Genomic DNA, 72,089 nt, shown 5'->3' with positions numbered 1-72,089 from the left:
GCTCTCGTGCCTGTGCGAGGAGCGGCACCCCACACAGACTTCCAATCTGCGCCTTGTAAGGTATGAAAATGTCCGACGCAGGCATCTCATGGTCTGAGTCAACGTTCCCTCCCTCCCTCCTGTTCAAGGTCAAAGCTGGGGGGCTGGTTTGGCTTCTGATCAAGAAACTGTTAAAGTGGCTGAAGAGTTTTAGTTTTCTCTCTTTTATTATTATTATTTGTCGCAAGTAGATTGAAAAATAGCTTGCATCAAATAAAATCAGTAAAAATTGCGCTGTTCAGCCTGCAATTATCACCATGGTTCTGGTGCCAACATAGCATGCCTAAAACACACTGACCCCACCCTGTACATCTTTGGAATGTGGGAGGAAATGGCAGTACCTGGAAGAAACCCACCCAGTTGCGGGGAGAGTATACAAACTCATTACACAGCAGTGTCGGGGATGATCGTTGGCAGTCTAATAACATTTGGCTAACTGCTAAGCTACTATGTCGCCCCTCATGGCAATCCCCTCAGAACGTTAGAACTGCTGGGTAATTGTAACTGTCACATGTACCGAGATACGGTGCAAAGCTTGTCTTGCATATGTTTCACACAGATTCGATCAGGACACAGTGCACTGAGGTAGGACAATGTGGAATGAAATGTAACAGCTACAGAGAAAGTGCAGTGCAGGTAAGTAACAAGATCATTGGCAGATCCAATATTTAAAGTCTGTTTTCTAAATCCCATCATAACCATGGTGACACATCTTAGTCATAAAGCTTACTTATGATATGATATCTGCAGTATCTTAAAGTCACAAAAATTTCCAATATTTAAACAGGGTCATGCTAATAAATAAGGAATGCTGCCTCAAGAAAGCAGCATCTATCATCAACGACGTTCACCGTCCAGGTCACTCATCCTTCTTGCTACTACCATCAGGACAGGAGGTACAAGATCATAACAAGTTAGATTGTGGAGTTAAGAACTCATCTTATCGAATTAGGGAACTATTCAGTAGTTTATAAAGAAGAATGAATGAGGGGAGAGAATTGGAGTTCAGGCAGAAATTTATAAGGAGAAGAACAGTCTGAAACAAAACTTCTGTTGGGACAGTTCCGCTTGTAGAACTTAGGGAGAAGGCAATGGAAATGTGAATCAGAATCAGGTTTAATATCACTGGCACGAGAAATTCTGCATTCTGCAGACACGGGAAATCCAGAGCAATACACACAAGATGCTGGAGGAACTCAGCAGGTCAGGCAGCATCTATGGACAAGAGTACAGTCGATGTTTTGGGCCGAGACCCTTCAAACACACAAACACACATTGCCTTGTCATTCTGCTATCATTGTGCTGACTGTGCACACTTCAATGTCTTCACTGGCATATTCTCATAATGGGTTGGCTTTATGGTGCCTTTCCCACCATACACGACAAAATATTTCATTTCTTTTGTAATGGGGATGTGTAAATGTGTATAAGTTCTTTGCTTACAGTATTTAAGGTAGATACTTCTATTTTGTAATATGATTGTGGGGTGCATTATATTCTATTTCATGCGTAGTTTTAAGTTGACTTTGGGTAATTAAAGATGGTGTGTCCTGGAGGCTAATAAACAGGGTTCATTTCTCTGAATGGGAGAGAGAGATCAGGACTGCCAGGTGTTCATACTAGACAAAAATAGTACAGAACTATCTCTGTGACACCTCTGTAAATATTGGCAGTTTTCCTTTTGCTATTTTTGCTAACTTTTGTAAGTTTGTTTTTTGACATTTATTTTATTTTGACTATAAGTTTATTTTGATTAATAGACACCCTTGCACGAAAGTTCTAAGCAACTCCAGCCATTGTTTCTTCAATCATAACCCACTAGCTATCTACTGTATCTAACACTACCTATCTATCTGTCTACATTGCTACCTATCTAGCCATCTATCTATCTATCTAGCTATCTATCTTGCTCACTATTTATCATGTACTCATTAGGGTAAAGAGAAATGAATGATGTGTCAGGCAATATGGATAAAATTGGAAGATTTTGGCCTGGTAAAATGGCCTTCTTGCCAATCAACAACACATTTTGGATCACACAGATATGATATATGTATGGCATATCATTACTTGTGGAGAGGTTAAATTCACAGGTTGGCAGCACTGGCAAGCAACACAAGTGCTGACTACATTAAGAATCTGTCAGAGATGTTGCTGTAGAGCTTGCATTCTCGAGTTATTGTACGCACTTGAGTGGCAGGGCATCTATCTCACTCCTCAGAGCGATGGGGTTTCTTTCTCTTCAATCTATGGGAATCAATGCAAAATTAATTAGAGTAATCAACTGAGGTACTCAGGGAAGATCATACTCACATAGTTTTAGGTGACTAATTGGTCTGTCCTAGCAGAGACAGCGCCGGTGTTGTAAGGTTCACCCGTTTCCCGAATTAACTGAAAAATAAAAGTGGATTTACTGTGATTTCTCGATATTTCAGACAGATCTCTTCCTGTGGGAGAGCATAAAAACAATGGATGTCTTGTCAGCTCAGGACAGGTTAGTCACAGAAGGAATTCGGCCTGTTATGAAGGTCTTTAGTTGGGGGCTGAGCAGGGTTGAGACCAATATAGTGGCAACACTCTTTAATTTTTATTGATTTCCCCTGTGTTTTGCATTAAAAGAACATTTGGTGATTTGCATTTTTCAGTTATTTCCGACTGCACATCAGTTAGCAATGACACTGGGTATTGCCCAGCTTCATTATTTACAACAGATTCCCTGCTGTGTTGCAAATTTACATCCAAATCCATCCCTTATATTTTACTCATGGTTTTTGTTTGCTTATTATACTTCTACTTGTAAGTTTGAGATCTCTCGCAGGTCTGACATATAGTCTTCACAACAGTAGGTTGAATATATAATGTATCCTAATGCTAGTATTACGGTGCTACCGCTTTGGAAATTCGTGATCAATATACAGTGCAATGCAGTATGACGGTTTTACCAATATCAGTTGACATTACTACAGTCTTTGTTCATTTCTTCTGAGCAAAAGCAGCAAGCTTAAATATAGAGCTCAGACTTATACAGGTGAAATATTTGGATTTGATGTTATGGAAAGGGGAGGCCTTCAAACGTAGACCAAAGAAGTGCATTTAACACACACACACACACACACACACACACACACACACACACACACACACACACACACACACACACACCCCACACACACACACACAGGTAATTTGGGAATTCTATACAGTATAAATTATGGTAATGAATGTTATTACATGCAGTTTTGATCAGTGAGTTATTACTGTATTATTCATTCTGCATTCAGCATGTATTCCTGTTTTTCCTTTCACCAGGAGACCAAAGATAGTTTTTGTTTTCCCAGTCAAAGCAGAATCTCATGCTTCACTTCCCAGTTCAATGGACCCCAGTGCCACACATTCACTTGTGTTGTGCGTTTGCTAAATGTTTGCTGTGGTCATGCAGAAGAAACAGTTAATTATTCTGAAGCCTAGAACCCTAAACGTCAACCGTTTATTCCCCTCCATAGATGCTGCCTGACCTGCTGAGTTCCTCCAGCATTTTGTGTGTGTGTCACTCTGGATTTCCAGCATCTGCAGAATCTCTTGTGTTTAAGAAGAAACAATTATTTCCTTTTCACACCAATCTTCAATTACTTTTAGATATTCTGTCCAAAGGACAATTATAAATTGTAAGTGAATTGCAAGAATCTATGGTTCATGTCACATTCACTTTATTCCTCTTCATATCAACTATATATATATTTTATAAATATTTACACTTGATATAATCATTTCTTTTGATTCCTGTCTATTGGATAAACATGCCATGTTAATCCTTCTGAAATATTTAAGACCACATGTCAATAGTCTTTTTTCAATGGTGTGTGATTTCTGGAGGAGGAACAAGTGGCTGAGGAACTGGTGTAGGGGGCAGGGTTTCAGATTTCAGGATCATTGGGACCTCTTCTGGGGCAGGTGGGACCTGTACAAGAGAGGCAAGTTACACTTGAACTACAAGGGGACCAATATCCTTTCAGGGAGGTTTGTTAGTGCTGTTGGGGAGGCTTTAAACTAGATTTGCAGGGGGATGGGAACCAGAGTGCCAGAGCTGACAGTGTGGCTGGGGTGAAAATAAATGATATTGAAAGTTTAAGCAAATCCGCTGATAGAAAGGTTGTGAGTGGTGGTAAAAATCTTCTGAGGTGTATATATTTCAATGCTAGGAGTATTGCGGGGAAGGCGGATGAGTTGAGGGCGAGGATTGACATGTGGAATTATGATGTTGTAGCAATTAGTGAAACTTGGCTACAGGAGGGGCAGGACTGGCAGCTTAATATTCCAGGGTTCCGATGTTTCAGATGTGATCAAGGCAGAGGAATGAAAGGTGGGGGAGTAGCATTGCTTGTTAGGGAAAATATTACAGCAGTGCTCAGGCAGGACAGATTAGAGGGCTTGTCTACTGAGTCCTTATGGGTGGAGCTGAGAAACAGGAAAGGTATGGCCACATTAGTGGGATTGTATTATAGACCACCCAATAGTCAACGAGACTTGGAAGAGCAAATCTGCAGAGAGATAGCAGTCAACTGCAGGAAACATAAAGTTGTGGTGGTAGGGGATTTTAATTTTCCATACATTGATTGGGACTCCCATACTGTTAGGGGTCTAGATGGTTTAGAGTTTGTAAAATGTGTTCAGGAAAGTTTTCTAAATCAGTATATAGAGGGACCAACTAGAGGGGTTGCAATATTGGATCTCTTGTTAGGAAACGAATTAGGGCAAGTGACAGAAGTCTGTGTAGGGGAGCACTTTGGTTCCAGTGGAGCACTTTGGTTCCAGTGATCATAACACCATTAGTTTCTATTTGATCATGGACAAGGATAGATCTGGTCCTACGGTTGAGGTTCTGAACTGGAAGAAGGCCAAATTTGAAGAAATGAGAAAGGATCTAAAAAGCGTGGATTGGGACAGGTTGTTCTCTGGCAAAGATGTGATTGGTAGGTGGGAAGCCTTCAAAGGGGAAATTTTGAGAGTGCAGAGTTTGTATGTTCCTGTCAGGATTAAAGGCAAATTGAATAGGAATAAGGAACCTTGGTTCTCAAGGGATATTGCAACTCTGATAAAGAAGAGGAGGGAGTTGTATGAAATGTATAGGAAACAGGGGGTAAATCAGGTGCTTGAGGAGTATAAGAAGTGCAAGAAAATACTTAAGAAAGAAATCAGGAGGGCTAAAAGAAGACATGAGGTTGCCTTGGCAGTCAAAGTGAAGGATAATCCAAAGAGCTTTTACAAGTATATTAAGAGCAAAAGGATTGTAAGGGATAAAATTGGTCCTCTTGAAGATCAGAGTGGTCGGCTTTGTGTGGAACCAAAGGAAATGGGGGAGATCTTAAGTAGGTTGTTTGCGTCTGTATTTACTAAGGAAGCTGGCATGAAATCTATGGAATTGAGGGAATCAAGTAGTGAGACCATGGAAACTGTACAGCTCGAAAAGGAGGAGGTACTTGCTGTCTTGAGGAAAATTAAAGTGGATAAATCCCCGAAACCTGACAGAGTGTTCCCTCGGACCTTGAAGGAGACTAGTGTTGAAATTGCGGGGGCCCTGGCAGAAATATTTAAAATGTCGCTGTCTACAGGTGAAGTGCCGGAGGATTGGAGAGTGGCTCATGTTGTTCCGTTGTTTAAAAAAGGATCGAAAAATAATCCGGGAAATTATAGGCCAGTGAGTTTGACGTCAGTAGTAGGTAAGTTATTGGAGGGAGTACTAAGAGACAGAATTTACAAGCATTTGGATAGACAGGGGCTTATTAGGGAGAGCCAACATGGCTTTGTGCGTGGTAGGTCATGTTTGACCAATCTGTTGGAGTTTTTCAAAGAGGTCATCAGGAAAGTGGATGAAGGGAAGGCAGTGGATATTGTCTACATGGACTTCAATAAGGCCTTTGACAAGGTCCCGCATGGGAGGTTAGTTAGGAAAATTCAGTCGCTAGGTATACATGGAGAGGTGGTAAATTGGATTAGACATTGGCTTGATGGAAGAAGCCAGAGAGTGGTGGTAGAGAATTGCTTCTCTGAGTGGAGGCCTGTGACTGGTGGTGTGCCACAGGGATCAGTGCTGGGTCCATTGTTATTTGTCATCTATATCAATGATCTGGATGATAATGTGGTAAATTGGATCAGCAAGTTTGCTGATGATACAAAGATTGGAGGTGTACTAGACAGTGAGGAAGGTTCTCAGAGCCTGCAGAAGGACTTGGACCAGCTGGAAAAATGGGCTAAAAAATGGCAGATGGAGTTTAATACTGACAAGTGTGAGGTATTGCACGTTGGAAGGACAAACCAACGTAGAACATACAGGGTTAATGTTAAGGCACTGAGGAGTACAGTGGAACAGAGGGATCTGGGATTACAGATACAAAATTCCCTAAAAGTGTCGTCACAGGTAGATAGGGTCGTAAAGAGAGCTTTTGGTACATTGGCCTTTATTAATCGAAGTATTGAGTATAAGAGCTGGAATGTTATGATGAGGTTGTATAAGGCATTGGTGAGGCCGAGTCTGGAGTATTGTGTTCAGTTTTGGTCACCAAATTACAGGAAGGATATAAATAAGGTTGAAAGAGCGCAGAGAAGGTTTACAAGGATGTTGCTGGGACTTGAGAAACTCAGTTACGGAGAAAGGTTGAATAGGTTGGGACTTTATTCCCTGGAGCGTAGAAGAATGAGGGGAGATTTGATAGAGGTATATAAAATTATGATGGGTATAGATAGAGTGAATGCAAGCAGACTTTTTCCACTGAGGCAAGGGGAGAAAAAAACTAGAGGACATGGGTTAAGGGTGAGGGGGGGGAAGTTTAAAGGGAACATTGGGGGGGCTTCTTCACACAGAGAGTGGTGGGAGTATGGAATGAGCTGCCAGACGAGGTGGTAAATGCGGGTTCTTTTTTAACATTTAAGAATAAATTGGACAGATACATGGATGGGAGGTGTATGGAGGGATATGGTCCGTGTGCAGGTCGGTGGGACTAGGCAGAAAATGGTTCGGCACAGCCACATCAATCTTATTGATATTACCTCTCTCAAAGGCAAATTAAATTACTTAGCTTCTTTAGAACAGTGGCAACACAGAACATCTGCAAAAACATCTAAAGCAGGGGTTCCCAACCTTTTTTATGCCATGGAGTCTTCCCATTAACCCAGGGGTCTGTGGACCCCAGGTTAGGAACCCATGATCTAAAACCCTGGTTCCACTGCAGGTCTGAGGGAGAACACGATCGAGTTGGATGAAATGAATAGGACTTTCATGGAGTTGGTACCAGAACCATTGGCTGATTGGACACAGACCTTTACTGTAGGCTCTGTAAAATTCTATGCCAGTTATTTTCTTCTGGAAACATTTCCCACTTTATTTATTCCTGTACCTCTGGAACTATTCTTGTAAATCTCTTCTATTTTTTTCTGCAAAGGCATCTGAGCATAAAAAATAAATCTTTTTGAACAATTCATGAACACAAGAGATTCTGCAGATAAAATCAGAGTGTCACAGAAAACTACAGCACAGAAACAGGCCATTTGGCCCATCTAGTCCATGCTGAACCATTTAAACTGCTCAGTCCCATCGACCTGCACCCAGACCATAGTCATCCATACCCCTCCCATCCATGTACCTATCCAAACTTCTGTTGAGCATTGAAATCAAAATCATATCCATCACATTGAAATTGAAATTACAGTGCTGCCAGCTCATTCCACACTCACTACGCTCTCTGAGTACAGAAGTTTCCCTTTATGTTTCCCTTAAACTTTTCACCTTTCTCCATTATCCCATGACTTCCAGTTGTAGTCCCAGCCATTCTCAGAGAAAAAAACTCTCAATTTTGTATACCTCTATCAGATCACCCCTCAATCTTCTACGTTCCAGGGAATACAGTTGTAACCCATTCAATCTTTCCTTAAAACTCAGGTCCTCCAGTCCTGGAAATATCCTTGTAAATTTTCCCTGTACTCCTTCAATCTTATTTACATTTTTCCTGCTTGCAAGTGACCAAAGCTGCACACAATACTCCAAATTAGCTCGTCTCCTGCACTTAGTACATTGATTTATGAAAGCCAATTTGCCAAATGTCTCTTTACAACCCTATCTACCTGTGACACCACTTTCAGGGAATTACGTACCTGTATTCCCACATCCCTTTGTTCTACCATACTTCTCTGTGCCCTAACGCTTATTGTGAAAGACCTACCCTGGTTAGTCCTCCCAAAGTGCAACACCTCACGCCATGCATTAAATTCCCTCTGCCAATTTTCAGCCTATTTTTCCAGCTGGTCCAGATCCCGTTGTAAGCTTTGATAGTCTTCCTCACTGTCCACTACATCCCCAAGCTTGGTGTCATCTGCAAATTTGCTGATCCAGTTATCTACGTTGTCATCCAGATCATTGACAGAGACAACAATCAGTGGCCCTGCACAAATCCCTGCGGCACTCCACTTGTCACAGGCTTCCAGTTAGAGAAGCAACCATCTACTACCACTCTTTGGCTTCTCCCACAAAGTTGATGTCTAATCGAATTTACTACCTCATCTTGAATGCCAAGTAACTGAACCTTCTTGACCAACCTCCCATGTAGAACCTTGTCGATTGCCTTGTTAAAGTCCATTGAGACAACACCCACTGCCTTGCCTTCATCAACTTTCCTGGTAACATCTTTGAAAAAGTCTATAAGATTGGTTAAACACAAACTATAAATGCACAAAGCTATGCTGACTATCCCTGATCAATCCCTATCTATCCAAATACTCATTAATCCAGTCTCTTAGAATACCTTCCAATAACTTTCCCACCACTGATGTCAGGCTCACTGGCCTATAATTTCCTCGTTTATTCTTGGGGTCTTTCTTAAATAGAACATAGAACATAGAACATCGAATAGTACAGCACATTACAGGCCCTTCGGCCCACAATGTTGTGCCGACCCTCAAACCCTGCCTCCCATATAACCCCCCAGCTTAAATTCCTCCATATACCTGTCTAGTAGTCTCTTAAACTTCACTAGTGTATCTGCCTCCACCACTGACTCAGGCAGTGTATTCCATGCACCAACCACTCTCTGAGTGAAAAACCTTCCTCTAATATCCCCCTTGAACTTCCCACCCCTTACCTTAAAGCCATGTCCTGTTAAATAGTGGAACAACATTAGTAGGGAGAGGGGAGGGAATAGAAAGCACCAGAGAGACATTCTGTAATGACAATAAACACCAACCCCTCATCTTGTCATTCCTTCTCTGCCACCCGTCCCACACCCCTCCTGCGGCGCTCCACCCTCGCCATTCCCAACATCCTTTGCATCCCGCCAGATTTCCAAACTCGCTCTCCACTCCACGTTGACAAATTCAGTACTGTGCAGAAGCCTTAGGTACCCTAGCTATATATATGTGTCTACAATTTTTCCACAGTGCTGTACAAAAAAACCAAACCACCTTCCTGATGGCAGCAGTGAGAAGAGAGGATGTGGATGAGTGTTGCACATTTTTCACACCAAAATCCACCTGCCATGTCTCACTCAGCTTGTATCGATTCCCTAGAACCTCCTTTACATCTGCTCCTTTCTTGTCAGTTTACGCTCTGTACACACCCTGTCTATCATGACCATTGAGAATGTTGGGGACGGAAGCCTTGTTTATAATATTGTTACACTCTGTGTCTTTTCAGTCAGTAAATATTTCAGCAGAAGTAATTTACCAGAGTTTCATTCTAAAGTGTAGATCCAACCTCCTTCTTCATTTATTAGTTGGGTTGATATTGCAGTGGAGCTCTTTGCCTGGGGCAAGTTTAAATGGCTGGTACAAATCTGGCATTCATCACGGGGAGGAACATTTCAACATAAGCGTTAATCAGTCCCATCACATAAGCTGGAGAATTTTTTTTTTCTTCTGTGGAAATATCTATGAAATTCCTGGTCGATCAGGTTTTGATCCACGCTGAAAGTGATCCCAGTAGTTTAATGGTCTTTGCCAGCATATTAAACCAAGCAATGAGTGGTGTTAAATAAACATGGACACGGATTTCTTCACTTCACAAACTGACAGGAGATTGGCATTTGGGAATTCTCATCTACCTTATGGGCAGAAAATATAATGTAATGGCTAGTGGTAGATGTTTTACTGTGAAAAATTCCTTGTGGGCAAGCTGAAGGTTGCTAATGGCTATTATAATTCAAGTTTAAGTTTATTGTCATTCAACCATACGTATGTATACAGCTAAATGAAACATCATTCCTCTGGAGCTAAGATGCCAGACACAGTACATACACTCAGTAGCCTCTTCATTAGCTACCACTGAGTGTATGTTTGTGGCCTTCTGTTGCTGTTGTAGTCCATCCACTTCAACGTTCGATCTGTTGTGCATTCAGAGATGCTTTTCTCTATACCATTGGTGTAACGTGTGTTTATCTGAGTTACTGTCACCTTCCTGTCAGCTTGAACCAGTCTGGCCGTTCTCCTTTGGCCTCTTTCATTAACAAGATGTTTCCATCCACAGAACTGCGGCTCACTGGATTGTTTTTTTTTGCACCATTCTCTGTAAAGTGTGGGCATGTGGCCAAGTGGTTAAGGCATTGGACTAGCGACCTGTAGGTCGTGAGTTCGAGCCCCAGCTGAGGGAACGTGTTGTATCCTTGAGCAAAGCACTTAACCACACATTGCTCTGTGACGACACTGGTGCCAAGCTGTATGGGTCCTAATGCCCTTCTCTTGGACAACATTGGTGTCGTGGAGAGGGGAGACTTGCAGCATGGGCAACTGCTGGCCTTCCATACAACCTTGCCCAGGCCTGCGCCCTGGAGAGTGAAGACTTTCCAGGCGCAGATCCATGGTATTGCAAGACTTACAGATGCCTTTACTTTACTTCTCTGTAAACTCTGGAGACTGTTGTGTGTGAAAATCCCAGGAGATCAGCAGTTTCTGAGATACTTAAACCACGCAGTCTGCAACCAACAATCATTCCACAGTCAAAGTCACTTAGATGACATCTCTTCCCCATTCTGATGTTCGGTCTGTACAAAAACTGACCCTCTTGACCATTTCTGCATGCTTTTATGCATTGAGTTACTGCCACATGATTGGCTGATTAGATATTTGCATTAATGAGCAGATGTGCAAGTGTACACATCTGACAACCATCTTTAGCTCCTGGTCTTCACGCGTGTCTACTAAGCCTGGTGGAACCGTTTCTACTGACAGCAGAAGGGGCAAAGTTGGGTTACTGGTGCCTTAAAACCAGTCACTCAGGCAGGTGGGGTACATCAGCTTCAGTTGGCAACTTATCTCGGGGAAGGAAAACTTTGATCACAAACCTCCGCTGCCTTATGGCTGTACTCACTCATGGGAGCTCTTTGGGAAAAATCCAGAGCTGGCATGTGAGAGGTGAGACCAAATAAGTGGGAGGTAGATGGGTGGGGACATATTCCTTCCCCTCCCCCTCACCTCTTATATAGGAACACAAGAGATTCTGCAGGTGTTGGAAATCCAGTGCAACACATACAAGTACTGGAGGAACTCAGTAGGTCTTATTTTATTTAGAAATAGAGCATGGACCAGGCCCCTACAGTCCTTTAGGCCTTGCCACCCAATAACCAAGCGCATGGACGTCAGTGAGTTAGACCGGCACAAAGACTTCAAAAGGAGACAGATTTCTCTTCAGCAGTTTGATCGCGGGACGGCTGCACAAGCACGTAGGTCCCTTCCGTTAGACCGGCATGAAGTTTAGAAGGAGACAGTTTTACAGAGTGGGTGTTGGAGGAGCGGGCAGCAGAGTAGGAGGGCTTTGGTTTAATGGGGCTTCGGTGATAATAGGTTGAGGCCAGGTAGGTTATCTGTGAAGAATAGAAACATGAAGTATGTCTGTGAGGCCGGTGTTCTGTGCTGGGTGTCGGATGTGGGATGTCCGGGAGCCTCCCAGCCTCCCGGACGGCCACATCTGCACCAGGTGCGTTGAGTTGCAGCTCCTTAGGGACTGGGTTAGGGAACTGGAGATGCAGCTCGATGACCTTTGTCTGGTCAGGGAAAGTGAGGAGATTATAGAGGGGAGCTATAGTCAAGTAGTCACACTGGGGCCTCAGGAGGCAGATAAGTGGGTAACGGTGAGGAGAGGGAAGGACAAGAGGGAGATACTAGAGAGTACCCCTGTGTCTGTCCCCCTTTACAATATGTGCTCCTGCTTGAATACTCTTGGGGGGGGCGGGGCGGCCTACCTGGGGGAAGCAACAGTGGTCGCACCTCTGGCACACAGTCTGGCCGTGTGGCTCAGAAAGGTAGGGAAAGGAAGAGGATGGCAGCAGTCATAGGGGACTCTATAGTTAGGGGGTCAGACAAGCGATTCTGTGGATGCAGGAAAGAAACATGGATGGTAGTTTGCCTCCCAGGTGCCAGGGTCCAGGATGACTCTGATCGCATCCATGATATCCTGAAGTGGGAAGCTGAACAGCGAGAGGTCGTGGTACATATTGGTACCAAAGACACAGGTAGGAAAAGGGAAGAGGTCCTGAAACAGACTACAGGGAGTTAGGAAGGAAGTTGAGGAGCAGGACCTCAAAGGTAGTAATCTCGGGATTACTGCCTGTGCCACGCGACAGTGAGTACAGGAATAGAGTGAAGTGGAAGATAAATACATTGCTGAGGTATTGGAGCAGGGGGCAGGGATTCAGATTTCTGGATCATTGCGACCACTTTTGGGGCAGGTGTGACCTCTACAAAAAGGACAGGTTGCACTTGAATCTGAGGGGGACCAATATCCTGGCGGGGAAGTTTGCTAAGGCTATTTGGGAGAGTTTAAACTAGAATTGCTGGGGGTGGGAACGGAACTGAGTAGACGGAGGAAGGGGCTGTTGGCTCACAAATAGAGAAAGCTTGGGGACAGTGCGAGAGAGAGGATAGGCAGGTGACAGAGAATGGATGTGCTCATACTGATGTTTTGAGATGTGTCTATTTTAATGTAAGAAGCATCGTGAACAAAGTGGATGTGCTTAGAGCATGGATCAGTACTTGGAGCTATGATATTGTGGCCATTACAGAGACTTGGATGGTTCAGGGCAGGAATGGTTACTTAGAGTGCCAGGCTTTAGATATTTCAGAAAGGACAGGAAGGGAGGCCAAAGAGGTGGGGGCATGGCACTGCTGATCAGAGATAGAAAAGGATGAAGTCATGGAGGGATTGTCTACTGAGTCTCTGTGGGTGGAAGTTAGAAACAGGAAGGGGTCAATAACTCTACTGGGTGTTTTTTATAGACCACCCAATAGTAACAGGGACATCGAGGAGCAGATAGAGAGACAGATTCTGGAAAGGTGTTACAGGATTGTTGTGGTGGGAGATTTTAATTTCTCAAATATTGATTGGCATCTCCCTAGAGCAAGGGGTTTAGATGGGGTAGAGTTTGTTAAGTGTGTTCAGGAAGGTTTCCTGACACAATATGTAGATAAGCCTACAAGAGGAGAGGCTGTACTAGATCTGGTATTGGGAAATGAACCTGGTCAGGTGTCAGGTCTCTCAGTAGGAGAGCATTTTGGAGATAGTGATCACAATTCTATCCCCTTTACCATAGCATTGGAGGGGATAGGAACAGACAAGTTAGGAAAGTGTTTAATTGGACTAAGGGGAAATATGAAGCTATCACGCAAGAACTTAGAAGCATAAATTGGGAACAGATGTTCTCAGGGAAAAATACGGCAGAAATGTGGCAAATGTTTAGGGGATATTTAGGTCGCATTCTGCACAGGTACGTTCCAATGAGACAGGGAAAGGATGGTAGGGTGCAGGAACCGTGGTGTACAAAGGCTGTTAAAAATCTCGTCAAGAAGAAAAGAAAAGCTTACAAAAGGTTCAAAAAACTAGGTAAGGATAGAGATCTAGAAGGTTATAAGGCTAGCAGGAAGGAGCTTAAGAATGAAATTAGGAGAACCAGAAGGGGCCATGAGAAGGCCTTGGAGAACAGGATTAAAGAAAACCCCACAGCATTCTAAAAGTATGTGAAGGACAAGAGGATAAGACGTGAGAGAATAGGACCAATCAAGTGTGACAGTGGAGAAGTGTATATGGAACCAGAGGAGACAGCAGAGATACTTAGTGAATACTTTGCTTCAGTATTCACTACGGAAAAGGATCTTGGCGATTGTAGGGATGACTTACAGTGGACTGAAAAGCTTGAGCATATAAACATTAAGAAAGAGGATGTGCTGAAACTTTTGGAAAGCATCAAGTTGGATAAGTCGCCAGGACCAGATGAGATGTACCTCAGGCTACTGTGGGAGGAGAGGGAGGAGATTGCTGAGCCTCTGGCAATGATCTTTGCATCATCAATAGGGATCGTAGAGGTTCTGGAGGTTTGGAGGGTTGGAGATGTTGTTCTATTATTCAAGAAAGGGAGTAGAGATAGCCCAAGAAATTATAGACCAGTGAGTCTTACTTCAGTGGTTGGTAAGCTGATGGAGAAGATCCTGAGAGGCAGGATTTATGAACATTTGGAGAGGCATAATATGAGCAGGAATAGTCAGCATGGCTTTGTCAAAGGTAGATCGTGCCTTACGAGCCTGATTGAATTTTTTGAAGATGTGACTAAAGGCATTGATGAAGGTAGTGCAGTAGATGTAGAGTATATGGATTTCAGCAAGGCATTTGATAAGGTACCCCATAAAAGGCTTATTGAGAAAGTAAGGAAGCATGTGATCCTAGGGGACCTTCCTTTGTGGATCCAGAATTGGCTTGCTCACGGGAGGCAAGAAGTGGTTGTAGATGGGTCATATTCTGCTTAGAGGTCAGTGAGCAGTGGTGTGCTTCGGAAATCTGTTCTGGGACGCCTTCTCTTCGTGATTTTTATAAATGGCCTGGATGAGGAGGTGGAGGAATGGGTTAGTAAATTTGTTGATGACACAAAGGTTGGAGGTGTTGTGGATAGTGTGGAGGGCTGTCAGAGGTTACAGCGGGACATTGATAGGATGCAAAACTGGGCTGAGAAGTGGCAGAAGGAGTTCAACCCAGTTAAGTGTGAGGTGGTTCATTTTGGTAGGTTGAATATGATGGCAGAATATAGTATTAATGGTAAGACTCTTGGCAGTGTGGGAATCAGGGGAATCTTGGGGTCCGAGTCCATAGGACTCTCAAATCTGCTGCACAGGTTAACTCTGCGGTTAGGAAGGCATACGGTGCATTGGTCTTCATCAGTCGTGGTATTGTGTTTAAGAGCCAGGAGGTAATGTTGCAGCTATATAGAACCCTGGTCAGACCCCACTTGGAGTACTGGACTCAGTTCTGGTCACCTCACTACAGGAAAGATATTGAAACAGTAGAAAGGGTGCAGAAGAGATGTACAAGAATGTTGCCTGGATTGAGGAACATGCTTTATGAGAATAAGTTGAGTGAACTCAGCCTTTTTCCCTTGGAGCGATGGAGGATGAGAGGTGACCTGATAGAGGTGTGTAAGATGATGAGAGGCATTGATTGTGTGGATAGTCAGAGGCTTTTCCCCAGGGCTGAAATGATTAACACTAGAGGGCACAGTTTTAAGGTGCTTGGAAGTAGGTACAGAAGAGGTTTTTTTACACAGGGAGTGGTGAGTGCGTGGAATGGGCTGCCAGCGACGGTGGTGGAGGTGGATATGATAGGGTCTTTTAAGAGACTCCTGGACAGGTACATGGAGCTTAGAAAAAGAGAGGGCTATGGGTAACCTTAGGTAATTTCTAATTAAGTACATGTTCGGTGCAGCATTGTGGGCTGAAGGGCCTGTATTGTGCTGTAGCTTTTCGCTGTGTCTATGTAACCCATAAGACCATAATTAATAGGAGCAGAATTAGTCCAATTGGTGCATCAAGTCTGCTCTGCCATTCCATCATGACGGATCCATTTCCCTCTTAATCCTATTTTCCTTTCTTCTCTCCATAATCTATAAGACATAGGGGCAGAATTAGGCTATTCAGCCCATTACGTATGCTCCACCATTTCACCCTAGCCTAATCGATGACCAATTAATTTACAAATCAGTATACTTTTCGACTGTGGGAGGAAACTGGAGCAGCCCAAAGAAGGCCACATGCACACAGGAAGGATGTACAGATTTGCTTCCCGAGGCCACTGGAACTGAATGCTGAACTCCGATACTCAAATCTGTAATAGTGTCTCGCTAACGTGGCGCCCCATGTGAATATACGTGAGAAATTAAGAAATGTGCCTATCAATGCCATTTGATGAAGAAGGTGGGAGTGCTGCCGAGGGTGTAGGGTTGAAACTTGCTTGTATTTTTACGTTTCTGCTGTACAATATAAATGATTATGGAAGAAACGTCAATATCTTGAAGGATTTACTTTCCATGTAGCCTGGAGTGGTGATCATGGTTAATTAATAGATGTGACCTGAACCTTTGGAGTTGGTTGTTAAGCGAGTTATTGAATTATTAATGGGTTCTAGTAATGCTGACATGATACTCCTTGCCCTTCAGTACCAGGCCCAGATGATCTTCTCTGGGTCGTTTGGTTGTCCATACTCCAAGTTGGAGGATAACCGCCAGAGGAGTTGGTAGAATCCAATATCGTTGCTACGTTTAAGAGACAGCTCAGCAGGGACTTGAATAGGCAAGGCATCTAAACTTACCAACCTAATGTGGGAAAGTGGGATTAGTGTAGATGATCATGGACAAGTTTGTGCTTTTTTATGTTGAAGGAAGTCAGCAGGTCAGACAGCGTCTACAGAGGGGAAGAAACGGTTGATATTTTGGGCTGAGATCCTTCGTTGGGACTAAAAATCTCTAAACCTTTTCTGCATTAATTCTAATTTAATAACATTTTTCTTATGCAGTCTCTGGTTCTCAAATTCTGTCTACCTTTAAACTTTAAACACAGGAGATTCTGCAGATGTTGGAAATCTGGAGCAGCACACACAAAATGCTGGAGGAACTCAGCAGGTCAGGCAGCAACTATGGAAAGGAATAAGCAGTCAACATTTTGAACTGAGACCATTCTTCAGCACCTGTGAACTTTTTCTCTTCGATTCTGAATGTGAATTTCACCTCCAGTTTGTATTTGCTACACCAGGTTTCAGATGCTGGAAATCTAGAGTAACGCACACAAAATGATGTAGGAACTCTGCAGGTCAGTCAGCATCTATGGAGAGGAATAAAGAGTTGAGTTTTTGGGCTGGGACTCTATCAGGACTGGAAAGGAGGGGGGAAGAAGCCAGAATCAGAAGATGGGGGAAGGGAAAGAGTACAAGGTGGTAGGCGATTGGTGAAAGCAGGTGAGGGGCAAGGTGAGTTGGTGGGGGAGGGAGTGATAAAGTAAGAAGCTGGGAGCTGATAGGTGGAAAAGATAAAGGCCTGAAGAAGAAATTTGATAGGACAGGAAAGTGGACCATGGGAGACAGGGAAGCAGCAAGGCACTAGAGGGAGGTGATAGGCAGGTGTGGAAGCAATAAATACCAGCATCTACATGCAACGTAGAGTATTATAAAAAAGTGGTTTAAAATGCTTACAATGCTGTGCAGTGACTGGTGTAATAGAGGGGGTGGAGGAGGGGGCTAACTAGCATGGTGGACCAGATTAACAGTATGGTGGACCAGATTAGCTGCCTGGGGGGGTAGATACTTTTAAGATGGCATGAAGTTTTTGTTTTAATAGTTCTATGGTGCTTTTCAGAAGGGAGCTTTTGGAAAGAGAGAGTTTGCTGAGTGTGTTGGTGTCCACAATGGAGTTTCCTGCCTGCTTCTTTGACCTGGACAGATATCCTGGATACACGCACTTGTGCACATGACAGTAAATGTGTCTTTGATTTTAAAGGCTAATCTGGGATCAGAACTAAATTATAACCCTCTTTCAACCTGCTCTCTCAATCAATAACATTGTGGCTGTGGGGTCATGGATTCAGCTCAGCTGGTCCATACTGATGAAGATGACCATCTAAGATAGTCCCTTTTATCTGCACTTGGCCCATATCCTCTGAACATTTCTTATCCACATACCTGTCCCAATTCCTTTGAGGGTGTGTTCATGTACCTGCCTCAACCATTTCCTCTGGCAGATCATTCCTCAACCTGACTGTCCTCTCGGAACTGTTTCTCAGGTTCCTATTAACTTCCTCCACTCTCACTTTAAACTTGTATCATCTAGTCCTTAATTCCTCAACCCTGGGAAACATTCTGTGTCTATTCACCCAACCTATGCCTCCTATGATTTTATACACCACTCTTAGATCAAGTTAGTGTCCCAACGTGCTCGACCTCTCTCCATAACTCAGTGTCTTGAGATCTGGCACCATTCTCATAAATCTCCTCTGCACTCTTTTCAGCTTAATGGCATCTTTCCTCCTGAGTGTGATCAAAACTGAACACAATTCTCCAAATGTCTCACCAACATTCCACACAACGCGAACGTACTTTTATTTCAGTTTTGTCTTCCTTTCGTTGGTGTCGCAGTGTGAGAAAATGTTCTTCATTCAAGAGAATGGTGTGGCTTTTTGCAAAAGAAGGATCAAGGATTAACTTTATTTGCCAAAATGTTTGAATGAGTTTGGAATTTTCTATGGTGCGTTTGACAGGGTGCGACATACAGCAAAAGACAGCGTTCAACAATTCTAAAGAATAAGGAATTATATAAAATTAAGTATTATATATAATTTTAAAAAATACTAATACAGTTAGAGGTTCAAGGAAGGATATGGAATAAGAAGTGTAGAAATAAATAAATACTAGCATGTATTTACAGTGTGAACAGCATTATAAAATGACGCACACACAAAACACTGGAGGGACTCACCAGGTCAGGCAGCGTCTTTGGAAATGAATAAACAGTCGACGTTTTGGACCGAGACCCTTATTCAGGACTAAAAAGTGGTTTAAACTGTCAACAGTGCAGGGGTAATAGATAGAGGGGGCCGGAGGTACCTAGGATGGTTGATCAGTTTAACTGCTTGGGGGAAGAAACTTTTAACAAGTGTCTGAAAACCAGAGTTCTGTTGCTCATGATGTATAGGCTAGTGACTGTTGGGACCTAAAGCTCAAAGTTCAAAGCGAATTTATTATCAAAGGACAAACTTCAAAGTCCAAAGTAAATTTATTATCTAAGTTTATATACCTTATCACATACATTCTTGAGATCCATTTCCTTGCAGATATCTACAAGAAAAAAGAAATATGATCGAATTTACAGAAAATTATATATAAACTGACAAAGACTGATAAATGACCAATGTGCAAAAAAGAGAAACTGCGAATGATAAAATGATACTGAGAATGAGTTGTAACGAGTCCTTGAAAGCGAGTCTGTTGGTTGTAAAGTAAATTCAAAGTTATAAAGTTCAATGTATATTTATTATCATAGTAGATATATGTCACCCAGAGATTCGTCTTCTTATGGGAATACTCAATAAGTCCATAATTGAATAATAAACATAGAATAAAGACTGCACCAGCTTGGGCAACCAACCAGTGTAAAATTCACAACAAACTGTGCAAATACAAAAAGAAAGAACTAATAATAGTAATGAATATTGAAATTATAAGATGAAGAGTCCTTGAAAGTGAGTCCATAGGTTTGAGAAACATTTCAATGATGAGACAAATGAAGTTGAGTGAAGTTATCCACTCTGGTTCAAGAGCCGGTTGGTGAGGGGTGATAACTGTTGCTGAAGCTGGTGTGCGAGTCCTGAATAAGAGAAATAATAACAGGGGACAAGTAGATGACAGATGAACTAAATGAGTATTTTGCATCAGCCTTCACTGTGGTAGACACTGACAATGTCACAGGTGTTGAAGGGGGTGAGCGAAGAGAAGTGAGTGCAGTTACTATTACAAGGGAGAAGGTGCTCAAAAAGCTGAAAGACCTAAGGGCACCTAAGTCACCTGGACCAGGCAAACTACACCCTAGGGTTCTGAAAGAGGTAGCAATAGAGATTGTGGGGACGTTAGTAATGATCTTTCAAGAATCATTGGACTCTGGCATGGTTCTGGAGGAGTGGAAAATTGCAAATATCACTCCACTCTTTAAGAAAGGAGGAAGGCCGCAGAAAGGAAATTCTAGACCAGTAAACCCAACCTCAGTAGTTGGGAATATGTTGGAGCAATTGTTAAGGATGAGGTTATGGAGTACTTGGTGACACAGGACAAGATCAGACAAAGTCAGCATGGTTTCCTTAAAAGAAAATCTTGCCTGACGAACCTGTTGGAATTCCTTGAGGAGATTACAAGTAGGATAGATAAAGGGGATACAGGGGATGTTGTATATTTGGATTTTCAGAAGGTCTTTTACAAGATGCCACACATGAGGCTGCTTACCAAGAGCCCATGATATTATAGGAAAGTTACTAGCATGGTTAGAGCATTGGCTTATTGGTGGGAGGCAGCAAGTGGGAATAAAACGATCCTTTTCTGGTTGGCTGCCAGTGATTAGTGGTACAGGGGCTAGTGTTGAGACCACTTCTTTTTATGCTGTATATCAATGATATAGATGATGGAATAGATAGCTCTGTTGCCAAGTTTGCAGATGATACGAAGATTGGTGGAGGGGCAGGTAGTGTTAAAGAAACAAGTAGGCTGCAGAAGAACTTAGATAGAATCGGAGAATGAGCAAGACAGTGGCAAATGAAATATAATGTTGAAAAATGCACGGTCATGCACTTTGGTAGAAGAAATAAATGTGCAGACTATTTTCTAAACTGGAAGAAAATCAAAAAATCTCAGATGCAAAGGGACTTAGGAGTCCTTGTGCAGAACAACCTAAAAGTTAACTTGCAGGTTGAGTTAGTTGTGAGAAAGGTAAATGCAATGTTAGCATTCATTTCAAATGGTCTATAATATAAGAGCAGGGATGTGATGCTGAGGCTTTATAAGGCACTGGTGAGGCTTCACATTGAGAATTGTGAACAGTTTTGGGCTCCTCATCTAAGAAAAGATGTGTTGGATTGGAGAGGGTCCAGAGGAGGTTCACAAGGATGATTCTGGTTATCATACGAGGAATGTTTGATGGCTCTGGATCTGTACTCACTGGAATTTAGAAGGATGATGGGAGATCTCATTGAAACCTTTCGAATGTTGAAAGGCTGAGAAAGTGTAGATGTGGAAAGGATGTTTCCCGTGGTGGGGGAAGTCTAGGACAAGAGGGCACACCCTCAGGATAGAGTGCTGTCCATTAAATACAGAGATGAGAAGAAATTTCTTCAGGCAGAGGGTGGTGACTTTATGGAATTTATTGCCACAGACAGCTGTGGAGGCCAGGTTGTTAGGATATATTTAAGCCAAAGATTGATTGGTACTTGACTGGCCACAGCATCAAAGATTATGGGGAGAAGGCCGGGGAGTGGGGCTGAGGAGGGGGAAAAAGGATCAGCCATGATTGAATGGTGGAGCAGACTCGATGGGCCAAATGGCCTAATTCTGTTCCTTTGTCTTCTGGTCTTAGGGCCTTACGGTCTCCCATCAGAGAGGAGGCTGCATGGTATCCATTCTAGGATCATCAGACACAAACACAATTACTTTCCCCAAGCATTAAGGCTGGTCAACACTTCCAGCCACTAACCCAACACCCAACCACCACTACTTTATCATTTCCTGTCAGTCACCTTATGGACCTGTCAGCCTAGTGTCACTTTATGGACATATAATCAATCTATGCCTGTAAGCTATCGTATGTATTTATATTTATTGTGTGTTATTATTATCATCATTGTGTTCTTCATCTTTTGTGTTTTTTGTGCTGCATCAAATCTGGAGTGAAAACTATTTTGTTCTTCTTACACCTGTTATTAAATAATCTTGAATCTTGATCCTTGATCCTCTATTTGTTGATTATAACTAGAATATCTTTTTGCTTTCTGAATTTAAAAAGCAGAAAATATTAATATCTGTAGGTGAGGAGTACAAATACTGTTTTTTAAATTATGGAGAACTGCAAAGAAGAAGATTGCTTAATGATGCCGAGATCACAAAATGGCCTCCTGCAATCCCAGAGTTCCACTCCACTCTCCAGTTCCATGCTGCACAGCTCTGTGCTGGTAGCATTAATAAGAACGTGGCCCAAGGGCAGGATTTTCAACTGTAAGCAGTACAAGATAAAAGGAAACATTTCTTGGCATCTTATTTAACACCAGCAAGAAGAAACTTAATTGATGAAGTGATGATAAAGTAAAACTAATTTATTGGCTTACAAAGGATCAGTGCATGTGTGCTCAGTGTTATTTTTTTAAACACCGATCCATCCCTTGATAATAGTTTGTGTCTGAGTTGTACATCCCCCTCTTACTCTTCTTTGAGCTGTGTCCTCAGTATTAATGGAAAATGGCAGTGGGGTTTTGAGTATAAAAGAGGCTTTCTTTCGTAGACACGGAGTCATGTGGTGCAAAAACAGGCCCTTCTGCCCATTGTAACTATACTGATCATTAATTACCAATTTACACAAGCCCCATTCATCGATATACCATGGCTCAATACTAGAATATAAATTCAAGGATGCAATGCTGAGGGTTTATGAGGGATGGGTCAAGACTGCACTTGGAGTATTGTGTATTGTGAGCAGTTTTGGGCCCCTTATCTAAGAAAGGATGTGCTAGCATTAGAGAGGGTCCAGAGGAGGTTCACAAGAATGATCCCAGGAATGAATAGGTTAATGTATTGAGGAGCACTTGATGGCTCTGAGCCTGTACTTGCTGGAGCTTAGAAGAATGAGGTGGGGAGTAGTTGTGGGGGGGAGGGGTGGAATCTCATTGAAATCTATCTAATATTGAAAAGCCCAGACAGAGTGTATGTGGAGAGGATGCTTCCTGTAGTGGGGAATTCTCAGACCAGAGAGCACAGTTTCAGAATAGAGGGACATCCATTTAGAACCCAGATGAAGAGGAAATCCTTTAGCCAGAGTTCAGTGAATCTGTGAAATCTGAATTCTCAGAATTCACAGATTTGGGACCCAAGTCACTGGGTATGCTGAAAGCAGAAGTTGATAATTTCTTGAATTGTAAGGACGTCAAAGGTTTCAGGGAGAAAGCAGAAAATTGAATTGAGAGGGATGATAAAAATCAACCATGATGAAATGACGGAGCAGAATCGATGGGCCAAATGGCCTGATTCTGCTTCAATATCTTATGGTTTTATGGCTGAAGTCATAAATACTCTGCAGCCATACACCAAGGCAACACTCACACCTGCATCCTCCCTCATCATGAAGGAAATGTGTGCCTAAGGTAGCTGCATGAAATCTTTCCATGCAGATGTCCTTCCCAGTCAAGCATCACCTTGTCCTTGTATCATTGTTCCTTCCTGTTGCTGGGTACAATCCTTGAAGTCCCTTTCCCACAGTAACATAGGAGCACCATCAGAAGACTGCAGCACTTTGAGACAATGACTCACCAACATCTTTCGAGAGGTACACTGAGTGGCCACTCTATTAGGAACCTCCTGTACCTATTACAGTGGTCACTGAGTGTATGTTCATGGTCTTCTGCTGCTGTAGCCCATCCACTTCAAGCTTCAACATGTTGTACATTCAAAGACATTCTTCTGCACACCACTGTTGGAATGTGTGACTATTTCAGATACTGTCACCTCCCTGTCAGCTTGAACCAGTCTGGCCTTTGTCCTCTGACCTCTCTCATTAACAAGGCATTTTTGTCCACAGAACTGCTGCTCACTGGTTGTTTTTCACACCATTCTCTGTAAACTTTAGAGACTGTTGTGTGCGAAAATCCCAGGAGATCAGCAGTTTCCGAGGTACTCAATCCAGCCCACCTGGCTCCAACAACCATCCTACAGTCAAAGTCACTTACATCACCTTTCTTCCTCATTCTGATGTTTGGTCTGAAACACAAATGAACCTCTTGACCATGTCTGCATCCTTTTATGAATTGAGTTGTTGCCACACGGTTAACTGATTAGATATTTGCATTAACGAGCAGGTGTACAGGTATATCTAATAAAGTGGCCACTGAGTGTACATCAGGAGTAAGACACTTTATCATTTATATCGGATTAAAACTTATATTCTTGCCAAATATTAAAACATGTTAGAGGCTAATATTCATGCAAGTTCATATTTATTTATTTATTTTGAGATACAGTACAGTAACAGGCCCTTTTGCCCCTAAGAGCCCACGTTGCTCAATTACGCCCATGTGGTCATTAACCTGACATCTTTGGACTGTGGGAGGAAACCAGAGCGCTCAGAGGAAATCCACACGGTCACGGGGAGAACATACAAACGCTGTTACAGACAGTGACAGGAATTTCTCCTGGGTTGCTGGCGCTGTGATAGCGTTCTGCTAACCACTGCACTACAATTTAAAAATCTGATAATTTTATGATAATGAGATTATATTATGCACTGTGGCATTGTAGATGAGCAGAAAATAAATTTATAATAACTAGACATTTAAGTTGTCTGAAATTAAATTTTTAATTAACCACCAAGCATTGAATGAATGGGTTTTTAATACAATTAATAAATTATGTACAATAAACAGGAAATGCTAGAAACGGATATCAAATAAATTTTGGTTTAGAAATTCTTTAACCTGAAACTTAACCATTTCTCTCTCCACAGATGTTGCCTGACCTGCGGAATTTTTCTAGCATTTTCACTTTTTACTTTATATTTCCCATTTGCAATCCTTTGCTTTCTTGAACTCCTATACTTGTGCTCCTTTAGCACCTCCTACCTGATGGCTGTAACGAGAAGAGGGAATGCCCCGAAGAGGAGGAACAGGAGCCTGAAGACCCACACTCAACCTTTCAGGAACAGCTTCTTCCCCTCTGCCATCACACTTCTGAATGATCCATAAGCCCATGAACATTTCCTCAGCATTCCTTCTCCACACTATTTACATACAGTATTTTGTAATTGCTGCTAATTTTATGACTTTGTAATGTACTGCAGCTGCAAAACTACAAATTTCACATCATACGCTAGTGATAATAAAGCTGATTCTGATTCGAATTTTGAAATATCCCCCCACCCCCTACCTTGTGCTTCCAGACCCCTTATCCCATCTACCTAACACTGTTAATGTGGTCTGCTGGTGCTACTGTACAAGTTCCAGCTTCCTGAAAGTTGAAAGATTTATCTCTACAGTAAAATCTTTAAAGTGACTGGGCTCATTGCTCAATAACTTTGAATACTAATGATCATTATCATTAATAATTCTGCAGACTACTGGTAGGGCAAATCGAGTCGCAGTTCCGAGTTCAGCCCAACCCGCCCTCTGTAAGAAATCCCCGTACATCCTCCCCATAGAATGCGTCGGTTTTCTTTGGATGCTCCAGTTTCCTTGCACAGTCCATGGGTGTATTGGGTATGTTAATTGGTCATTCTGAATTGTACTGTGATTATGTTAGGGTTAAACTGTGGTTGTCAGGAGTTGCTGGTTATTGTGGCTCCAAAGGCCAGAAGGGCTATTCTACACTATATCTCTGAATAATAAATAAATAGAGAAAATAACACCGCTTTCTTAGTCACACTTTGTGATGAAAACAATTTTAATTCTTCATTAAGTTTTAGTCAGCATCGTGCTGAAATTGTGTCCACTGCGTCTATATTATTCTCCATAGCGTTCCCCGAGGATACGTTACAGAAGTGGTTGTAAATCATGAAAACTATGAATATTATTTTTATGCAAGTACAGAAGTTAAAATCAGTATCTATAAAGTGTAATGCATAATAATTTAACACTATTATAAAATTACCGCAATGCACTATAACGGAGATGATGACGGTGAATTAGTGTTACGGCCCCTCTGCAAGGTTATCTAGATCACCTGAAGAGGCAGAGAGGTAAATAGGAGAGATGACTCCCAGGACAATGGCGAGGCTGGTGGTGGGTGAGGAGAGGAGGGGGTACTTTACTTTATACTTTATTGTCGCCAAACAATTGGTACTAGAACATACAATCATCACAGCGATATTTGATTCTGCGTTTCCCACTCCCTGGATTACAAAACAAAGCAATAGGAAACTGTTTTCCATTTCTCTGAAAACTTTTACACATTTCTTGCTACAAGAACTGTGCTTGACCTGTTGTGCGTCAGCCTCAACAGGAACACTGTACTGGTGGGTTTCCACCACTAAATCACCAGGCTATGGAAGTTGAATATGGGAGTATTAAGGGTTTAATGTGTTGGGATGGGTTGCCTTTAGTGCTGGGCTCAAGGACAGTTTCTATCTCATTGTTATACAATACTTGAACAGTCTTCTTCTACGTTAAAGATGATCTCCTGACTTAACAATCCACCTTATCATAACTATTGCACCTTATTGACCAGCTGCACTGCACTTTCTCTGTAACCATAGCGCTATATGGCTCTGCCCCTGTACTCGATACAGCCTACAAGAACGAGGGTCAATCTCATTAAAACCTTTTGAATATTGAAATAGAATGGATGTGGAGAGGGTGTTTCCTTTAGTAGCGGAGTCCAGGACCAGCGTGCACAGCCTCAGAGTAGAAGAATATCTCTTTAGAACAGAGATGAGAAGGGATATCTTTAGTCAGAGGGTGGTGAATCTGTAGAATTCATTGCCACAGACAGCTGTGAAAGCCAAGTCATTGAGTATATTTAAAGTGGAAGTTGATATGTTTTTTAATAGTCAGGGCACCATAGCTTATAGGGATGAAGGCAGGAGAATAAGGTCTTCTGCATTCTAATACTGCTTTTTTTCTTTACCTGTTTTATGTTTTTAAATGGTGCACCAATCTGCTGGAGGAACTCAGAAGGGTGGATCGCATTTGAGTGGGGGATGAGGTAGGGACAGGAGTTGTTGACATTTCAGAGTCCTGATTCTGGCTTTTAACCCAAAACATTGACTGTTCCTTTCCCGCTATAAGTGCTGTTCAAACCACTGAGTTCATCCAGCAGAGCATTTGTTGATTCAAATTGTATATTTTGTTTTGGATCTTATCTTGGAGAAAACATACAGAGAATGAGACTGATGAGACCACTCTCAGACCGGAGGAGCAACACCTCATGTTCCATCTGGGTTCCTTCCAACCTGATGGCATGAACGTCAATTCCTATAACTTCCAGCATTGTTTCCCCATCCCCCTTCCCTCTTCTTCAATTCCTCACTCTGGCTGCCCTCTCACTCCTCCACTTCTCCTCACTTGCCTATCTCCTTCCCCTGGTGTCCTTCCTCCTTCCCATTTTCTCATCTCCCATCAGATTCATTCTTCTTCAGTCCTGTACCTCTTTCACCCATCAACTCCCGGTTCCTAACTTCCTCCCCCCCAACCCCCACCCCAGCTTCACTTATCACCTTCTTATTTGTACTTCCGTTCCAGTTCTTTCTTTGCCTGGCGTCTCAGGGCTGGGTGTGTCTGCAAATGCGCCACCCCCTTCTCTGTCCCTGGCACTCCTTCTCTGCCACCTGTCCCACATCCCTCCCTCGGCGCTCCACCCTAACCATTCCCAACATACTATGCTCCCGCCAGATTTACAAACTTGCTGTCTGCCCCACTTTGACAAATACAGTACTGTGCAAAAGCCTTAGTCACCCCAGCTATATATATATGTGCCGAAGACTTTTGCACAGGACTGTACATATATATAACCAAATGAAACAATGTTTCTCCAGACCGCAGGGCACCCACAAAACATATATCACACACAGCGCATAAAACAAAATATTACCATAAATTATTTAATAAAATATAATTCAAAGTACAGGTAAACAGTAAACAGTAAACAGCTCGCTGTTCCAGTGACGAGATCTCGGTGGTGGTAGGGTATCATTAGTCTCACAGCCTGAGGGAAGAAGCTGTTACCCAGTCTGGCAGTCCTAGTCCTGATGCTCCTGCATATCCTTCCTGTCGGTAGCGGGCCAAAGAGATTATGGGATGGTGTGTTGGGAAGGGGTCATAATTTAGTTATTTATTCAGAAGTATAGTATGGAACAGGTCCTACCAGCCAATTGAGTTGCCCGGCAACCCACCTGTTTAACTCCAGCCTAATCACAGGACAATTAATCTCCTAACTTATCACCGATTAACCTTCTAGCCAATACGTCTTTGGACTGTGGGAGGAAACTGGAGTACCTGGAGGAAGCCCACGCGAACATGTAAAGGACGTACAAACCTGTTTATGGAGGATGCTGGAATTGAACTCCGAACTCCAATGCCCCGAGCTGCAATAGTGTCGCATTAACTGCTACACTACAGTAGCATCCCATTTTAATTTAGTGGGAAAATGTCAAGGCCACTATGAATGATTCTCAGAGATCATTGACACCTGTTACAATAAAAGCAGGAGGCAGTGAAAAGCTTACCATGGGCTGAAGGCAGGGCTCCTGGAATTTACTGTTTCTTTGGTGCCCTTGCACCTTCCCAGTAAATGCTGTTGCAACAAAGTTTTCTAATACTTGGCTGCAGATACATCTCCATCATCTTTCTTTATGATCGCATGCTGTGCGGTGAATTGGTTCTGATTATCCGAGCAGACGGGGAGTGCAGATGTGAGGACAGACCCTGAACTGAACTGGAGCACACCATCAAATTAAAAGTAATAAATTGTAAATGCCCTGGGGTGATTCAAGGGAGTAATGATGTAAGGATAAGACTGCATAAAGATATCAACAACTCTTTAAATTATATCACCATTCTATTATTGCTCTTGGCTATTAACTATAAAAACATTTTCAGTTCTTTGAAATACATTATTATTAATAATAATTGCTCTACCGTTATTTGAGCTAACTTGTGATAAGTTAAAATTATTTTCACTGTTTGAGGCTTCTTTGATAAACTGAAACTATTTCCATGATTTGAACTTTCATATGATAGCTTAAAACCATCTTATGTAATGTTAAAACTATTTAAACAGCTAGTTATTTACCTTTTTCTCTTCTTTGACCAACTCTAAGCTTTATTTTAAAGCTACCTGTATACTTAAATGTCATTTATGAAGCTATATTCATAGCTACGGCATTGTAGGAAGACCTAGCCTAGAACAGGTGTTTCCAAGCTTTTGTATGCCATGGACAAGTATCATTAGGAACCCCAGCTTGGGAACCCCTGGACTGGAGGAATATCTCTCAATTAAGATAGGATACCTTACTTGAAATTGAATGATGGATATCGTGTTGCAGTGTATTGTGTTTTTTCAATAAGACTCCATCACCCAGGAGATGTCCTCTTTTCATTGTTACCATCAGGGAGGAGGTACAGGAGCCTGAAGACACACACTCAATGGTTCCCCTTAATGATTTCTGAATGGACAATGAACCTATGAACACTATCTCATGACCTTTTGCTCCCTTTTTGCACTACTTTATTAATTTAATAGTTAACATTTATATATTTATTATAATAATTTATAGTTTTTTAAAAAAATTATGTATTGCAGTGTACTTCTGCTGAAAAACAAATTTCACAACATATGCCAGTGATATTAAACCAGATTCTGGTTCTGATAATTTATAGTAAAATAGGGAATATTTGGATTGAGAGGATGTATGGAGGAAAAATTCTATACCAAGCTGGTTAAAATATGAAACAAAAGAAGTAGGATAAAAAATCCAAATAATAATTCATTCATTTGGTCATGATGTTTGAACAAATGAAATTTGTTCGTAAAACCTCAATGGTTTTATCAGTAGTTATTGTCTATGACATCACAACACTGTTACCTGCATTCATGGTCACGTTATTAAGTACACCTACACACTCGCTCACTAATGCAAATGTCTAATCAGCCAATCATGTGGCAGCAGCTCAACGTATAAAGGTATGGTGGAATGGTCAAGAGCTTCAGTTGTTGTTCAGAACAATCAACAGAATGAGGAAGAGATGTGATCTAAGTGACTTTGACTGTGGAATGCTTGTGGTGTCAGATGGGATGGCTTCAGTTTTTCAGGAAATACTGATCTCCTGGGATTTTCACACACAAAAGTCTCAGCAGTTTACAGAGAATGGTGCAGAAAACAAAGAAAAAAATCATCCAGTGAGCAGCAGTTCTGAGAGCAAAAATGTCTTGTTAATGAGAGAGGTCAGAAGAGAATGACCAGACTAGTTTGGGCTGACAGGAAGGTGACAGTGACTCAGATAACCATACGTTACAACAGTTGTGGGCAGAAGAGCACCTCTGAACACACAATATGTCAAACCTTGAAGGGGATGGGCTACAGATTGAAGATTCAAGATTGAAGAATGTTTAATGTCATTTCCAGTAGACGAGTGTAAAGGAGAACAAAATAATCCAATGTGGCACAAACACAATAAGATAAATGACACAATAATAGTAAAAAGCACAATAAATATAAATACATAAGATAGCTTATATACATAGATTGATTGTATATCCATAAAGTGATATTAGGTAAGATAATAACTTGTGAGGTTTTGAGAAAATTATTGATGTCAGAGTTTGATTCTGAACACACGCTCTCACGACCAGACTATGTAACAGTTTCTTCCCCCAAGCCATCAGACTCCTCAATACTCAGAGCCTGGACTGACACCAACCTACTGCCCTCTACTGTGCCTATTGTCTTGTTCATTATTTATTATTATTTATTGTAGTGCCTGCACTGTTTTGTGCACATTATGCAGCCCTGGATAGGTCTGTAGTCTAGTGTAGTTTTTGTGTTTTTTCTTACGTAGTTCAGTGTAGTTTTTGTATCGTTTCATGTAGCACCATGGTCCTGGAAAACGTTGTCTCATTTTTACTATGTTCTGTACCAGCAGTTTTGGTTGAAATGACAATAAAAGTGAATTGACTTGACTTGACTTGACTACTTTGTTACCAAAAGGTGATTTTGTTTTTTCTTTCCATTAAATCTCCTGGAAGTTCCACCAAGCAAAGTTGAATTATTTAAGATTCCAGATTCAAGATTCAAGATTTTTATGTCATTCATCAGTCACAAGTGTAAAAGAGATCAAAGTGATTGTTACTCCAGATCCGATGCAGCACAAAAAGGACATAATAAGATAAAGAACATAATAATAAATTTAAAGACACAATAAATATAAATACATAAGATAGCTAATATACATAGATTGATTGTTTGTCCATATGTTTTCTGATGACACCACTGCTCTGGGCTGTATCAAAGGTGGTGACAAATCAGCACACAGCAGCGAGATTGAAAATCAACAACCTTTCACTCAATGTCAACAAGACCTAGGAACTGATTGTAGACTTCATGAGAGGAGAACCGGAGGCCCGTGAGCCAGTCCTCAGTGGCAGATCAGAGGTGGAGAGGGTCAGTAACTTTAAAGACCTGTGCTGGACCCAGCATGAAAGTATTATTATGAAGAAAGAATAGCAGCGTCTCTACTTCCTTAGAGGTTTGTGAAGATTCGGCATGAAATCTAAAACTTTGACAAACTCCTATAGATGTGTAGTGGAGAGTATTGACTGGCTGCACCACGGCTTGGTATGGAAACACCAATGCTCTTGAATGGAAAATCCTACAAAACGTGGTGGATGGTCAGCCTAGACCATCAGGAGTAAAGTAATACCAACCATTGAGCACATCTACATGTCGTCGGAGAGCAGCATCCATCATCAAGGATCCCCACCCCCCTAGCTCATGCTCTTTTCTCATTGCTGTCATCAGGAGAAGGTACAAGCATCTCAGAACTCGACCACCAGGTTCAAGAACAGTTACTACCCCTCAACCATCAGGCTCTTGAACAAAAGAGGAGAACTACGCTAAACTATCGTGATGTTCCCACAACCAATTATCTCATTTTAGGGACCCGCTATCTTGTTATTTCATGCTCTCGTTATTTATTTATATTTGCATTTGCACAGGTTGTTGTCTTCTGTGCTCTTGCTCTTTCATTGATCCTGTTTACAGTTACTATTCTATAGATAGGCTGAGTATGCCCACAGGAAAAAGAATCTCAGGGTTGTATGTGGTGACATGTATGTACCCTGATAATAAATTTTACTTTGAACTTTGAATAATGTGATACTAAACACAAGAGTGACTGACAGGAAATGATAAAGTAGTGGTGGTTGGTGGATGATAAAGATGTGCATGGTCCAGTTCTCTTCAGCCTCCATGATGTAAATCTGGAATTAATTATATGTAGGTGGATCACAGATCAGCCATGATCCACTGAAGAATAGAACACACTCCTGGGGATAAATAGCCTGCTCATTTCATGTACCTGGCTGAAAGCTCGACTTTGATTGTTCCTTTTACATTTAAAACTGTTGTTAATTATAATTCACATCTTACCACAGGGATCCAGCTCTGTGGAATATTATTCTTAATGCAGCCCAAGGGCAATAAAGATCTATACTTACTTTCGAAAGATAGTTGCTATCTCTGGATATATCTAATATTGTGCAAAAATTTCTTCGACTCTGAATCCAAACACTTTATGTAAACCTGAGCTGTGAATATGGATTTATAATATGATTTAAATTAACTAATTCTTTCTCAGGCTTAAATTACACTCAAAGGCTACCTTATTAGGTACAGGAGATATCTAATAAAGTGGCTACCGAGTATAGTTTGGACCCAGATTCACACAAAAGTCACATTGAGTAAGGACAACAGATTTCCTTCTCCGAAGTGTATCAGTGAACTAGATGGATACGTATAACAATCCAGTCATAGCTTCAATGTCATTGTTACTCAGGTCAGGTTTTTTAAGAAAATTCCAACCTTATTTAATTACTTAAATTAGACATTGCCGGCTGCTGTGGTAGGCATTGACCTCGATCTGTGGTCTTAGGCTGGTAAACTTGTAAATTAATACCAACACTGTCCTACACACCAGTTTCAGGAACAACTACTTCCCTACAGCCATAAGGTTGTTGAACCGACCTGCATAACCCTAACTTTGCCTCAGTAAGGGAACACTCCATATATGGACTTGTCTCTGAATGAGTCTTTGATTTGGTTTTACATTCTTGATTTGCACTGTCTCGTATAATTTTAAGGCACTTGGCTGGTGGGCTGGATGTATGTCTCTACCAAAGGAGGAGTAAGGCACTCCTTCCCTCCGCTAGTTTGCAGGTCACCCTTGGGCAAGGTGTAGCACCTGATCAGGGTCACGGGAGCAGCTGGTGGATGGTTGTATGAGCAGCTGGTTCATATCACAAGCCCTAGCTCTGTGACCACTGGTGCTAGGCAGACAATCTCTGATGAGTATTGATAATGGCTATGGTCACCGATCTTGTAAAGACACTGCTCAGAAAAAGGCAATGGCAAAACACTTCTATAGAAAAAATTCCCAAGAACAATCATGGCCATGATCGCCTATGCCACACAACACGGCACATAACGAACAAACATATAATTTTATGTATAACTTTTCGCAACACACGCAAAGTACTGGGAGATCTCCACAACTTAGTACTTTATTCCCTAGAATGTATTGGAACGTGGAGAGGTTTGATTTCTTCTTCTTAGCCCATCACTCCCACTGTGGCATTGGCTGCCAATAGCAGACTGCCAAAGCCCTCTGTCCTGGGCTAGTCTTTCAAAATTTTTTTAGATTATGAGAACACTCAGTCCTCTTTTATTCTTTTATTGTCATTTAGAAATGCATACATACATTAAGAAATGATACAATGTTTCTCCAGAGTGATATCACAGAAAACAGGACTGACCAAAGACTAACACTTACAGAACCACATAATTACAACATATAGTTAAAGCAGTGCAAAGCAATACCATAATTTGATGAAGAACAGACCATGGGCACAGTAAAAAAAAGTCTCAAATTCCTGAGTCGATCAACGCCCGAGTCCCCGATAGCGGTGGCAAAAGGGAGAAACTCCCTGCCATAAACCTCCAGGCACCGTCAACTTGCCGATGCCTTGGAAGCAGCTGACCACAGCCGACACTGAGTACATCCGTCCAAAAACTTCGAGCCTCCAACCAGCCCCTCTGATACACCCTCTCGAATGCCATCCTCTGCCGAGCACCTTCGGCCTCGCCCCGGCCACTGAAGCAAGCAAAGCCGAGGATTTCGGGGCCTTCAGCTCCGGAGATTCCGGCTACCACACAGTAGCAGCGGCAGCGAAGCGGCCATTTCAGAAGTTTTCCAGATGTTCCTCTGTGCTCTCACGTCCGTCTCCATCAAATCAGAATTGTGCACGGTCCCCTACTTGACAGATAACAGACATCATCACCGAAGTGGCCGCGCGCACTGCCGTCGTGCCACCATCTTCTCCCCCCTATCCAGGCGTAGCCCATCTTCAAAGATCGTTCCACTCCCAGGGTTGAGATCTTTAGTGCTTCTGTAGCTCTGGGTTTGTACGGGATGGGTTTGCTGCCCCGTACCTAATTCTTCAACTTCTGCAGCCAGGCTTGGATCGTCGATGGTGGAGTTGAGGAGATCTGATAGAGGTATACAATATTATGAGGGGTATGGATAGGGTAGAAGCAATCAAGCTATTTCCACTGAGGTTGGGTGAGATGAACTAGAGGTTCATGGGTTAAGGGTGAAGTGTGAACTAGAGGTCATGGGTTAAAGGTGGAATGTTCAAGGGCCCCTGAGGGGGATACATCTTCACTCAGAGGGTGATTGAGTGTGGAATGAGCTGCCAGTAGAAATGGCGGATGTGGGTTTGGTTGCAAAATTTAAGACAAGTTTGAATATGTACATGGATAGAAGGGCTATGGAAGACTATCTTCTGAGTGCAGTTCAATAGGACTAGGCAGAGTAAAAGTTCAGCATGGACTAGAAGGTCTGTTTCTGTGCTGTAGTGCTCTATGACTCTATGAAGATGTGCCGTGTGTTGACCATCATTAGATGGGGGATTGATTTCAAGAGCCATGAGGTATTGTTGCAGCTCTATAAAACCTTAGTTAGAGCATACTTAGAATACTGTGTTCATTTCTTCTGCCATCATAGGAAGGATGCAGAAGCTTTTGAGGAGTTGCAGAGGAGGATCTTCCAGTAGGCTGATTTCACACTCAGAAACAGTGTTTCCTACAGGGCCACACAAAGGATATTGTTTTCTAAAAACTTTTTTTTTATGATAACAAGAGCCTACCGGACATTGGTAATGTGGAATGCTGGAAGTCCAATTCACTAGTTTATTGGCAAAAGGCGAGGAGCCGGACTGCGGGGGAGTTGCATGGCCTCGGTCATAGCAAGACTATGATGCAAGCCAAGCTATCACCTGTTTGTATTTGCCCAGCAGACAGGATCAGAGTCGAGGCGCCCCACCAGAGTGCCAGAGGCGGTGTGGCGCCACATCCATACTGGAGCCAGTGCTGTCTCCCAGTGCTTGCCTGGCCGAAGACAATCTGCATTGTGGTCCACTGCAGACTTTATTTTTCAAGGACAATATATCTTTGGACTATATATTTTTAGTGTGACTGTATTTTATGACTATCTTATACTGTATTTACTGCTATCTTATATGTGCTGTACGTTCCTTGTGCTGTGTGTGAATATTGGTACTGTGTTTTGCACTGTGGCCCCAGAGTAGTGATGTTCTGTTTGGCTGTATTCATGGGTATCCATGCACGGTTGAATGACAATTAAACTTGACCTTGAACTCAATATTTACCAGGATATTTCCTTGGCTAGAGGCATACCTTATGAAGGTAGATTGTGCAAGTTAGAACTTTTCTCTTTGGAGTGAAGAAACATGACTTGATAGAGGTGTACAAGATAATAAGAGGCATAGATTGAGTGAATAGCCAGACTCTTTCCCAGGGCAGAAATAACTAATACAAGGGTGAATTATTTTAAGATGATTGAAAGAAAATATAGAGAAAATTTCATAGGTAAGTTCTTTACACAGAGAGCGGTGGGTGCATGGAACACCCTGTCAGGGATAATGGTAGAGGCAGATACATTAGGGACATTTGAGAAACTCTGAGTGGGCACATAGATGATAGAAAAGCTGAGGGTTATGTAGGAGAGAAGGGTTAGATTGATCTTAGAGTAGGTTAAAAGTACAGCATAAGATCGTGGGCCAACGGGCCTGGACTGTATGTACTGAATGTTGTATGTTCTATGAATCTTTGGAACTCTTCCATAAAGAACACTAGAAACATATCCCTTGAATACTTTTAAGTAGAAATAGGCAGATTCTGAATAAGCAAAGGGCTAAGGGATTATTATAGGTGGACAAAGTTTGGGTTACTATTGGAGCAGTCATGATCATACTAAATAGAATAGCTCAGCAGCTGTCCAGCCCACTCCTGCTACTAATTTGCATACCTATGCATAGAATATGTTAATTAACCCACATTAATTTGCATATTTAGATATGTTAATTGACAACAATGTTACATGTCAAACCTGTTAGCTATTCTTAAAAATATTCTTTAAAATGATTAAAAGATGTTTTATTTTGTTATGTTTTGTAACTCCAAAACATAAAAGGAAAAAATGGGGGTCCAAAATGTGTCTTTGTGTTTACTTTGTGAGGTGTGCATGTATCATGAGGTAGAATCATAATATATGCCATTTACGTACTTCTACATACCTCATAATGAATTATTTTAAAAAAGAATGCTTAGTCATATTTATAATATTACTGAAATATTAAATACACAACATTCCGCCCTGCTTAGCTACAAACTCCAATTTAATATAGAATACATCTCAACTATATACACAATATATCATGTAATACAACTACTATACAGATATCCACAGCAGAGTACATTTTAAATTGTCCCATTCGGTCTAAAGATTTAGTTGCCTGGAGGATTTCTTACTCTTGTGGAATGAAGTCTTTCCTGTCAAGGGGGAATCACACTGCTTGGCAGGTGAGAGTTGTGGCTATGAAACTATCTCAGATTTTGGGACCTCCTCCATGGTGGTTGTAGGGTTTGACTCTGGGACTGCAGGAAGTGGTTCTGATAGCTATGGATACCCTTCGTCTGGATGTGTTGGCATCCCGAACAGTGCATGACAAGCTTCACTGGATGGTGTGGATCATAATGTGTAAGTACAGTGTCTGCCATCACCATTTTCTTCAGCTTTTGGAAAGCCAGCTCACACCGCTTTGTACATTGCTATTTCTTCCCGATCTGTAGTAATGAGTTCAAGGGATGGAGCACAGTATCCAAGTTTGGCAGGAACCTGTTGTAGTAATTGATAAATTCTAAAAGCAAATATAACCCATCCTTTGGTCTTGGGGCATCCACCATAGCACACTTGTGTAATCCTTGTGTGTTGGTGGTGTGACCACAGTAGGTGATACTTGTTTTAAAGGATTCACACTTGTTCTATTGTGCTTTGAGCCCATAATCTTCTAATCTTTTTAAGATTGGCTGTGGTATTTTCATTTAACCCTTGATATGTCTGAGTTTTCCAATGCCATCCTTGAACACCCCTGTGGAATTATCCAGTAACTTTCTTAATTCACATTCAGTTGGCTCTATTGCCAGGGATATGGCATGCAAGTGGTGAATAGATTGCCAATGAAGTTGTAGTTGTTTCAGCCAATCATGCCCCCACAATACTAATCCTCCTGTTTTTACCACATACAACCCCAATGTGACTTGTTTGTTGTTGTATTTCACTGTTAGAAATGTCATTTCCACAGGAATCTTTACTCCAGTATAATTCTTAGTTGAATATCTGCAAGCTTCAGTTCTGTATCTTTGAAATGCTGTTCAAACTCATTTTATGGAATGACTGAAACACCTGAGCTAGTGTCCAATTCCATTTTAAGTAACTTGACATTCACTTTTGGTGTAAGTCATATTGCTTGTCTATTGTTCGTTTTCACATTGTAAATCTCAAGGCTACTCAGTCCTGTGTTATTCACATTGTGATCAGATTTGTCACCAACAGCATGCAGATTAGTGCTCTTTTGGAAACTGCAACTTGACTTTCTAGCTTGTTTTCTTCCCTGTGCAGTCCATTTATTTTTGTCTGTCTGACATGCTCTTTCTATGTGTCCTACTTGGTTGAATTTTCTGCAAGTTTCACCTTGAGATCTGCATTGGTTTGATGAATGTGAGCCTCTGCCACAACGACAAAAAAATCTGTTCAGCCAGGCCAGTTCCCGTTTAGACATTGCAATTTTGATCACACTCACTTTCATTTTTGACTGTAACTCAATTGTGCCTTTGTCTGCTGTTTCCATTCATACAGCAGTTTCAACTGCTCTTTTAAATGTAAGCTGCACTTTAGTTATGAGCTGTTTTTGAATGCTTTCTTGTAAGATTCTACAAACTAAACAATCTCTCCGTTAAGCCAATTATTGAACTGACAATGCTCAGACAATCTCTTCAATTCAGTTACATACGCTGAAATGAACTCCCCTTCCTTTTGATTCTCATTATGAAATCTAAAGCGGTCTTCAATTAACAATAGTTTCAGTTCTAAGTGTTCCTGCATTGCTTTCATGACATCAGCAAAGCTAATTTTGGCCAGTTTGGTTGTAGCAGTTAAATTACAAAGCAAACTGTATGCCTTTAAAACCAAGGCACTCAGCAAAATTGGCACTCACTTCTCATTTGCATCAAAATACTGCTCAATTAGTTCAGTACACATGAGCAAGTTATTCATTGTGTAATCAAGCACACCAATCTTTCCAATCTAGCCAGCCATTTGTGCTTTTTTTTAGTGATTGTCATCATTTGTTATTCACTGTTTATGAACCCATGAATTTTTCTATTTGCTTCCTTTTTTTAAGTCAATTGTCACTTCCTCCTTTTCTGAAAAGTCGTGCTGTGCAGATTTTTATAACTCAAAGGTTTCATTGCGCTTTTTTAAAACTCAAACAACTCACTTCACTTCAACAGCTAGGTGATCATCTCGGGTTCATTTTAAAAATCCCTCATTGCCACAGTAATGTCTTGTAACTCTAACACTTAAAATCTAATTGAAGAGAAAAGACAGGAGTCCAAAGTGTGAGTCTAACTTTGTGTTTACTTTAAGTGAGGCATGCACCTATCGGATAGTAGCATCATGACATACGCAATTTACGCACTTTTACATATAACTCCTAATAAATTATTTAAACAAATAAAGAATGCCTAATCAACAACATATTTACAATATTGCTCAAATATTACTGAAATATTAAATGCAACAAATCTCTTCTAGTTCTGTAATCAAACTAGAAGAGGCAGGAGCAAGCAAGAACTTAAGTGTTTGCATAAAGGATTAAAGATTAGTTAAAGATTAAAGTGAAATGCATTGTTTTTACATTATCAATGAACACAGTCCGGAGATGTGCTAGGGCAATGTCGCCATGTTTCTGGGGTCAATATAGCATGTCCACCAACTCTAACCTGTAGGCTCTGGAATGTGGAAGAAACCAGAGCATCCAGAGGAAACCTACACGAGAGAACATATAAACTCCTTACAGACATCAGCAGGACTCGGACCTTTATCAGCGGCGCTGTAAGAATGTTCCACCAGCCATTACACTTCCATTCTGCCCTGAAATCTCTGGTTTGATGATTTAATCCCTATGTGTGAAGCAGGGTCACATTAGTCATTAGTATTCTCGAGAACCAAAGTTCAGGAGTCATTGACTATGGGTGGCTAACAAAAAATACCGCTTTAGTTTATCATCACAAGATGCTTTTCTTAGCTGATGTCAGCCAGCAAAAAGATTACAGTCTCGTAAATCACCTGTTGTAATTTTGTTGTCAAATGGAGTATGCAATTAAAAGGGATACAATGAACTCAATGGATTAATCTCATTAAGGAACTGACCTGCAAGTGCCCTGTATGGTTTCCACCTGTGGCCTCTGGTACACTTTGGTAATGTGTGACCCTGGGGAAGTTCCCATTGATTGTCCCTTGATGATTTCAGATTTAGGATACCAGTTATTTATCACAGCACTTAAAACCATAGCTTCTTCCCCAGTAAATGATAGGTGCAGCCTGATAGGTTATTGACTGCTCTGGGACTTGATGGCTAGGTTAGAGTCATGCATGAAATCCATGTCTGCGAACTGGTCACTAAGCTGCCGTTCAGCTGTAAGCATAGCCTGACATGCTGCTGAAGCGGTGTGAGGGGATACCGCACGCTTTTAATATTCTAATCTGTTGACACATTCACTGCATTTTATCTCTTTGTATATTTTTAATTGATGAACGTGTGGAATAAATTCTCGGGCTTCAAGCCGGGTACTGTACAGGTATCAATTATAACCGATGTTTCAATGGAAAGCTTTGCCGTCTTTTTCAGGGATCATCTCTAAAGAAGATAACAAAGTTTGTCATCGAAATGTCAGTTATAATTGATTCCTATACCCAGCTTGAAGCCTGAGAAGAGTTTATTCGCCATACACGCAGGGAAAGCACCAGATCCTGTGAATGTGTGATTCGAAAGAAATGCACAATTCTGTTAAATTACCAAACAAATTATTGTTTTCAGGCTAGAAGGACTTAATTTAGTTTCTGACCAATAAAGGCCAGAAGAAATTTAGATATGGCAAAGTTATTTCCCATGGTAGGGGAGCCTAGGACAAGAGGGCATGACTTCAGGATTGAAGGATGTCCATTTAGAACTGAGATGCGGAGAAATTACTTTAGTCAGAGAGTGGTAAATCTGTGGAATTTGTTGCCACGACAGGCTATGGAGGCCAAGTCATTGGGTGTATTTAAGGCAAAGATAGATAGGTTCTTGATTAGCCTGGGTATCAAAGGGTATGGGGAGAAGGCAAGAGAGTGGTGATGGCTGGAAGAATTGGATCAGCCCATGATTGAATGGTGGAGCAGACTCGATGGGCCGAATGACCTACTTCTGCTCGGATGTCTTATGGTCTTATATTGGGACTCCACTATAGTGTAGCTTTTCATTCTGAGCCCATTTCCAGCATCCTCTGAGAGCAAGTTTGAACATTCCTTCCACTTTCATGTGTTTCCTGCAGGTGCTCCAGTTTCCTCCCACAATCCAAAAGCATGCAGGTTAGTAGGTTAATTGGTCATTGTAAATTGTCCCATGATTAGGCTAGGATTAAAATTCGGCTTTGCTGGTTGGAATGTTTTGAAGAGCTAGAAGGACCTGTTTTGCTCTATATCTCTAAATAAAGTAAAATAAAATATTGTTCGGCTTTCTATTTTAGAGAGTACTGAACTTTATTAATCGATCGTGTGATAAATTGATTGGGCTTCCTATAAGCAGGAGTCATTCTCTATTGGTGAGGGCTTTCATGTGCACATGCCTTTTCATCTCGGCGGGCCCAGTTCATCGCTCCCACGTAGCGTGTACCCTTACAAACATGACTCCAAAACTGTTTAACCACACTACTCCATTGTCATTCTTGCTCTGTATTACCAAATTACCAAATGCGGAGAATGCAGGGATCCATATCTGTCCTGCTTCCAGCTGCAAGTCAAGTAGCTCAAAATTCTTGCCTTTATGTATGAATTGAGTGAACAGATTAATACAATAAATAAGCATCCTATTTAGTGAAATAAATATTGAAGGTTTTGACCATTTGCAAACTGCTTACTAGTATAGTGTGATTTGGATGCGTGGGCAGATATGACAATTTCCTGAATTGGTATTGTCACATGACTGGCAACAATGAATATAGTATTGAGTCAGGTTTTATAAAAACAAACAAACACTTATTAAACTTTGCTCAAAAGTAGCGAAATGTATAAAAACGACTAACTTAACTGGAAGTTAACTGCTATACGGCCACTCTGGAACAGTTCTTAAAAGGGTAAATGCGAAAACAGTTCTTAAAGTGGTAATTTTGAACACAGTTCTTAGAACGGTAAATTCGAAAGTCCAAGAGATTTATGCAGTCAATTAGGAGAGACTTTCCTGAAGTAAAGAATTCCTCGAGGACGCATCGTTGCTGCTGATCCCAGCCGGAACCTGCCTTATCCGCAGGATTCACAACGACGGAAATAAACGGCTTTAAAGGAACTGACCTTTTTCCTGGTGAGTGAATCTTGCACGAACTTCCTTATCTCTTTTGGCAGGAGTTATCTCAGATGCAGGTCACTATCTCTTGACCGAAGAATCAATGAGGTCGATCCTTTATGAAACTGCCGAATGACACCAACTTTACTCAACTCAGTGAATTCCTGAATTTTGGTAAGGTCTTCATTCTCCAATACTACTTTTAATAGAAAGTAGAACTCCACTTTAAAACAAAAACTGCGTCATCAGCCGAATACGCAGCAAAAACGGAGTATCTAGCACAAAACTAAACTGAAAAACTAACTGCGCTCACATCAGGAGTCTCTTTTACAGCATATACCTGTTGAGAACAGGTCATCATGTGACCTCACTGGCGGGAAAATTACATCATGTGACCTCCGCAAGACCATTATGTCATCCTCATAAGACAGTCACAAGACATCCATGAGGTATGTAACAATATGCAATGTTATGGCTCTGGGACTGTACTCGCTGGAGTTTAAAGGAATGAGGGAGGAATCTCCTTGAAACCTATCAAATGTTGAAAGGCCTAGACAGAGTGCATGTAGACAGGATGTTTCCTGTAGTGGGGTAGCCTAAGACCAGATGGCACAGCGTCAGAATAACACACACAAAATGTTGGAAGATCCTAGCAGCTAGGAGCATTTTTGGAAAAGAGTAAACAGTTGATGTTCATGATGAAGTCTCTTGGCCCGAAACGTTGACTGTTTACTCTTTTCCATTCATGCTGCCTGGCTTGCTGAGTTCCTCCAGCATTTTATGTGTGTTGTTTGGATTTCCAGCACCTGCAGATTTTCTCTTGTTTGTTATCAGCCTCAGAATAGAAGGATATCCTTTTAGAAGAAAGATGAGAAGGAATTTCTGGGCCAAAGAAATGTGAGCCAATCGAATTCAAAGGTCAGCTGAAGGGGTAGCCAATCAAGACTGTGGAAAGCGAAGAGGCGCCTATGCAAACGCAAGCACACCCAGAGAGAAACACCAACAAATACGCACAGAAACGTCTGCAAGCTAATTGCCAAGCTCGGTGAACATCGCAACATCAAACGCCTCAACCCGAGCTACCAATACTCACCACCATCCTAATCAACTAAAAGTCTCTTACATACTAAAGTATTGGGAGCAGGCTCACTGGAAATCTGAAATTTGAATCAGAGGTGGAAAAGTTACAAGCTAAATAAATATTTCGCAAGTTTCCTTTGAATCCAAAAGTCCAGTTTAAAAGGGAGCTTCTGCAAGAAGCAAGGACGTGCATGGACAGCTGAAGGTGGGTCTCTGTTCAGAAGTCATATCAGTTTAAAACAATGAAGTCCGAGGCCATTACACAGTAGGTAACTTACACCTCACTGTTCTGGCACAGAGTACCAAACTTCGTCTTCCAGCCATCTTCTTCCATCCTTCCCCTTCGCAAGATTTCTAGGGCCATAAATTTAAGGTGATTGGAGAGAAGTATAGTGAAGATGTCAGAGTAAGGGTTTTTAGACAGAGGGCTATGAGTGCGTGAAATATGCTGCCAGGGAAAGTGGTAGAAACAGATTCGAGATTCAAGATTATTTAATGTCATTTCCAGGACACAAGTGTAAAGGAGAACAAAATAATTATTACTTTGGATCCAATGCATCACAAGAAACACAGTAAGAAAAAGAACATGATAATAATAAAAACACAGTAAATATTAATATAAAGAAAGCTTATATTGATAGATTGATTGTATGTCCATAAAGTGAGGCTAGGCACAGGAGTGACTAACAGGAAATGATAAAATAGTGGCGGTTGGGGTGTGGACGGGTGGGTTAGTGGGTGGAGGTGATGATCAGCCTTACTGCTTGGGGAAAGTAACTGGCTTTCAGTCTGGTGGTCCTGGTGTGGATGGTACATAGCCACCTCCCTGATGGGAGTGGGACAAACCGTGGGATCTTTCATGATGTTACTGGCCCTTTTTCGGCACCTTCCTATATATATGTCCTTGGTGACAGGTAGGCTGGTGCCAGTGACTGTAACTTCCCAATAATTAGACTTCCAATACTATCAGGCTCGTCTATACTATGTTGGGCTCAACAGCTTATCTCTTGAGCAACTGCCAGGCATTTTCTGTCTCTGGGATGTAGGTATCATCAGCACTTCACAGTTAAGCAGTAGGATAAATAATAAGTTGTGATGCTTGATTCAGCACCTAGAGTAAACTAAAATTTGGGTTACAAAGGAGCAGGTTTAAGACCACTTCAATAAAATATGCAGTGTTTTAAACTGGAAAGATTTTCAAATAAAGTTGATTAAGGAAGATGGTAATAAAGCACAGAAAACACTATCTTTTTAATGAGTCTTTAATAAATAATGGTGAAGTTTTAATCTTGTGTTAGTTAAGGAAGATCAAGGCCAGATGCTGACAACTGTGTTATTCAGTATTTGCTGAACTTCTGTTAATTCTCGAAGTCGGAGGTTCAAAGTGCTTCCATTTTGTTTTGTTATAGCTCGTTGCTTTTATTCCTTTTCCACAGGTTTGTTGGTTGTTGCCACAGGTACCAAAATGAGGGTGACTTCTCCCAGGGGTTCTGTCAGAGTCCATGATCTACTCAAACTGCAGCATGGTGGGTTCTGGTTCTTGGAGCTCACTGATTGGCTGGGTTTTGATATCTCCAGGAGTGGCCTGAAGATGGGCACCTTTGGGATGTGGCCGAGTGCAGCCCTGTCCACTCAATTTCTCGCTGGTGTCAAGAACTGAAGTTGCGCGGAAGACTGGAACATCAAAAGAGCTGATGCGGCTGTCGGAAGCCTTTGCACTCGGGTGATTGCTTTCGTTCTTTCTCGATGGTAAGTGAGAGTTTGCTGCCGATTCTTGAGTCAGGGTAAACTCCAAAAAAAAGTGGCACTTCAGACCGTAACAGCAAAGCAATAAGCTATCTGTCTCCCCTCTCGCGGTGAAAGGACTGATACCTCTCTGTCCCATGTGAGAGAGAGAGAGAGAGAGAACAGTGAACAATGGTTTTTGTTGGGCTGCAGATCGTGACCTCACTTTGGGGGCTTTGCTATAGTTTGGTAGTGGGTGGTGGGCACTGATGCTTCCTGCTGGAATAAGTTGGGGGGGGGGGAGGGTTGACACTTTTGCTGCTGCTTGTGCTTGTGGAGGGGTGGCTTTGAGGTTCTTATGTTTTTTTCTGTCACTCATTCTTTGGGGTGTTTCTGCTTCATGGATGTCTGTGAAGAGTAAGGATTTCAGGTTGTAACCCATATACATTCTCTGATATTAAGTGGAACCATTGAACTTTTGTCCATTGGCTGCACCGGGGCGAAGGCTATCGAGAGCAGCTCGTCAGAGTCCCCCAAATTGTCCCCTGGGAGAGGAGAGGAGAGATCCTTGGTCTCCCAGGGTCGAGGACTTTGGAGCTTCCAGATGGGGTTGGGTTTGCTCACCACATGCCCAACCCTCTTCCTTTAACAGCCGGGCTTGGCAGAGTTACCAAAATCAATGAATTGGTATACTTGTGCCCATCAGAAGAAGGGCTTATTTAGTGTGCCATTCTCTGTACCTCCCTCTGCAATTGGATCCTTGACTTCCCAACCGGAAGACAACAATCTGTGCAGATTGGTGATAACATCTCCTCCTCGCTGACGATCAACACTGGCGCACCTCAAGTGTGTGTGCTTATCCCACTGCTCTACTCTCTATATACCTACGACTGTGTGGCTAGGCATAGCTCAAATACCATCTATAAATCTGCTGACGATACACCCATTGTTGGTAGAATCTCAGGTGGTGACAAGAGGGCGTACAGGAGTGAGTTATGCCAACTAGTGGAATGGTGCCGCAGCAACAACCTGGCACTCAACATCAGAAAGACGTAAAAGCTGATTGTGGACTTCAGGAAGGGTAAGACGAAGGAACACGTACCAATCCTCAAAAAGGGATCAGAAGTGGAGAGAGTGAGCAGCTTCAAGTTCCAGGGTGTCAAGATCTCTAAGGATCTAACCTGGTCCCAACACATTGATGTAGTTATAAAGAAGGCAAGACAGCATCGGTACTTTATTAGGAGTTTGAAGCGATTTGGCATGTCAACAAATACACTTAAAAACTTCTATAGATGTACCGTGGAGAGCATTCTGACAGGCTGCATCACTGTCTGGTATGGAGGGGCTACTGCACAGGACCAAAAGAAGCTGCAGAAGGTTGTAAATCTCGCCAGCTCCATCTTGGGCACTAGCCTACAAAGTACCCAGGACATCTTTAAGGAATGGAGTCTCGGAAAGGCAGCATCCATTGCTAAGGACCTCCAGCACCCAGGGCAGGCCTTCTGATCCCTTTATGAGGATTGGTACATGTTCCTTCGTCTTACCCTTCCTGAAAGCACATATACTCAATGATTCAGGAACAGCTTCTTCCCCTCTGTCATCCAATTCTTAAATGGACATTGAATCTTTGGACACTATATTTAAAAATATACAGTATTTCTGTTTTTGCACATTTTTTAAATCTATTCAATATATGTAATCGATGTACTGGTTTATTTTTTTAATTTTATTTATTATTTTATTTTTCCTCTGCTAGATTATGTATTGGATTGAACTGCTGCTGCTAAGTTAACACATCTCATGTCACATGCCAGTGATAATAAACCTGATTCTGATTCTGATCCTGAGAGGCTTACACACATCGTAGACATACAGAGTGTGACATCAATCATCTTTTAAAGCAGATTGAGACTTGTTACCAAAAGATGCCGCTAACATTGTTTGTTTGACATCACAGAGTCATCGAATAATGTAATATGGAGACAGGCCCATTGGCCCGACTCATCAATGCTGACTTGTTTATCTAAACAAATCCCATTTTGTCCATGTTTGGCCCATATCCCTCTAAACTATTCCTACCCATCTTACCAGTCCAAGGCTATATTTATTGTTGTTGTAATACCTGTGGGGTGGAGGTACATCTCTACCAAAGGAAGTGTAAGGTGCTCCTTCCCTTTGCTAGCCTGCAGTCACCCTTGGGCAAGGAGTAACATCTGCTTAGCCTCCTCCCACCACCGCCCCTCCCCCCGGATCAAGGTCACATGAAGCCATTGGGAGCAGGTAGTGGATGGTCGTATGAGCAGCTGGTGCATAGCACAAGAGCTGGTTATGTGACCACTGACACCAGGCAGACAATTCCTGCAGTATTGATCTGGCCAGGGTCACCCATCTTGTAAGGACTCTGCCCAGGAGAAGGCAATGGCAAACCACTTCTGTGGAGAAATTTGCTTCGAACAATGATGGTCATGGAAAGACAATGATCACCCACGTCATACAACATGGCACATAATGATCACGATGATTATACCTGCCTCAACCACTTCCTGGGGCTTGTTCTCCATATGCACTACCCCCTGTGTGACGATGTTGCCCCTCAGATCATTTTTAATCTTTACTCGCTCACCTTAATCCTATGCCCTCTAGTTTTTGAATCTCAGGCCCACAACTGCTGGCAACTTTCCTGTAAATCTTTGTTGCACTCTTTCCTGCTTAATGACATCTTTTCTAAAACTGTGTAAGTGAAGAAAGAAAATAAAATTAAAGATTAATTTAAAGACGTGAATAATGAAACCGTACAGTAAAATGCGTTCAATCACAAACGTTCAAACTGACAGAAAGGCGACAATAACTCAGATAAACGTATGTCACAACAGTGCCATGCAGAACAGCATCTCTGAACATACAAAACCAATGGCATAGGTAGACAAGGTGAGGAGGTCCTGAAGGGAGATTTTAGGGAACTAGGTAGAAAGCTGAGAAACAGGGTAATAATCTCTGGATTGCTGCCTGTGCCACATGCTAGTGAGGGTAATAATAGGATGATTTGGCAGGTTACTGTGTGGCTAAGGAACTGGTACAGCGGGCAGGGGTTCAGATTTATGGATCATTAGGATGAGTTCTGGGGAGGTTAGAACCTGTATAAATGGGACGGTTATACCTGAAACCGAGGCAGGTCCAATATCCTGGCAGACTGGTTGGCTAGAGTTGCTCGCGAGGGGTTAAACATTTGGCAGGGAGATGGGAGCCAGTGATAATGCTGAAGATAAGGTAGCTGGTTTACAAACAGAGGCAATGTGTAGTGAGGAGAGGCTGTTGATAGGGCAAAATTACAGTCAATAGTATGAGGTGTAAAGTAAATGGTGGCCAAAATCGAAAAGGTGTTCAGGACCTTTCAGGACTGAAGGTGTTATATTTGAATGCACACAGTAGACAGAATAAGGTAGATGAACTTGTATTACAGTTTCAGATTGGCAGGTATGATGTTGTAGGCATCACAGAATCATGGCTGAAAGAAGATTATAACTGGGAGCTTAATGTCCAAGGATATACACTGTATCAAAAGGACAGACAGGAAGGCCGAGCGGGTGGCTTTGCTCTGTTGGCAAAAAATGAAATCAAATCATTAGAAAGAGATGACATAGGGTTGGAAGGTGTTGAATCATTGTGAATAGAGCTAAGGAACTGCAGGGATGAAAAAAGCCCTGCTGTAAGTTGTGTACAGACCCCTCAACAGTAGTAGGGATGGGGTCTACAAATTACGATGGGAGATAGAAAATGCATGCCAAAAGGGAAATGTTACGATAGTCATGGGAAATTTTAATATGCAGGGAGACTGGGAAAATTAGGTTGGTGCTGGATTCCAAGGGAGGAATTTCTAGAATGCCTACCAGATGGCTTTTTGTAGTAGCTTGTGGTTGAGCCCACTAGTGGACAAGCCATTCTGGATTGAGTGTTGTGCAATGAACCAGAATTGATTGGAAAGCTTAAGGTAAAATAACCCCGAGGGCAAAATGAACAAAATATGTTTGAATTCACCCTGAAATTTGAGAAGAAGCTAAGGTCAGGTGTGTCAGAATTACAGTGGATTAAAGGGAATTACAGAGGTACAAGGGAGGAGTAGGCCAGATTGATTGGAAAAGAACAGTGGCAGGGATGATGGCAAAGCAGCAAAGGCTGGAATTTCTGGAAACAATTCAGAAGGCACAGGATATAAACATCCCAAAGAAGTATTCTAAAGGCAAGATGATACAACTGTGGCTAACAAGTGAAGTCAAAGCCAACATAAAAGCCAAGTAGAGAGTATATAATACATCACAAAATAGTGGAAAGTTAGAGGATTGGGAAGCAATTAAAAACCAACAGAGGCAACTAAAAAGTCATTAAGAAGGTAGAGATGGAATACAAAAGTAAGCTAGCCAATAATATTAAAGAGGATGCCAAAAGTTTACTCAGATACATAAAGTGTAAAAGAGAGGTGAGAGTGGATAACGGATCATTGGAAAATGTTACTGGAGAGGTAGTAATTGGGGACGAACTGAAAAAGTATTTTGCATCAGTCTTCACTACAGTAGCCACCAGCAGTATGGTGGAAGTTCCAGGTGTCAGGGGTCATGAAGTGTGTGAAGTTACCATTATTAGAGAGAAGGTTCTTTAGAAACTGAAAGGTCTGAATGTAGATAAGTCACCCGGACCAGATGGTGTACACCCTAGGGTTCTGAAAGAGGTAGCTGAAGAGATCGTGGAAGCATTAGTAAAGATCTTTCAAGAATTACTAGATTCTGGAATGGTTCCGGAAGACTGGAACATTGCAAATGTCACTCCATTCTTCAAGAAGGGAGGGAGGCAGAAGAAAGGAAATTAAAGGCCAGTTAATCTAACCTCAGTGGTTGGGGAAATGTTGGAGCCGATTAATAAGGATGAGGCTTTAGGGTACTTGGGGGCACCTGATAAAATAGGCCATAGTCAGCATGGTTTCCTCGAGGGAAAATCTTGCCTGGCAAAGCTGTTGGAATTCTTTGAAGAAATAACAAGCAGGATAGACAAAGGAGAATCAGTGGATGTTGTTTACTTGGATTTTCAGAAGGCCTTTGACAAGGTGCCACATGAGGCTGCTTGGGTTCTAGCATGCGTAAAGCAGTGGCTGACTGACAGGATGCAAAGAGTGGGAAAAAAGGAGCCTTTTCCAGTTGGTTGCTGGTGACTAGTGGTGTTCCACAAGGGTCTGTGTTGGATTAAATGCAAAGATGTAATGTTGAGATTTTATAAAGTACTGGTGAGATCTCACTTGTGGTATTGTGAACAGTTTTGGGTCCCTTATCTTCGAAAGGATGTGCTGAAACTGGAGAGGGCTCAAAGGAGGCTCACAAAAATGATTCCAGTATTGAATGGCTTGTCATATGAAGAGCGTTTGATGGCTCTGGGCCTGTACTCATTGGAATTCAGAAGAATGAGGGGTGACCTCATTGAAACCTATTGAATTTTGAAGGCCTTGATAGAGTGAATGTGGAGAGGATGTTTTCTGTGCGATGATTCCAGGAACATCACTGAAGACATGTCCAGAAGCATCAATAGATGTATGTACACAGTTTACACCCCGAGTTAATCAGTGACAACCAGGAAAGACTGGGTGACAACCACGAAAAGAGTGGTGACGACTGGAGAGTCAGTGACAGACCGGAGAGACGGCAACCAGGGCAGAACAGACTGGCAACTCAATCTGCGTCCTCTGAGAGGAGGACCCCCAGAAAAGCCACAAAGAATCTAAGGAAAAAATACCCCCAGGGGTGCCCGAGAGGGGGAGAGGATGAGCACCCCAGCCGGATGGACACAGCGACATCAGACCCAGGCAATGAACAAACGACGATGAGGAAGCAGTGTGCATGTGGCAAAATCTGCAAGAACGATCACGGCTTGAAGATCCACCAAGCGAGGATGAAGTGTTTGGCGGAAGCAGGAGCAGCACAACGCACAGGTGTCCAACCTGGTGAGACGAAGGAGGGGCCAGGCCTGGAGTCACCCCATAGTGCCCGGAACCTCCAAGTGTTGCAAACTAATCCCTCAAACATGAAGTCTAACAGGAGGCGGATCAAATGGCCTGCAGCTAACATGACTTCACTGTGGAGGCAGTTTGATGAAGATGTTAACCAAATTCTGGAGGCAACGGCAAAGGGAGGGGTTGCTTTAGTTAAAGCCTTCAGCATTTTGGGCATCGAGGGAGAGAGGAAGAGGAGAGCCATCCGCAGTACCACCGATGCGGCAGAGAGGGCCTCAAGATGGCTGTGGCTCAAAAGAGGGGAGCCATGGAGTCATAAGTAGCTAGCCATCTGGACACAAGCTGGGGACTGTACAGCCCTGGCTGGGTCACCTGGAGGAGGCTGTATGATGTTGAAAGACCTGAAACACCAGATGATTCCAGGAACATCACTGAAGATGTGTCCAGAAGCATCAGTAGATGTATGTACGCAGCTAAGACCAGATGACACAGCTTCAGAATAGAAGGATGTCCTTTTAGAATGGAGATGAGAAGGAGTTTCTTTAGCCAGAGAGTGGTGAATCTGTGGAATTTGTTGCCACAGGCAGCTGTGGAGTCCAAATCTTTATGTATATTTAAGGCAGAGGTTGATCGATTCTTGATAAGTCAGGGCAGGAAGGGATATGGGGGGAAGGCAGGAGACTGGGGCTGAGAGGGAAAATGGAACAGCCATGATGAAATGGCAGAACAGACTCGATGGGCCAAATGGCCTAATTCTGCTCCTACGTCTTATGGTCTTATGGTCTAAAACGTCGAAACTTGAAGTGGATCAGCTACAGCAGCAGAAGATCATGAACAGGATGTAACTAATAAAGTGGCCACTGAGTGCATGTAGAGGATGGCAATTTATCTTGAAAATCATCCCTGAAGCATTAGCCTTGCCTGCCACATGATATGACAGTACCGATGAGGGGTTCATTGCTCTGTTACTGGTCTTTCTGACACATTATAGACCATAGAGTAACTTCAAAGGGCTTATCGACTAAAAAAGACTTCAGAACTTCTTTCAAACATACAAATCCCATCACTGCAAGTTAAATGGCTGAAGGTTTGAAGAAAATATTTGAAGGCAGCATACTCTCAGGGTTCTAAGGAAGTGTCCAAACTATGCTCTAATGGTTTATGAGATGTCATTACACTTTGACACCTGGTTATCTATATCACATGTTGAAATGCTGAGTATCCATCTCTTTTTTTTGTCTTGTGGCATTTATCATTGTTATAATTTCAGCACTGATGGTCTACATCTCTCAATTGGAGTTAGCAATTAACATACTCAGCCAAATCTAAAATCAACAAGCGTATCCCTGAAGTGGATTTACGAACTAGTTACCAATCTTCCACTCTGCTCTTGTAGCCTCCTACTTTCTGTATTTATAGGGCATTCAATCTTACCCGTGCCTTAAGCTTTCCTTCTTTGGATAATTTGAATGCAATATGCAATGAGTATGCCACAGTAGTGTAACAGTTAGTCCATCAGTTCAGAGCGCCAGCGATCACCAGCCAGGGTTCAATTCCCGCCGTTGCCTGCGAGGATTTCCTATGCTCTCCCCGTGACTGTGCGAGGTTCATCCCGGTCACCCGGTTTCCTCCCACATTCCACAGATGTAGGAGCTGTGGGCATACTGTGTTGGCACTGAATGCGTGGCAACCCCAAGAACATCCTCACTGATTTGACGCAAATGATGCATTTCATTGTGTGATTCGATGTCCCAATGTACATGTGATAAATAAAGCTAATCTCTTTAATCTTATTTCAATCAGGTTGAATAGTTTGTAATCATTTTTTTCAGATAGTTGTTAATACTTGCCACAAAGGTTTATTTGACGTATTACGTATTTATTTATTAAGATACAACACTGTGCAGAATGGGTATTTCCAGCCCTTGGAGCTGTGCCTCCCAGCAATCCCGGACAACTCAATCCCAATCTAATCACAGGACAATTTACAACGACTCATACAGCTACTAACTGGTCAGTCTCTGGACTGTGGGAGGAAACCGGAACTCCCGGTGAAACCCTTCTTGGGGAGGATGTACAGTACAAACTCCTTATAGATGATATTGGAGTTGAACACTGAAGTCTGATGTCCATAAGACCATAAGACATAACAACAGACTTAAGCCATTCAGCCCATCGAATCTGCTCCAGCATTCCACCATGGCTGATCCCATATCCTTTGATGCTCTGACCAATCAGGAAGCTATCAACTTTCGCCTTAAATATATGGACTTGGCCTCCACCGCAGTCTGTGGCAGAGCATTCCACAGATTCACTACTCACTGACATAAAAATTCCTCCTTACCTCTGTTCGAAAAGGTCACCCCTCAATTTTGAGGCTGTGCCCTCTAGTTCTGGATTCCCCCCACCATAGGAAACATCCTCTCTACATCCACCTTATCTAGTCCTTTCAACATTCGGTAGGTTTCAATGAGATCCACTGCCCCTCCCCCCTCACCGCATTCCAGTAAGTACAGGCCCAAAGCTGCCAAATGCTCCCCACATGTTAACCTCTTCATTCTCGAGCTGTAACTCCTTACAGACTGCATTGGGAATCAAACCTAGGTTACTGGTGCCATTTATATTCATCTTCATGTATATTCATCATCTGTATTATTTATGTGGATGAAGCCACAGATGTAAAATGCTTAAATACTGGACTGCAAACGCAAGGAAATCTGCAGATGCTGGAATTTCAAGCAACACACATAAAAATTGCTGGTGAACACAGCAGGCCAGGCAGCGTCTATAGGAAGAGGTACAGTCGACGTTTCAGGCCGAGACCCTTCGTCAGGACCCTTTGTCTCGGGTCTCGGCCCGAAACATCAACTGTACCTCTTCCTATAGATGTTGCCTGGCCTGCTGCGTTCACCAGCAATTTTTATGTGTGTTGCTTAAATACTGGACTGACTGGGGTAGTATAAGCTCTTGGTTGTGAGGTCATGATCTCAGCTGGATACACTGAAGTAACAAGAACAATCATGATCATGGAAAGGCACAGCACATAATGGACAAATGAACACTTAAGTGGAGGCTTCTTAAAATGTTAAGTTAGAATGGTAACACATAGGTTTACTTTGTGCCATTTTAATGTTTGTAAAATTGCAAGGGTTTGATATAGTTACAGCATGCAGTTAGGTTAAAGGAAATAACTTCCTTTTTGTCCACAGGGTACAAGTGAATTTGTAATATAATCTTCATGAATCTGACTTAACAAGAACTTCAAGCTAAACATAGAATTAAGCATACCTTTTCTCCCCCCAGGGTTGAAACGTCCAATACCAGAGGGCATGAAATTAAGGCGAGAGGAGGCATTTTCAAAGAAGACGCGGGGGGGGGATTTTTTTACACAGGGAGTAGTGGGTGCCTGAAAAACCCGTCCTGACGAAGCATTCCGGCCTGAAACGTCGGCTCATCGTTTCTAACTGATGCTGCCCGACCTGCTGAGTTCATCCAGCGTACTGAAAGTGTTGCCTGAAATACACTGCCTGAGGTGGTGGTAGAGGCAGATACATTGGAGATTTTTAACAGGCATTTAGATAGGCACATGAATGTGAGGAAATGGACACTGGACAGGCAGAGGGGATTAATTTAGTTGGCTATTTGATTTGTTCGGCATAGCATTGTGTGTGGAAGGGTGCTGTACTGTCCTATGCTCAATGTTTTCGAGCAGTAGCCTACACTGACCACAATATCAGTTTATTTTTTAATAATACTTGTTGTCTTTTCTCTCTGTGAGATACATTAAGTAATAAATGCAAGAGTTGGAAATTCAGATTAACACACACAAAATGCTGGAGGAACTCAGCAGCTCAGGCAGCATCTATAGAGAGGAATAAAGAGTCAACGTTTCAGGCCGAGACCGTTCATTAGGAGGGAAAAGGAAAGGGGATGAAGCCAGAAAAAGAAAGTGCGGGGAGGGGAAGCAGTGCAAGCTGGAAGGTGATGGTGCGTGGGGGGAGGGGGAGATGAAGTGAGAAGCTGCGGGGTGATAGGTGGAAAAAGTAAAGAACTGAAGAAGAAGGAATCTGATAGGAGAGGAGAGTGGACCTGGGAGAAAGAGAAGGCGGAGGGGCACCAGAGGGAGGTAATAGGCAGGTGAGGAGAAGAGAAGAGATAAGAGGGAAGCCAGAGCGGGAAATGGAAGAAGAGGGAAGGGAGAGAGGGAAAATTACTGGAAGTTAGAGAAGTCGATGTTGGAGGCTAACCAAAGGGAATATGAAGTGTTGCGACTTCAACTTCAGAGTAGCCTCATCATGGCAAAAGAGGAGGCCATGGACCCACAGGTCAGAATAGGAATGCCTCCCAAACAGAGGCACAGAAGGTGGCACTAACACCTGTTTGTCCTCTGTTGGGTAATGGTTCATGGTGTCTGGAATGGAGACAGTTGAGGCATCATCGGGTAACTTTCTGAATTTGCTTTTAGGTGGCCTCATTGCAGGGCACGAGGCCTGCAAGTTGTAAATGGATCTCCAATCAAGTTGTAGTTGTCTCAGCCAATCACATCCCTACAATGGCAGGTCCTTCTGTTGTTACCACATACAAGTTCAATGTGGCTTGTTGGTTGTTATATATCACTGTTACGGATGTCATTCCCACAGGAGTTATCTGTTCTCCAGTATAAACTCTTAGTGGATATTTGCAGACCATTCATGATCACTGTTAATTATGATGAGCAGGAATTTCTTTAGCAAGAGGGAGAAGCTGTGGAATTCATTGCTACAGGCGGCTGTGGAGGCCAAGTCACTGTGTTTATTTAAAGCAGAGGTTGATCGGTTCTTGATTGGGAAGGGTGTCAAAGGTTACAGCAAGAGGGCAAGAGAATGGGGTTGAGAGGGATGATATATCAGCTATGGAGTGGATTGCAGGCCAGACCTGGTGGGCCAACTGGCTTAATTCTGCTCCTATTGTGTTATGGTATTTAAAAATTTGAACAAGAGCTGCAGGCAAATGAGACTGCCTTAGATGGGCTCCTTAGTCAGCATAGGTGAGGTGGGCTGCTGTATGACTATGACTGATCACACTTTAGGACTTCAGGACTTTATTTCTCAGAATGGAGAATATTGAGAGGAGATTTGGTAGAGGTATACAGAATTATGAATGATGGAGATAAAGTAAAGGCAAGCAGGCTTTTTCCACCGAGGTTGGGTGGGACTACAGCAAGAGGTGATGGGTCAAGGGTGAAAGGCAAAAAGTTTAAGAGAACATGAGGGGAAACTTCTTCACTCAGAGGGTCGTGAGGGTGCGGAACGAGCTTCCAGTGCAAGTGGTGCATGTGAGCTCGATTTTAATGCTTGAGAGAAGTTTGGATAAGTACATGGATGGTAGGGGTATGGAGGGCTATGGATCTGGTGCAGGTTGATAGAAATAGGTAGTTTAATTGGTTTGACATGGACTAGATGGGGCAAGGGGTCTGCTTCTATGCTGCATTTTTCTATGATTCTGTGACAACCAAAGATAGTAACAGGTTTACAATGAACCACATACAGAATACAGGTTAGATTTCTTTGAAAATATGTATTGACAGAAATTGTTATTAATGTTCCATGCAAAATAACATTTGGGGTCAGTATATTGGAATAAACCTTATACAGCAATACACTGTCTCATCTATTATTTAAAGTACAATTTGACATATTAGTATGTAAAATAATCATGGGATTTGAAAACGTCACGACTGACACACAAGGACCTGCAGGTCCCTAATGGTAACAAACCTGGAGCTTTGATAACATAATTCAGTCAGTTTAAAAATATAAAAACTCTAGTGTCATCGTACCATGCCCACCACACTCGTCAGAACAACACGGAACACAACAAGCAACAACAGTGAAACAAGCCCCATTCCTCCCTAACACCCACCCACACACACACACGAGCACTCCTCCAACTACAGAACAGGCCTCCAGCCTCCAGTTTCCAGGCTTCGGCCTTTGGGCTTTGACTTCCGATTGACTGAGATTGGGATCAGTTGCCATATTACACTAGTGAGTACATTTCAAGAGTGTTTCATTGGTTGTAATCAGCACATTCTGGAAGGGGTATGAAAGGTCCTGTGTTGATGTAAGTCTGTCTGTTTTTATTGGTAACAAATGGCTTCTCTCCTAAGACCAATGCTGTCAATTTTACTGGAGTTATGTATATATTGTTGAATAGAATTGCCAGTTTGCTTCAATATATTATTTTCCTTGATGCACTGAGATATATACTCAATAACCATTTCATTAGATACCTCCTGTACCTAATAAAGTGGCCACTGAGTGTACGTTCATGATCTTCTGCAGCTGTAACCCCGTCCACTTCAAGGTTCGACATGTCGTGTGTTCGGAGATGCTCACCTGCACACCACTGTTGTAACATGTGGTTATTTGAGTTACTGTCACCTTCCTGTCAGCTTGAACCAGTCTGGCCATTCTCCCCTGACCTCTCTCATTAACAAGGCGTTTTCACTTTCATTTGACAGATGGCCTGGAGAAGAAGGAATCTGATGGGAGGGGTGAAAGGTCCATGGGAGAAAGGGAAGGTAATAGGCAGATGAGGAGAGGCAGAAGAGGGAAGCAGAGTGAGAAATGAAAGAAGAGGGGAGAGCAAGGGAGAAAAAAAAGAGAAATTGATCAAACTGGTAGCTACTCAGATGGAATTGTTATATCCTGATGGTATATTAGGTGCAAAGCGTTAGATACTTAGACAAGAGGATGGCTTTTTTTTTAAACTTAAATAATTCTAGTTAGGGATAACATACATGAAAAGAGGGTCTAGTGTAATAAGTGATCATGAACAGCAACATAAAATTCAAATAATTTGTGTCAATTCTGGCAAGTGGCTGTTATGTGTAATTGTTATTGACGTTTTCCTCTAATTATCAGGTTACACAGATTGAAGTTGGAGCAATGTCTGTCCTTGAGGCCTTCTGCTTCAGGCCGAATCACTTCAAATCCACCCCAGTTTATGATTTATAAAGCTTCAGAGAACCACCAGTAATGGTGGAGTTAAAAGACAGATCTGCAGTTCCATGCTTGAAAGTCTACCTTTTTGAGGATTTCTTCTTTATTATTTATTTTCCCATCACACCGGCACTTCACCCCAGTTAAACGACGGTTCCAATCATTCCCACACTCTGAGATTCCAAGTCTGTTTCGAGCTTTTATTGAACCATTTTTATTAACTCCTTGACTGCTGAATGGCACGTAGCACTTTTATAACATTTGTTTATCTTTCTTACTTAACTGTAGGAAATATTGTATTGCTTAGAACATAATACAGCACAGGCCCTTCGGTCTATGCTATTGTACTGGCATTTTAATGCACTTTAAGATCAGTCTAGCCTTTCCCTCCCACAAAATCCTCTATTTTTCTTTCATCCATGTGCCAATCTAAGAATCTCTGAACTTAATCTCTTACTGTTTTCATACTCGAATATTGAATATCAAAAAGCCAAGATAGAGTGGACATGGAGAGAATGTTTCCTGTAGTGGAAGAGTCTAGGACCAGCGAGCACAGCCTCAGAATAGAAGGACATCCATTTAGAACAGAGATGATGAGGAATTTCTCGAGCCCGAGAGTGGTGAATCTGTGGAATTCATTGCCACAGACAACTGTGGAGGCTAAGTCAGTGGGTATATTTAAAGCAGAGGTTGATAGATTCTTGATTAGGGCATCAAAGTTTATGGGGAGAAGACAGGAGAATGGGGTTGAGAGGGAAAATAAATCAGCCATGATAGAATGATTTTAATTACTTAATGAATAACAATGGGGTTAACCAGTATAAGAAGCTTAGTCACTGTACCAGTGAATCCATAAATGCAAAATAAATTTAGTTATATTTTATAGAACATCAGGTAGAAAGTCACATGAACATGCAATAAGATCTTGTCATTTAAAAACACACATTCTAACAAATAAATGAGCTTACAATGTCGAAATAATTAGAAACCTGTAAGTAATAGCTAGTATATCTCTTTACAGTACCAGTGACCGGGGTTCATTGACTGCTGCTGAAGTTTGTATGTTCTCCCCATGACTGCATGGTTTCCTCTAAGTGCTCTCATTTCTTCCCACAGCCCAAAAAAGTACCAGTTGGTAGATTAATTAATCACAGTAAATTGCCCGTGATTAAGCTAGGATTAAATTGGTGAATTGCTGGATGGTGCGGCTCGAAGAGCTGGAAGGGCCTATTTTGTGATGTATCTCAATAAGTAAAAAACAAATGCTTCATGGTTAGCCGGGTGCTGGCGTAGTGGCGGCATCAGCACTGAATTGCAAAGCGAGTGATCCCGGGTTCGAAGCTGACGGTTTCCTTACACGCTTTCCATTCGTGCTGGGTTGAGTGTTGAGCTAGCAGCTCGGCCTTGTTAGAGGCAGTCAAAACGTTAAAGGCACAAGGCTCAGAAAAGACCAATAGCAGTATAATGGATACTAACCCGTGCTTTTAAAGGAAATATTCAAACAAAAATTGTGAAATCTCATCCACAATTTTTTAAAAGGTTAAATCATTTGCTCTGTACATAACATTGATCTGTACATCTAATTATATCAGTTCCATGTATTTTTATAGGTATTGGCATGTCAGGATGATATACAATCTCTAAAATAGAGAAGGTACAAAGAGATTTTTGATGAAAAGATACAAAAATGTGATTAGCATGACAAATGTATTTACATTAGCCAGGATATGAGGAGCTCTGTAAGATTCACAGGAACTACAAAGAAAGGAAGTCGATGGAGAAATAATATTATTGGGATATAAATTTTTAAAAATACATATTCCAAGCAGCGCTCTTTCTCTTTTTTTTTCTTTTCTTCTTCATAGCTGAAACCAAAACAGCAAGTCAGACTGATCGATAGCTACCCAGCGTATGCGCCAACAATACATGTAAACAGCACATTCCCAAATCAATGCTGTGGCTATGCAAGAAAGATTTTACACCCCCAACGTTCGACACCCTTCCTATTGCAAAAAAAAACAAGTCTTCTACATGTATGTTGCTCCATAAAATATGATTTGGCAAAAAAGAAGAATCAGTATATTTTCATAAATACTATTCCCTGTCCCTTCTATTCAGAAATATGATGAGCAGCCCCTTCATGTTCATGAAGCCAATGATATTGATCACTTTTCACAGAACCACTCCCCTGCTTCAGAAATTATACCCTCCAGCTAACACACAGTAAATACAATCTGCTCTAAGAAATTAATCGTCTGCATTGTTCTTCTGCTGCCTCATTACTTCAAGAACAGAATATTTTTCATTAGTTTGTCTCGTCCCTCTTAGAACCCCTGACCAAAAGAATGAATTATTTTTTTGGCAACATCCTTTTTCATAGTCCATCAGCATATGACTGGACTAAGTCAGGTTTTAACATGGGGTTTTAAGGTTAGATCAGCTTTATTCATCACATGTACAAGGAAACATCGAACACGCTGTGAAATGCATCCAAGGATGTACTATGGGCAGTCCGCAAGTGTTGCTACGCTCCTGGCACCAATGTAGCATGCCAACCACTCTCTGACCCTGGGTTGGAGGGTATTAAAGAACAGATTCGATTTGCGTATCAGAAGTATGTTGAAACAGCAAAACATGCAGTGAGGTGCGAGGTGCTTCGGAGATAATTCGGAAGACGTGTAGCTCAGGCGGTTGATGGTTAGGTTGAGTTGTCAGCGTTTGCTGGCACTGTAAACCGATTGCACTAAAGGCTGATTTATACTTCTGCGTCAACCAGACGCCGTAAGTACGGCGTCGCCGCGAACCCTACGCAGAGCCTACGCGGATCCCTACGCCGTAGCCTGACACGCACCTCTCCCAAAATGTAACTACGTGTCACGGCAACGCAGACCGAACAACTGTGATTGGTCCGCTTGGTAGCATTGCATTTCCCCCTACGCTGCAATAGCTTCCCATTGGCTGACTGAAGGGAAAGGAAGGAACTCTGGCTGCAATGCTTTCCATAAAGCTTTACAGACCTCCGAAATTATGGAGGGCACATTTCGTTTTTACGAAAAAAGAAGCTCGCTTTAAACTTATTTACCCCGAGAAAGACTGCCATGACCATGAAGCCTTGCACGGACCGGTGTGTGCGCATGCACGACGTGCCCGAATTGCAGAGCGATGCAGACACACCAACGCACAAGTATAAATGCTCACAACGCGCATAGGCCACTTGCATAGGTTACGGCGTCGAGTTGACGCACAAGTATAAATCAACCTTAAGTGCTCACCACCATCATTAAGTGCTGTGTCGTATGACGTGGGCAATCATGCTCGATCCATGTCCATGATTGTTCTTGACAAATTCAACAAAAGTCATTTGCCAATACCTTCTTTTGTGCAGTGTCTTTACAAGACGGGTGACCCACAGCCATTATTTATACACTTCAGAGACTGTCTGACTGGTGTCAGTGGTCGCATATCCAGTACTTATGATGTGCACCAGCTGCTCATACGACCATCCGCCACCTGCTCCCATGGCTTCATGTGACCCTGATCACAGGAGGCTAAACAGGGGCCACACCTTTCCCAAGGGTGACCTGCAGGCTAGCGGAAGGAAGGAGCACCTTACACCTCCTTTGGTGCAGTCGTATCTCCACCTCACCACCCAGCTAACTGCAAAGTTGTTTAAAACTACATTTCCAAAGGTAGGTGCCAGCATTAAGGTCAGGTCTGCTAAGGGCAAATCCTTTTCAACGTCACCTTTGAAGTGACAAGATCTATTCCTTTTAAAAACATTCGGACCTCGATAGATCAAAAACCTGTTTGAATAGGATTTATCTGTGGTGAAATGAAGTTATCTTGAAACTTTAATGCCAGTGAAGACACCATAGCGCCATTTAAATTATGGATATTACAACTGCATATTGATTAATTCTATACAGCTTCATCAGGCCTGAAGCAACTAGAGTTTCTATTAATTTTAATGATATGAAAATATTAGAATATTTCTAATCCATTTGTATTACTATAAAATCTGAGGAATTATTGAACCAAGTGACACTCAGTAGCCATGTTATTAGTTACACCTGTACACCTGCTCATTAATGCAAATATCCAATCGGCCAATCATGTGGCAGCAACTCAATGCATAAAAGCATGCCAACATGGTCAAGAGGTTCAGCTAATCATAAACATGAGAAATTCTGCTGGTGTTCCAAAGGAACATGCACAAATTGCTGGAGGAACTCAACAGCATTAACAAACAGTCGCTTTTACAGTCCTGAAGAAAGATCACAGCCTGAAATATCAACTGTTTATCCAGTTCAATAGATGCTGCCTGACCTGCTGAGTTCCTACTGCACTTTGTGCACGTGTTGCAAGAGGTTCAGTTGTTCAAACCAAACAACAGAATGTAGGTGAAATGTGATCTAAGTGACTTTGACCATGGAATGATTGTTGGTGCCAGAAGGGGTGGTTTGGGTATTTTTGAAACTACTGATCTCCAGAGATTTTCATGCACAACAGTCTCTAGAGTTCTACAGAGAGTAGTGTGAAAAACAAAGAAACATCTAATGAATGGCAGTCCTGTGGGTGAAAATTCATTGTTAATTTGGGAGATCAGCGGTGAATGGCCAGACTGGTTCAAGCTGACAGGAAGGTGACAGTAACCATGTGGTACAACAGTGGTGTGCAGAAGATCATCTCTGAATGCACAACACGTCAAAACTTGGAGTAACTAGGCTACAGTAGCAATAGACCAAGAACAGACATGAATAAACTCCTTGTATGCACTTTATTGGGGACCTTTTGTACCTATTAAAGTGGCCACTGAGTGCATATTCTTGATGATGAGAAATCAACTCTTAAAAGACCACTAAGCACATCTTTCCCTCCCCCCACTCTCTGCATTCCGCAGGGATCGCTCCCTACGCAACTCCCTTGTCCATTCCTCCCCCCCATCCCTCCCTTCTGATCTCCCTCCTGGCACTTATCCGTGTAAGCGGAACAAGTGCTACACATGCCCTTACACTCCCTCCCTTACCACCATTCACGGCCCCAAACAGTCCTTCCAGGTGAGGCAACACTTCACCTGTGAGTTGGCTGGGGTGATATACTGCGTCCGGTGCTCCCGATGTGGCCTTTTATATATTGGCGAGACCCGACGCAGACTGGGAGACCGCTTTGCTGAACACCTACGCTCTGTCCGCCAGAGAAAGCAGGATCTCCCAGTGGCCACACATTTTAATTCCACATCCCATTCCCATTCTGACATGTCTATCCACGGCCTCCTCTACTGTAAAGATGAAGCCACACTCAGGTTGGAGGAACAACACCTTATATTCCGTCTGGGTAGCTTCCAACCTGATGGCATGAACATCGACTTCTCTAAATTCTGCTAGGCCCCACCTCCCCCTCGTACCCCATCTGTTACTTATTTTTATACACACATTCTTTCTCTCACTCTCCTTTTTCTCCCTCTGTCCCTCTGAATATACCCCTTGCCCATCCTCTGGGTCCCCCCCCCTGCCTTGTCTTTCTTCCCGGACCTCCTGTCCCATGATCCTCTCGTATCCCCTTTTGCCTATCACCTGTCCAGCTCTTGGCTCCATCCCTCCCCCTGCTGTCTTCTCCTATCATTTTGGATCTCCCCCTCCCCCTCCAACTTTCAAATCCCTTGCTCACTCTTCCTTCAGTTAGTCCTGACGAAGGGTCTCGGCCCGAAACGTCGACTGTACCTCTTCCTAGAGATGCTGCCTGGCCTGCTGCGTTCACCAGCAACTTTTATGTGTGTTGCTTGAATTTCCAGCATCTGCAGAATTCCTGTTGTTTGCGCTTAAAAGACCTCTGACTTTTTTTAATGATGAACTGCGATATGATTTGATATTATGTACCAGTGCTATTATTTGCAGCTCAATGGATCAGTGAACAGCTGATTTAACATTACACAGCAGGAACTCAACTACCAGCAAAAACAGCAGCAGCCAGGTTCACCAAAATGAGGCCAGCATGTGCAAGACAAAGAACCGGTTCAGAAAAAAATATTTATTTTTAGAAATACATGTTCCAATCAAAGAAAGGTATCAGACCCACAAATGAATTTAGATTTTCTGATAATGTTTCTTGGATCCTGGAAATGATTGAATCGGTCAATAAGACAGAATGAAATGGACGTGAAGAGAAAAGTGAGGAACTGAGACTCTATTAAAAAAAGAACAAAGAAGAAAAGTGTCCTGTGCAAAAAGCACAAGTAGTTCTCCCTGCATTGATCCACGATTCAAGATTTAAGATTGTTTACTGTCATTTCTCAGTCTTTCACTCATTATGTGCTGTGTCGTATGACGTGAGCGATCATAGTCTTGACCATGCTTGTTCTTGGCAGATTTTTCTACAGGTCTAGTTTGCCATTGCCTTCTCCGAGACAGTATCTTTACAAGATGGGTGGCCCCTGCCTTTATCAATACTCTTCCGAAATTGTCTGCCTGGTGTCTGTGGTTAGCGTAGTGCTATTACAGTACCAGTGACCTGGGTTCAATTCCCATCGCTGTTAGTAAGGAACTTGTATGCTTTCCCTGTGACTGCGTGGGTTTCCCTGGGTGCTCTGGTTTAATCCCACATTCCAAGGATATATAGTTTAGCACGTTAATTGGTCACATGAGTGTAATTGGGTTCCATGGACTTGTTGGGGCAGAAGATCCTTTTAACGTGTTGTATTCTTTAGCCTGAGAGTGGTGAATCTATGGAATTCATTAATAGTGGCAGCTGTGGAGGCCAGCTCTTTATGTACATTTAAGGCAGAGGCTGATAGGTTATTGATTGGTCAGGTAATGAAGCGATACGGGGAGAAGGCAAGAGATTGAAGCTGAGAGGGAAATGGATCAGCCATGATAAAATGGCGGAGCAGACTCAATGGGCCAAATGGCCTAATTCTGCTCCTATATCTTAAGGTCTTATGGTATTCAATATAATTCAATATAATTCAATATAATACCATAATATTATTATGGTATTAACTGTAAGTATATTGAAACTTACAGTGAAATGTGTCATTTGCGTTAACAACCAACTCAACCTAAGGATATAGAAGCAGTTTGCCATTGCCTTCTACTGGGCAGTGTCTTTACAAGACGGGTGACCCCAGCCATTATCAACACACTTCAGGGATTGTCTATCCAGTGTCAGTGGTCAGATAACCAGGACTTGTGATATGTACCAGCTGCTCATACGACTATCCTGCTCCCATTGTTCACATGATCCTGATCGGGTGGTGGGGCAGTGGGGGGAAATTAAGCAGGTGGTATACCTTAGCCAAGGCTGACCTGCAGGCTAGCAGAGGGAACGAGTGCCTTACATCTCCTTTGTTAAAGATGTATCTTTGCCCCACCACCCACTTCGTGATAAGAACAAAATGATCATTACTCTGGATCCAATGTAGCATAAAAAACCCAATAAACATAAAGAGCATGACAAAAAGACGCAATAAAGAAAAATACATAAGATTAGCTTCTATACATAGACTGATTGTACGTACATAAAGTGATGCTAGGCGCAGGAGTATTTGTGCGTAAGGTGACTTTGACAGGAAATGGTGAAGTAGCAGTGAAAGGGAGTGTGGAGGGGTGGCTCAGAGTGTGGTGGGGTGGCTCACAGAGTGTGGTGGGGTGGTTCAGAGTGTGGTGGGGTGGCTCAGAGTGTGGAGAGTTGGCTCAGAGTGTGGAGAGGTGGCTCAGAGTGTGGTGGGTTGGCTCAGAGTGTGGAGGGGTGGCTCAGAGTGTGGTGGGGTGGCTCAGAGTGTGGAGAGGTGGCTCAGAGTGTGGAGAGGTGGCTCAGAGTGTGGTGGGGTGGCTTAGAGTGTGGAGAGGTGGCTCAGAGTGTGCAGGGGTGGCTCAGAGTGTGGTGGGGTGGCTCAGAGTATGGTGGGGTGGCTCAGAGTGTGGAGGGGTGGCTCAGAGTGTGCTGGGGTGGCTCAGAGTGTGGAGGGGTGGCTCAGAGTGTGGAGGTGCTGATCAGAGTGTGGTGGGGTGGCTCAGAGTGTGGAGGGGTGGCTCAGAGCGTGGTGGGGTGACTCAGAGCATGGAGGGGTGGCTCAGAGTGTGGTGGGGTGGCTCAGAGTGTGGAGGGGTGGCTCAGAGTGTGGTGGGGTGGCTCAGAGTGTGGAGGGGTGGCTCAGAGTGTGGTGGGGTGGCTCAGAGTGTGGAAGGGTGGCTCAGAATGTGGTGGGGTGGCTCAGAGTGTGGAGGGGTGGCTCAGAGTGTGGAAGGGTGGCTCAGAGTGTGGTGGGGTGGCTCAGAGTGTGGAGGGGTGGCTCAGAGTGTGGTGGGGTGGTTCAGAGTGTGGAGGGGTGGCTCAGAGTGTGGAGGTGCTGATCAGCCTGATGGCTTGTGTGACTCATTCAGGGACAGCTTGAGCAATGGGTCCACTGAGTAAGACAATTAAGACAATCGAGCTTTAATACAATTGTCTTCCATTTGATTTTAATAGTAGAAGAATCACTGCCTCAATCACGTAACATTACACGTAAAGGGCAGATTCTTAAATCAATACATCAGAATCAGGTTTATTATCAGTGTCATGAAACTTGTTTCCTGGCAGCAGTACAATGCAATACATAAAATACACTACAAATTGCAATGAGAAATATGTAAGTATAGTTCTTACCGTTATTTAAATTATAATATAAATCTATATATCCATTTTTAACACTGACTGGCAACTCCTACGATGCCAAGCTGTACCAGTCTCTGCCGTTCCTTTGGATTCAGCAGCTGCATGGCAAGAGGAGCCTGCTGCAGGGGTAGCAGTTTACTCTCCATTTTGAACTGCCCTGGCCTGCATATTGACTTTGACAGCTAGGATGCAACATTCATAGTCGATTCCAACCAATGCAGGGCTATCCATATCTGCGTATCAACGTATGTATCTATATACAGAAACTAGACGTCTATGCTACTATGCAAAGTCTTAGCCACATATGTAAAACTAGATTTTTTCACAGTACTGTAGTAATTTTATGTGTTGCACTGTCCTGCTGCCACAAAATAAAACAAATTTCATAACACATATGAGTAATGATAAACCTGATTCTGATATGGGTCTCTATTGTGGCGTGAAAGTGGGAAGGGGAGCAGGGAGAGGGGAATCAAGGTTAGGAAAAGGGGAAGGGAGAGGGGAGGGAGCGAGAAGCAACTGAGAGACATTCTGTAATGATCAATAAACCAATTGATTGAAATCAAATGACCTTGCCTGGTATCTCAGGGCTGGGTGTGTCTGCACCTGTGCCACTCCTTGCCCCGGCACTCCTTCTCTGCCACCTATCCCACACCCATCCCGCGACACTCCACCCTCACCACACCCGACATCCTTTGCTCCTGCCAGATTTATAAACTTGCTCTCCACTCCACATTGACAAGTACTGCGCTATGCCAAAGTCTTAAGCACCCTAGCTATATATATGTGCCTAAGACTTGCACAGTACTGTATACTGTATGTACAGTATATATATACTGTAGATATATAGATTCATAGATAAACAAGCAGTACAACATAGCAAAAATAGTAAGGTGGTGTTCTTGGACCATTTAGAAATCTGGTGGTGGAGAGAAGGAATGCTACCGTTACATGAGAAAAATCTACATCCCCATCATCTCACAACTCTCTTGTTGCAAGAAAACATCTTTTGCATGTACAAGGCACCATGAAATACAACCTGACAAAAAAGGATTAACATGTTTTGGTAAATACAACTCCCTGTCGAGCTCAGCACCAAGTAGACATGCCTCAAAAAACACTTGATTAATACTCATTTCTCTGCATTGCACAATACATCTGAGCTTTGCAAATTGGATGTTTCTGTACTGAAGGAAGCAAGTGTATTGGCATCACACATCAAAGTTGCTGGTGAACACAGCAGGCCAGGCAGCATCTCTAGGAAGCGGTACAGTCGACGTTTCGGGTCGAGACCCTTCGTCAGGACTAACTGAAAGAAGAGCTAGTAAGAGATTTGAAAGTGGGAGGGGGAGGGGGAGATCCAAAATGATAGGAGAAGACAGGAGTGGGGGTTAGATGGAGCCAAGAGCTGGACAGGTGATTGGCAAAAGGGATATGAGAGGATCATGGGACAGGAGGCCCAGGGAGAAGGAAAAGGGGGAGGGGGGAAACCCAGAGGATGGGCAAGGGGTATAGTCAGAGGGACAGAGGGAGAAAAAGGAGAGACAGAGAGAAAGAATGTGTATATATAAATAAATAACAGATGGGGTACGAGGGGGAGGTGGGGCATTAGCGGAAGTTAGAGAAGTCGATGTTCATGCCATCAGATTGGAGGCTACCCAGATGGAATATAAGGTGTTGTTCCTCCAACCTGAGTGTGGCTTCATCTTTACAGTAGAGGAGGCCGTGGATAGACATATCAGAATGGGAATGGGATGTGGAATTAAAATGTGTGGCCACTGGGAGATCCTGCTTTCTCTGGCAGACAGAGCGTAGGTGTTCAGCAAAACGATCTCCCAGTCTGCGACGGGTCTCGCCAATATATAAAAGGCCACATCGGGAGCACCGGATGCAGTATATCACCCCAGCCGTGTAGTGTAATGGCATCCTCTGATTCAGTTAACTTTCCGTTTTAATCTCTACAGCATTTCCTCGCACTATGTGCCGTCTGTGAATAACTTAATCTAATTTGCAGCTTCGAAACGTTTATCACTTTGAAAAGTGGTAACATCCTGCAAAGCTTGAGGTAAGTTCTAGAAAGCCACCAATTGCAAGTAGCAGAGATACGCGACTCTGTCAGCTTTCCAGTGGAATGATCACTTCAAGTTAAAACGGAAATCAGTTGAAAAATGGCTAATGCATCAAAGGTTATGAGGAGAGTCTGAATTGTTCCATTAGTTATAGATCCTGTGGAAGGTGAGTGAAGGTGTTTTTGATCACAGTGTGCACCATAGGTACAGGTCATGCTGTTTAGTAAAGGTACTTTCTAAAGTTGACAAGGTTTCTTCACAACCTCCAGGAAACCCAGGACGTGGGGCTACTGGAAAAAATACAAGCCCATAAGATATTGATACAAAATTAGGCCATTCTGCCCAGCGAGCATGCTCCACAATTCCATCATGGCTAATTTATTATTCCTCATAACTCCAGTGTCCTCTGTTCTCCCCATAACCTTTGATTCCATGACTAATAAAGAGCCTATCAACCTCTATTTTAAATGTATCCAATGACTTGGCCTCCACAGCCTCCTGCCTTCTCCCTGTAATCTTTGACACCAGTACTAATCAAGAATCTATCAATCTCTGCTTTAAAAATGCCCAGTGATTTGGCCTCCAGTGCAGTGAATTCCACAGATTCACCACCCTCTTGCTAAAGAAATTCCTCCTCATCTCTGTTCTAAATGGCCATCCCTCTATTCTGAGGCTGTACCCTCTGGTCCTAGACTCCTACACGATAGGAAACATCCTCTTCACATCCACTCTATCTAAGCCTTCCAATATACAAAGACTTCAATGAGATCACCCCCACTATTGTTCTAAACTCCAGCGAGCCATCAAGCGTTCCTGATACTTTAACCCTTTCAATTCCCGTATTAAGAGAACAATCTTAGGGGAGGACCAAAAACAGGGAACGTTATGGAAAGTTTCCTCAAATAAGAAACAAGTGAAAATCTTAAATGGATCTGCAACAGTTAATGTCTTTGAACTTCATCAATTCAGCTCAGCCAACCCAAGGTCCCTGCGTGCTCACTGGTGAATTAAGATGCGGGCCTTGTTTCAAATCTTCAAAATTCACGGATCTACAAGTACAAGGTTTAAAAATTGATTTCCTTGCTGATGCTACAGATAGCATGGACTCATATCCACCCTATCAAGCATGCACACAGATGGAAAGCACGGCTGCATCATTATTTCCTTAGGAGGTTAAGGAGGTTTGGCTTGTCAACGAAAATTCTAACTTCTACAGATGTACTGTTGAAAGTATCCTGACTGGTTGCAACGTGGTCTGGTCGCACAATTTAAAGGTGCAGGAACATAGGAAACTGTGCAGAGTGGTGGTCTCATTCCAGTGCACCATGGACACATCCCTCTCCACCCTAAGTAGTATCTGCAGGAGGTGCTACCTCAGGAAGTCAACATCTATCAGCAAAGATCATGACTGTCTGGGCCATGCCATCTTCTTACCACTGGATGGAGATACAGAAACCTGAAGTCCCACACCACCAGGTTCAAGAGCATCTACTTCCTTTCAACCACTCTGTTCTTGAACCAACTGAAGCAATTCTAATCACTACAGTTTAGAAATACTATAATCACTTTGCATTAAAATGAATTTGGTGCTTTTTTTTGTTCTAATTGTGTTATTTCTTGTCAAAACCATGTATAATTTATGTTTTACTTGTGAATGTTGCTTTATGAAGCTACACTCAGTGGCCACGTTATGTATACCCACTAGTTAATGCAGATAACTAATCAGCCAATCCTGTAGCAGCAACTCAATGAATAAAAGCTTGCAGACATCAGAATGGGGAAGAAATGTGATCTAAGTGACTTTGACTGTGGAACGATTGTTGGTGCCGGACGGGGTGGTTTGAGTATCTCAGAAATCGCTGCTCTCCTGGGATTTTCAGACACAAAGGCCTCTAGAATTTACAAAGAGTGGTGCAAAAAACAAATAAAAAATTCAGTGAGCGGTAGTGCTGTGAGAGGTAGGAAAGAGAAGAATGGCCTGCCTGGTCTAAACTGGCAGGAAGGCAATAGTAACTCAAGTAACCAAACAACAGCAGTGTGCAGAAGAGCATCTCTGAATGCACAACATGTCAAACTTGAAGTAGAAAACCATGAATATACACTGAGTGCCCACTTTAATCGGTACCGGATGTAAGTATAGTAGACACTGTGCACACATTTCTATATTCAATAACTTTTTTATTTTAATGACAATTCATTGCAGTTTTTGAATTGGTTTTCAGATGCTGTTTGGATTTTTTGTGCCAATTGGTCTTGTCTGAATTTTAGCACTGTAATTCACAGGTCGTGTGCTAATGCATTTTTCATTAATGAAGTCCGTAAGGCCGCGTGATGAATGTGACGCAATCACAGATGGAAGGCTGGTATTGATTTTCAGCTATTGTTTTCAGTCAAGAAGAAAGGAAAAATGTGTTTTAAAATAATAATTTATTTCACGAACAAGCTACAAGACACCTGACATTATTTAACATCAAAATAGTAGATGAGTGCAGTAGAATAACTTTGTATCTTTTACTCAGTAAAGCACAAGTTGGAGAAGCTTGGAGTTGTTTTCTCTGGAAGCAGCTGACATGGATAGAAGTTTATAAAATTATGAGGGCCATAGACAGAGTAGACAGCTGGCATCTTTTTCCTGGGGTAGAAATGTCTAATACCAAAGGGCATGCAATTAAGGTGAGAGGGGAAGGCTTAAGGAAGATGAGAAGATTTAAAGTGCGGTAGTGTAGCATTTACAGTAACACGTTACAATGCCAGCGTTTGGAAGATCGGAGTTCAATTCCCGTTGCTGTTTATAAAGGCTTTGTACGTTCTCCCCAGGCTGCGTGGATTTCCTTTGGCTGCTCTGGTTTCCCAAAGATGTACAGGCTAGGGTTAGTTAATTGTGGGTATGTTATGTTGGAACCAAAGGTGTGGTGACACTTGCAGGCTCTCCCCAGCATATATCCAAGATTTAGAGGAGCAAATTTGCAGAGAGATTGCAGACTGTTGCAAGAAATGTAAGTTTGTGATAACAGGTGATTTTAACTTTCTACATATTGACTGAGACTCCCATACTGTAAAAGGGCTGGATGGGAAAGAGTTTGTCAAAAGTGTTCAGGAAAGTTTCCTTAATCAGTACATAGCAGTCCCAACAAGAGGAGAACATGAGACTTGACTCCTATCAGGGAACGAGACAGGGCAAGTGATAAAAGTGTGTGATCACAATGGCATTAGTTTCAAGGTAATCATGGAAAAGGATAAGTTCAATCCTTGGCTTGATCCTTGGTTCTAAATCAGAACAAAGGCCAATTTTGATGGTATTAAAAAGGATGTGGCAAGTGCGGATTGGGATAGTTGTTTTCTGGCAAAGGTGTACTTGGTAAGTGGAAAGGCTTCAAAAGTGAAATTTTGAGAACACAGAGATTGTATGTTCCTGTCAGAATAAAAGGCATGGATAATAGGGTTAGGGAACTTTGGTTTTCAAGAGATAGTGAGGCTCTCGTTAAGAAAAAAAAGAGGTGCATCGCAAGTCTAGGTAGGGAGGAACAAATAACATACTTGAGAAATGCAAGCTAACACTTAAAAAGGAAATCAGGAGGGCTATAAAAAGATCTGAGTTTGCTCTGGCATACAAGGTGAAGGAATATTCTAAGGGCTTCCTCAGATATATTAAGGATTGCAAAGGACAAAATTGGTCCTCTGGAAGATCAGAGTGGTAATCTATGCATGGAGCCAAAAGAGATGGAGGAGATCTTAAATGGACTTTTTGCTTCTCTATATACATGGGAGACGGACGCAGACTCTATAGATGTGAGGCAATGTGG

The sequence above is a fragment of the Mobula birostris genome, chromosome 26 (assembly GCF_030028105.1).
Source record: "Mobula birostris isolate sMobBir1 chromosome 26, sMobBir1.hap1, whole genome shotgun sequence".
In the NCBI taxonomy this organism is placed as follows: Eukaryota; Metazoa; Chordata; class Chondrichthyes; order Myliobatiformes; family Myliobatidae; genus Mobula; species Mobula birostris.
The sequence above is the reverse complement of the archived record's forward strand: the minus strand, read 5'-3'. Positions refer to the sequence as shown.